At 42.2% G+C, this 60948-nt stretch overlaps 1 protein-coding gene and 1 long non-coding RNA gene across 2 annotated transcripts; one reads left to right on the top strand and one right to left on the bottom strand.

Annotated features, from left to right (window-relative positions):
• Positions 1–14205: 14205 nt before the first annotated feature.
• On the bottom strand, positions 14206–48355 carry LOC137380101 (uncharacterized). The gene is made up of 4 exons (XM_068051738.1): positions 47822–48355; positions 22883–23030; positions 20874–21026; positions 14206–16456 (listed from the first exon to the last, which is right to left on the bottom strand). Exons 1-4 carry the CDS (start codon positions 47904–47906, stop codon positions 16231–16233), a joined length of 612 nt encoding a protein of 203 aa, XP_067907839.1. The 5' UTR covers positions 47907–48355; the 3' UTR covers positions 14206–16230.
• LOC137380393 (uncharacterized) lies at positions 25252–36078 on the top strand. Its single transcript, XR_010977013.1, has 3 exons — positions 25252–25524; positions 30840–30909; positions 35703–36078. It is a non-coding gene; the product is annotated as an uncharacterized lncRNA (long non-coding RNA).
• Positions 48356–60948: the final 12593 nt, after the last annotated feature.

Raw genomic sequence — 60948 nt, 5'->3', positions numbered from 1 at the left:
TTATACCATCTTTGAAAAGGTTATTGGATATGTACAGTAAACATGCAAAAATGTGCTTTAAGCTATACTCCTCGAGGATCGTGCTATGTTAATATAGGTACTTGCTACTTTAAGCAATTCAATATTTTTATGATGATTACTTCCTACAGTCACCACAAAAACACATTTACAGGTAGAAATCATACATTAACAATGTATTTATATTGATGTGTTATAATTACAAGATATGGTGAAAGGATAAAGATTGTTATGTCAAATTATCCTCATTCTGACATTAATCAAGTAGCAGGCTTATTGCAGTAAATGTTTATATTAATGACAAAAACTAATGTGTTCAAAACCAGAAAATCCCAAATTTTAAAACTGGGACACTCAGAAGAAAATTGCTGTCTGAGGTGACTTAATGAAGATATTGATTTGCTAAAGTTAATTAAGGATTCTTGCGTTGCGTTTTTTCTCTCAGATTTTCTCTCCCCACCTCTCCTGAAGGCACTGATTCCTTTTTTTCAATCTGTATAGCACTTTTTCTTGTCAAAGCATCTCAAGTGCTTCACAAAATAAAGTGCTTTTGAAATGCAGTCACAGTTGTTATGTAAGCCAATGGGACAGAGGGTGGTGAGTGCCTGGAACTTGCTGCCAGGGGAGGTGGTGGAAGCAGATACGATAGCGACATTTAAGAGACATCTTGACAGATACATGAATAGGAAGGGAAAAGAGGGATATGGGCCCCGGAAGTGCAGAAGGTGTTAGCTTAGGCAGGCATCAAGATCGGCGCAGGCTTGGAGGGCCGAATGGCCTGTTCCTGTGCTGTACTGTTCTTTGTTCTTTTGACAATCATTCTGCAGCAGCAACATCCCCAAAACAACTGCAAGATAAATGATCAATTAAACTGTGTTTTTGTTGACACTGGATTTTGATCAGGATGCAAGGAGAACTCCCTGATCTTCATCAAATAGTGACCGGCGATCTGGAGCATCATCTGAATTGAAGAGTCAAGCAGCCAGGGGTTTTAGGTTAATGCCTCATTCAAAGGACAGTACCTCCTACAATGCAACACTCCCTCTGTACTGCACTGGAGTGTTAATCAAGATTACAAACTCAAACCCTAATGTTCCATGGACCGGTCATTCTCAGACTATTTGGACAGGCAAGAAAAAACGAAAACCTCTCATGACCATAATGTAGGCAAAGAATTTTCCAGTCTCACTAGGGGACAAAATGTTTGTGTTCAACATCCGACTGACAGAACACTGTCAGCACTTTGTCCAGGACCACGGTCATACCAGGTCCAAACATCCAACAGCACGATGTTGCGGAGGAACTGCTGTCACATTCGAGAGGTTCCAGACCACGATCCCACTGCCAACAGGACATGTTCAAAGACACCACCCAAACACAACACTCCCACCGACAGTCAAGACTGAGACTGTACAACGACCAGAAACCAAACCTACAGTAACCAGGTCGGCGCGTAGCATCAGACCTCCTATATGCTATAGAGACTTGTAAATTTATTACTGTGTATTTTAAAAATGTAAAACCTTTTTCACTCGCTGTATGGTAAATAGTTCCAATTATTTCATGACACATTTTTAGTTTAGAAAAAAAAGGGGATGTAGTGGTTTTGCTTTAAGTGCTGCAGTATAGCTTTAAGGGGCATATCTGAAACAGTTGTCCATCACTGGACAGGATGTGAGGCACAGACCTTTGTGACCTCTAAGCACTTGCAGGAAGCAGCCAAAGGGAGAACAATGTAAAGCACCTTTCCATCATTACTGTATAAATTAGTATCTTCAGTACAAGAATCTACTGTTTGGATTCACTGATCTTGTCTGTGCGATTGGTGTGTCCGCATTACAACTCAAAAACGTAAATAATCAAGATTACAAACTCAAACCCTAATGTTCCATGGACCGGTCATTCTCAGACTATTTGCTCAATGGCCCATTATTCAAGTGTGACCTCTGACAAGTGTTGGCAGTCTATTCAACTGTGGCAAGTGTTATGGTTAAGCCCAATCCTGTCCTTACTTGATGTCATCATATGCATACAACCAGAAGAGATAGCATTGAAACGCAACAACATAGGCTAATTTTCCTTTTTCCTTGCAACCCAGAGAAACTGAAGTCAATTATTGAAGCAGTATCGCTGCTGCTGCAGCTAAAATCAGCACAGGCCAGTAATGAATCTGCAGTTGTTCTAATCTGCATGATCTGAATTAAGTCACTGAGCCATTGAGGGTGCTTCTGCAGCAAAATCCTTACGGCTATTGCCATACTTCGCCATAACTATTACTTGTATTTTGAAATGAGAACATTTCTAAAAATTGTATTGGGTTACTGCACTGTATTGAATAAGCAGGAAGTGAGAGCATTCAGAGGAAATTCGTTGATTGAAATATAAACCACATCATGGCTTCACCATGGAAAAAAACTGCTCTTTGGATTATACTGGTTTCACCTACTCTAAGAAACAACCAGCAAGAAGTTACATTTTGAATCCTGCACAAGAATCATATTGATGCTACCTCTATTTTTGCCTACTAGACAATCAGGAATCAGATAGTTTTGCCACCAAAACAGAGTCATCTATCACACTCATTTGTTAGGCCATTAGGGAACAGGATGATGCACCTCAATAGAAAGACTGCCTAACGAGGGTAATTCTATATTCCATTGCTTCAACAGGTAGGAAACTTACAGGGAGCACATCTCAGGAAATCACAGGCATGTGCCATTCCCTAATCTAAACACTGGATTTCATATTACTCCCAACATCCTCCTTGCTAGCTCAATTTTAGAATTGAGGAGTTCGTTTTTTTGTCTTCCATAGCCGAGATAATTGTTTGGAAAAATACTTTTTTTTTTTTTGCAGCTTTCATACATTTTCTGGGCAAGGTCTTCAGCTGTTTATTGCGAGAAAATGAATGGTTCCCTGGGTCTTCTTTAGGAGCTACAGGAGGAGGAGGATCAGCAGCTGCTGGCACAAAAGGACAAAGCAGGGCAGGGTGCAGGAAGCCTTACAGTATGCAGGTCTTCTGCAATAGGATCTTCTACCTAAACTTGCTTTGACAGGGATGCTATGACTGAACTGGATCACCTGTTGCTGCAACAATTGGAGCCCAGCAGCAGGGCATGCACAGCATGCCCGTGTTTTCTAAAGTAACTGTCTCCTAACCTTAAAACACTTGCATGCTAGCCAAGGCAGTTATGCAGAAGACAGCAAGGTACTGTGCCAAAGAGTATTAGATCAATCTTTGCGTAGAAATACAAACTGCCATTGACAATGGTAACCATCGTGGTATGTATGATGGTATCAAAAGTGCACTCAGTCCCACCATCACCAAAGTTGCTGCTTTTAATTTAGCAGATGGGGAAGTACTCACTTACAGGGACAAGCAAATGACCCACTGGATACAGCACTACTCTGAGCTATACTCACATCAGATGGATATCTCTCTGCCTGTGCTTGATTATCTTCTGCAGCTACCGGACATGTATGAGCTTGATGCAAAACTCTCATTACTCGTGCTTGAAAAGGCCATTGACTCCCTAGCAGCAAGGAAAGCACCTGGAAAAGGATGGAGTACCAACTGAACTACTCAAGTATGGAAAGCCCCACCTGCTGCCATGTCTCTATGACCTCCTCCTTCCCTGCTGGAGAGGAGGTTTTGTCCCACACAATAGTGATGCAAACATCATGTTATACAAGAACAAAGGCAATCAAGGGAATTGCAACAACTACCAGGGCATCCCACTCCTCAGTGTCACTGGGAAGGCCTTTGCTAGTGTCATTCTAACAAGGCTGCTTTGACTAACCAACAGAATATACCAGGAGGCACAATGTGGCATCAGAGCAGCTAGACATGATCTTCTCCATACATCAGCTTCAAGAGAAGTGCAGAGAGCAGCAAACACCACTCTACAGTGCTTTCGTGGGTCTCACAAAAGCATTTGGCACCATGAGCAGGACAGGTCTCTACTAGATACTAGACAAAATCAGCAGTCCTCCCAAGCTTCACAATTTCATAAGGTCCTTCCATGATAATGTGCATGACACCAATCAGTTCATCGGCTCCACCTCTGACAGTTTTGAGATCAAGAACAGGGTGAAACAAGACTGTGTCTTAGCCCTTACTCTGGTTTGTATCTTTTTCTCTATTCTCCTGACCTATGCTTTCCCTTCCCTGGAAAGAGTGTACCTCCACACACGATCAGACAGGAAACTCCTTAACCTATCAAGACTGAAAGCCAAGACAAAAGTGTGGCATGTCCTGATCAGAGAACTTCTGTATGCTGATGATGCTGCAGTAGTCGCCCAGACAGAAGATCAGTTCCAAAACTCATGAATTGTTTGTCCCATGCCTGGGTCATGTTCTCCCTCACCATAAATGTCAAGAGAACTGTAGTTATGGGACTGGGTGTTGTGATCAGACTCAACAACACATCACTGGAAATAGTGAGCAAATTCTGCTACCTTGGATCTATGGTGGCAAACAACCTGTCCCTTGATGAAGAGCTCAGCACATGCATTGGAAAGGTAGCCACCAACTTTGGCCGACTAACAAAATTGGCATGGAAAAACAAACAGGACCAAGATGCTTATCTACAATAAAAACAGAAAGTGTTGGAAATACTCAGCAGGTCTGGCAGCATCTGTGGAAAGAGAACCAGAATTAACGTTTCTCTGTGAGCTTTCACAGACCTGAAACGTTAACTCTGTTTCTGTCTCCACAGATACTGCCAGACCTGCTGAGTATTTCCAGCACTTTCTGTTTTTATTTCAGATTTCTAGTATCCGCAGTATTTTGCTTTATGCTTATCTACAAAGCCTGTATCCTCAGCACATAGCTGTATAGAAACATGGAAAATAGGAGCAGGAGTAGGCCAATCAGCCCTTCGGCCTGCTCCGCTATTCAAAAAAGATCATGGCTGATTGTCTAATTCAGTACCCTGTTCCCGCTTTCTCCCCATATCCCTTGATCCCTTTGCCATTAAGAAATATATCTCTCTCCTTCTTCAACATATTTATTGACTTGGCCTCCACTGTCTTCTGCGGTAGAGAATTCCACAGGTTCACCACCCTCTGGGTGAAGAAATTGCTCCACATCTTGGTTCTAAATGGCATACCCCATATCCTAAGACTGTGACCCCTAGCTCTGGACTCTCCAGCCATTGGGAACATCCTCCCTGCATCTAGCCTGTCTAGATCTCATCAGACTTCACCAAAGTTCTGAGGCTGCATTCCCATAATCTCTCACATATGGAAGGATGCCAATCACCAATCATTATAGTGCCATAGTGTTGCTTGTGATTACCCTTCCCTGTGACAGTGCCCTTGTCTGCATCATATGTATCCAGCACTGTATATCTAACAAACAACTTCACATCCCAGTAGTTTGCTGCAGCCTTTCTAGATGTGTCCTTCTTCTCCTTCCTCATTGTAGATGGTCATCCACTTCCCTTCTTCTGTCTCACTATTTCTCTCTAACCTGAGTGATCACTTCCTGCTTCTGCTTCTGGGAATCCTCCCTCCTTCCATGCAATGTGGAGTGTCTCTTTTTCTCAAGCTTAGTACCTTTGAGCTTCAACAAGTCCACCTGGAATCGCTTCTTGCATCTATGGTTGTCCTGGACACTCAGAAGCTCCTACATTTGTATTGTTTTGAAATAGTACATTCCCTAAAATGTTAACTTCTTTATTCTATTTAGGCAATACCATATTATGCATTTTTTAACATACAGAAACCATATGTTAAAAATAATATAGCAATAATTTAACATAATTTTGATTAGCTGCACTGGGTGCTGTAGTGGGTTAGGACACATTTCTTTCATCTTTGGGACTCAAAATTGGAAACCAACCTATAGTGATGTGATGAAAATCTCCTCTCTGTTTGCAGGAAAGGCCTTATATTGGAATGTGCAGATTGACAGTTCAAAGTTGCCCTTAAATCAGCACTAAATTACCAAAATTACTCAGAGAGGGCAGAAGATTGATTAGTGTGTGAAGTAAGAAAATTTGCAATGGTACAGTAACAATGCTTTCCTGAAGTTGAGATTAATACATATTGATGGAGCAGAATAGAGGGAACTTCATTTTGCATCAGACCTGTGCCACATCTGGCCAGGGAGTGCTTGATAGTTCATTTAAAAAAGAAAATGAGGAAAACCATTTCTCACAAAGGTCTGAAGTGAATGTGGATTCCAACCACCCAATCCTAAATACAATATTATGAATAGGATTGTGAAGTTAAGATGATCTCTATTAATGTTACTTTCAAATAAACACCTGTCAGTATTTTGTAAGGACATAATTCTTATGCTTCCTTCTTTCCATATGAAAACTTTATCAAATCTTTGGTACACTGTCAGCTTCAGAATAATATGGGCTGCATGACAAATCACCTGAGAATGATATACAACATTGCAGGGACATGTTTAAACGGTTGATGTATTATTTACAAATTAGTCATATTTATGCATAAACTTGACATTTTATGCAGCCATTTTAATTAATTCATGATTGTAATTGACTGATTAGATTAACAAATCATAAAGCAATAACTCATCATTAAAAAGGAGTGATTATTGCCTATGTTGGTGTCTTATAAATATTCATTGTCATTTATTCAAACTGTGACAATCCAGCATTAATGCTAACGATTATGCAACTTTGGCAGAATATTGTGACCCAGCATTCACTTAACCCAAGACTGTGCAATGTAACTCTGAAAGCCAATTCTAGCCTGTTTGTTGATTTCATCGAGTCCCTGAAGTTCCCTCTGCATTGCGCCAGCAATCATGTGTTTTAACCTCAAATTCAATCGAACATACCCTACGTTCTAGTCCCATTTCCCACCTCAGCCATCGACAACTTGCACTTAAATTTGACAGTTGAAAGTTAGACTTATGCTCACGGGGAACTGGTGTGGGTCACAATGTTTTTGCTTAGTCATCAAAGAGAGACTTTAACCATATCAGACTGGGTTAGGTCTGAGCCGTGGGCCCAAAAATTAAAGATCAACGTTTATATCCACCTTACCTTCAATTTTACAGAAAATAGTTCATTGTGCATTTGTTTTTGATGTTTATATTAAATTTTACACATATACTAGTGTAACACCCCACACTAGTATTGTGACAAAATAGAGTATTGAATGAGATTAGAAAATATGAGAAAAGAAAAGGTAACTTAGCTTGCTGCTGCTTTTTAAAATTTATTCATGGGATGTGGGCATCGCTGGCTCGGCCAGCATTTATTACTCATCCCTAATTGTCCTTGAGAAGGTGGTGGTGAGCTGCCTTCTTGAACCGCTGTAGTCCTTGGGGTGTAGGTACACCAACAGTGCTGTTAGGAAGGGAGTTCCAGGATTTTGACCCAGCAACAGTGATATAGTTCCAAGTCAGGATGGTGTGTGGCTTGGAGGGGATCTCGCAGGTGGTGGTGTTCCAATGCATCTGCTGCCCTTGTCCTTCTAGGTGGTAGAGGTCATGGGTTTGGAAGGTGCTGTCAAAGGAGACTTGGTGAGTTGCTACAGTGCATTGTGTAGATGGTACACACTGCTGCCACTGTGCATCAGTAGTGAAGAGAATAAATGTTGAAGGTTGTGGATGGGGTGCTAATCAAGCGGGCTGCTTTATCCTGGATGGTGTTGAGCTTCGAGTGTTGGAGCTGCACCCATCCAGGCAAGTGGAGAGTATTCCAACACACTCCTGACTTGTGCCTTGTAGATAGTGGAAAGGCACTGGGGAGTCAGGAGATGAGTTGTTTAACATAGAAAATAGGAGCAGGAGTAGGCCATTTGGCCCTTTGAGCCTGCTCCACCATTCATTATGATCATGGCTGACATCCAACTCAGTAACTTGTTCCCGCTTTCGCCCCATATCATTTGATCCCTTTAAACCCAAGAGCTATATCTAACTACTTCTTGAAAACATACAATGTTTTGGCCTCAACTGCTTTCAGTGGTAGCGAATTCCACAGGTTCACCACTCACTGGGTGAAGATATTTCTCCTCTTCTCAGTCCTGAGTGATTTACCCCGTATTCTTAGATTATGACGCCTGGTTCTGGACTCCCCCACCATCGGGAACATCCTTCCTGCATCAACCCTGTCAAGCCCTGTTAGAATTTTATAGGTTTCTATGAGATCCTCCCTCACTCTTCTGAACTCCAGCGAATATAACCCTAATCGATTCAATCTCTCCTCATACGTCAGTCCCGCCATCCCAGGAATCAGTCTGGTAAACCTTTGCTGCACTTCCTCTATAGCAAGAACATCCTTCCTCAGATTTGCCACAGAATTCCCAGCCTGTGACCTGCTCTTGTAGCCACAGTATTTATGTGGCTGGTTCAGTTCAGTTTCTGGTCAATGGTAACCCCCAGGATGTTGATAGTGAGGGATTCAGCGATGGTAATGCCATTGAACATCAAGGGGAGATGGTTAGAGTCTCTCTTGTTTGAGATGATCATTGCCTCGCACTTGTGTGGCACAAGTGCCATATATCAGCCCAAGCCTGGATGTTGTCCAGGTCGTGCTGCATCTGGACACAGTCTGCTTCAGTATCTGAGGAGTCACGAAAGTACTGAACATTGTGCAATCATCAGCGAACATCCCCACTCCTGACCTTATGATGGAAGGAAGGTCATTGATGAAGCAGCTGAAGATGCATGGGCCTAGGACACTACCCTGAGGATCTCCTGCAGTGATGTCCTGGAACTGAGAACAACCACAACCATCTTCCTTTGTGCTAGGTATGACTCCAACTAGTGGAGAGTTCCTCCCCCCCTCTCCCCCCGATTCCCTTTGACTGCCATGCTCAGTCAAATGCTGCCTTGATGTCAAGGACGGTCATTCTCACCTCACCTCTGGAGTTCAGCTCTTTTATCCATGTTTGGTCAAAGGCTGTAATGGGGTTAGGAGCCAAGTGGTGGAACTCAAACTGAGCGTCAGTGAGCAGATTATTGCCGAGCAAGTGCTGCTTGATAGCAATGTCGATGACCCATTCCATCACTTTGCTGATGATCAAGAGTAGACTGTTAGGGCAGTAATTGCTCGTATTGGAGTTGTCCTGCTTTTTGTGCACAGGACATACTTGGACAATTTTCCACATCGCCAGGTAGATGTCACTGTTGTAGCTGTACTGGAACAGCTTGGCTAGAGGCACGGCTAGTTCTGGAGCACAAGTCTTCAGTACAATTGCTGGAATGTTATCAGGGCCCATAGCCTTTGCAGTATCCAGTGTCTTCAGCCATTTCTTTATATCACGCGGAGTGAATCAGATTGGCTGAAGACTGGCAACTGTGCTGCTGGGGATTGGCCAAGATGGATCATCCACTTGGCATTTCTAGCTGAAGATGGATGCAAATGCTTCAGCCTTATCTTTTGCACCGATGTGCTGGGCTACCCCATCATTGAGGATGGGGATATTTGTGGATCCTCTTCCTGTTAATTGTTTAATTGCTACACAATCTATCCCATCGTTTTACCTCAGTCATTTAACCTCCTGAAGGAAAGTTCTGTATATTTTCTCCTGAACCCCAAATGTGATCAATTCCAAATTAAATTGATCATTGTTGCATCTCCATTTGCTTTTCAGAGGTGACATTTTCTTTGCCCCAGTACTGTTTAAATCATTATGTCATATGATGTTATATGAGTATTTCTGACTGAACTTGCCTCCTAAACTGTCAAGCTCATTTCTCACCAAATAGTTATCCAGCTAACAGTAAAATCCACACATTATTTTAGTACAATTAGAAAGCTAAAATATTTGATAATATATTAAGTTTGAATTGAGTAAGGCATATGTTCTTTCCTCAATAACCACAGATGTTGCAAACCATTGGCATAACCACACAAAATGTTACAACATCTGAAAAACTGCTTGTGCACAGAAACTGTGATGAACTACTGTTTCTTTATGTATAAAAACTGTCCAACTAGATATGTTTGTAAACGTATTAAAAAGGTTTTATTTTGTATTCACATTACTGCAATACTAATGAGAGTAGCTTTTTTAGTTAACATACAAAGCTGACAGACACACGGGCCAGAATCTTCCCAGCCCTGCAGAGGTGTCTTGGGAGGTGGAGGGACAAGAACATTCAGCCAGTTGCATGTCGGAATGGCTCCCCGATGCTGTGTCCAAGCGAGTTTCCCAGGGGTGGGCTGCCATGGGAATCGACAACCCGTTCCACGCAGGCGGGCAGCCAATTAAGGTCCCGCTTAGGGGCATTTTCCCAGTACTGGGCCGCCCCCGCGGAAATGACCTCTTAATTGGAGGCGCTCTGTAAAATCGGGCGGGGCGGGCATCAGACACCAGCGGGGTCGGGACCTGGAATGGTGCTAACGCCAGGTTCCTGACCCCCACAGGACAATTCAGCCCATCGAGACTTGTACAAAAAGCATTAAGACAGGAGAGCTACTCCATCACCATTGAACAGACTACACCCTCAGCATTTCAGTTTCAAACGCAGAAATTCTTGATGCCAAAAGACTCCGAAATATTCAGAAGACCTCCGAACTCTGCCCAAAAAATGCATACACTCCACTTGAGATGAAAATTATTTTTAAGCTGAAATCTTGAAATTTGGTGCTGCGTTTATTGCGGAGTCCCTCAAGTGATGAAAACATTTCTATTCTGAACCTTGTAAAATTCTACTTTATTGTGCCTCTTACAAACATTATGTCAGTTTTAGAAGTGTATATACGTACATCATGCAAAAAAAGTATTTTCCGAAGGTATGCCTTCGGAAGGTATTCCGAAAATTGAGATTTGGCAGCATATTTGGTGCATTTCCATCATATTGGAGTAGGCTGTACACATATTGATGTGGAACTACTGAGTGACTTGCAAAAAATTCTTTATATGATTAAAAGCTGTAAAGCAGATTGCGCTGGTGGTCCAGTGAGGGCTGAATTATACACACAAGACCACCTAAACACCAGGAAACAGCTATCAACATCAATCAGTCAGCAATGGGCCCATGTGGATCATCTTGCATATGATCTTTCTGTGTGTCCTGAGGTTTTAAACAAAGATAAAATTAAATACATCAGGAACCAAAATGGGGGGGGGGGCGAACTCAAGACAACTTGTATATGGTTTTCACAGCAATGGATAGAGTGATAGTTTGATCCTCAAAAGTCTGAAGGCATACGTAACATTTAATGAATACAGAATTTGGCTTATACTGTAAATCAGTAGCCTAATACATTATGCATTACTTAGCATTGAGCCCCTTTTCTTATAAAACAGCATATCTGGTAACTCACCATCAGCAACTCTGCAAATATTTCTATGTTTACAATTTGGAACATACAGACACTTTAAATCATCCTTTCCATAACTCCAAACTTCAGCTAATCTTGACGACAGAAGCAAGTTGTTGTCAATATTTAGGATGACCCACATATTGCTTATTTAAAGGACACATTTCCACTGAAGCCAGAAAAAGAACTATCGGAAAGAATGCATTCCATACTCCCTGGCTGGAATTTTTTGTTGGGTGGGAGGCCCCACCCACCAGCCGAAGAGTTGGCGGTGAGCCCGCCACCAGGCCTGGGGAGCCAGGCCGGAATTTTTCACTTCCCAGGCCCTTAATTGTTCTTGGGTGGGACTTCTACCTTCCTGAGGCAGGAAGCCCTGCCTAATGGAGCTGCCGGCCAATCAGCAGGCCAGGAGGGGACTACACCCAGTCATCAGAGGCAAAAGGAAGGCAAGGCAAGGGAGTGTTGTGCATTGGGGGTGATTGGGGTGCCCGATCAGGAGGGCCTCTACCCAGCCCGCAAGAAGGCTGCCTGGTTTTACCAGGTGGGGTTCTTGAGGCTTTTGCCGTCTTGCCGTTGAGGGTAAATTACCCTTGGTGGCGGGAAGATGCCCTCAAGTGCCATTTATTTGGCCACTTAAGGGCCTTGATTGGCCTGGGGTTGGCAGGCCATTTCTCGCTGCTGCTGGCCTGTGTAAAATTGCAGCAGGGGCGGGAGGGGGGTCAGGAACGCTCCCCATCACCAGTCCGCTTTTTTGGGGGCCGTAAAATTCTGGCCACTGCGTGCAATGCCGTGGGTGATCTGCGAGTAAAATAAATAGATTCAAATAGTCATTTGGTAGTACAGAATTTGAGTATTGCTGAAAATAAAGACGTTATTATAGCTTTTCATCTTGCACTCGTCAGGACAATCTGCAAGAATGCCAATGCAAGGGAAAACATCGTTGTACCTCACTCGGTAATCGGTTATGAAATAACCAGTTGAACTCTAGATATTGAACAGAAGACTATGTGGCCCATCGAGCCTGCTCCGCTATTCAAAACAATCATGGCTGATCTTACGATTCACTTTCCTGCTCGCTCGCTTTATCCCTTTATTCCCCAAGACACCAAAAATCTGTCTATCCCAGCCTTAAACGATGGAGCCGTCACAAGCCTCTGGGGTAGAGAATTCCAAAGATTCACAAGAGTGAAGTAATTTCTCTTCATTTCAATCTTAAATGATTGACCCTTTATCCTGAGACTGTGCCCCAGCGTTTTAGATTCCTCAACCAGCAGAAACAAACTATCCAGCCCCTTTAGAATCATATGTTTCAATGACATCACCTCTCGTTCTTCTGAACTCCAGAGAATATAGGCCCAAGTTACTCAGCCTCTCAGCATAGGTCAGCCCTCTCATTGCACGCACCAATTTAATGAACCTTCATTGTACTATAGGGCGGCACAGTGGCGCAGTGGTTAGCACCGCAGCCTCACAGCTCCAGGGACCCGGGTTCGATTCCAGGTACTGCCTGTGTGGAGTTTGCAAGTTCTCCCTGTGTCTGCGTGGGTTTTCTCCGGGTCCTCCGGTTTCCTCCCACAAGCCAAAAGACTTGCAGGTTGATAGGTAAATTGGCCATTATGAATTGTCACTAGTGTAGGTAGGTGGTAGGGAAATATAGGGACAGGTGGGGATGTTTGGTAGGAATATGGGATTAGTGTAGGATTAGTATAAATGGGTGGTTGATGTTCGGCACAGACTCGGTGGGCCGAAGGGCCTGTTTCAGTGCTGTATCTCTAATCTAATCTAATCTAATCTCTACCTCCAATGCAAGTGTATCCTTTCTTAAATGCAGAGACCAAAACTGTAGACAGTACTCCAGATGTGGTCTCACCAAAACCCTGTACAATTGTAGTAATACTTCCTTATTCCTGGACTCTAATCCCCTTTGCAATAAAGGCCAACGTACCGTTTGCCACTTGATAACATCCCATGCTCAGTATTTAATGAATTTTCGCTGGTCATATTGAAGATTACTTTGCACAATTTAAAAACGGTTATTAAAAAGTATTACATTTATTTCAAAGTTTATAAGTTTTAAAAAGTGTCCTAATTGTTTGAAAAAATTAAAAATCATTAAAAAAAACTTACCTGTCATTGAGCTAAACACAGACCTCAAAGGGCATGTCTTCAACTCAAGTCGAGGGCGTGGCTTCCCCGGCAATGTGGTAAACTGGGAAGCCGCACTGCTTGGTCCAATGATAACCCCTGCTGTAGAAAGAGGAGCAAGTTTCCCTGCAAACGACGAACCAGGTAAAAAACAATTTGTGCAATCAGCGACATAAGTCATGACACCATCAGGAAAATGGAAGTCACTGACTTTTTCACGGAGTAAACAACAAATGATTGTAATTAATAATTAAGAGATGCCCACTTTATTATCCAATATACCAACTCTCTTAATTGCAAAAAGCTCCGCTTCTAAGGGAACTTAGGAATTGCAAGAAAATGGTGTTGCCAATTAAATACACCAATATCACTTAAAAAAAAATCCTTGTGAAAGGTGGATGTTGTGACAGTTCCTCATTGTTAACTTGCCTGTATCTGATCCTCAACACACGAACGATTAAAATGACTCATCATTTGCGCAGTAGCTGAACAGACGAAGAAATGCGGGCATGCTTTAAAAGTTCTTATCGTATTGCAATCTTGATTGGGAAGCCACAGTAATAATTTAAAGGGCCCCATTGTCACAATACAATGCACATTTAGGACAAATTAGTACTATGTTTATCAACTTAGGATGGGGGTTAAAATGCAAATTTGTTTGACATTTGTAATGTTTCTCTGGTTTGAAACATTACAATCCAGTGCGAGCGGAATAAATGAAGCCAAATGACAACTGGTGTTTTGACTGCTTTCAAAGTTTCCAAGAAAAACTTAACGACAGTCAAAGCTTTGAGACAGATGTTTTAATATCACGATACTTGTCAATAACATATCAAAGCCAGAAGTGGTTCTTATAAGTTAAGATTAAAGCAATTCCAGAATCTGAAAAAAGAAAATGAGAAGCCACATTCCTTTAAATCACTTTGATGTTCAGGTATAAGAGACAGCTTTTGTCTTACTTTATTCAGACTAAGAACAGATTCAGCCTAATCAGAAACACTGGAAGATACTGTCAGACATCCTAATTGATAAGAGATTCAAAAAGACAGAGACGAAAGCAAAATAAAACTAAGAAAATCTTGAAGAGAGTTAGACTAAAGAGAGAGAGCCAGTATGAGAAGCAGAAGGAGAAGCTAAAAGAGGAAGGTGAAGTTTAGAGTCTAATAGTATTTTGATCAGTAATCCAGTAAAAGTTAAAAAGAAACAGAGAGAAAATGTGCCACATGAACCAGGAATAAACAAATAATCATTGAGAATCTCTGAAGATATAATTTAAATACCTTTCATTGCATGAAGAATGAGATGGAACCAGATCTTTGCAGAAGAGGATGCAATTTTAACACACTGTGCAACTACTTCTGGAGTGAGGAAATTAGTTTTTTTACAATGCCATTAGGATGGGAGACCAGTCAGGAAAGCATTGAAACATCTGCAGTTGACAAAAGGATTCATTTTTGGTGACAGAGGGGCTGAGGCAGAGGCAGAGGCAGAGTCAGGTGATGTTATTGAGGAGGAAGTGGCCAGTCTTTGTAATGGAGACAAAATAGGCCATAAGCTTAGCTCAGGGTCGAACAGGACACTGAGGTAGTGAACTGTCTATTTTGGCCCAAGGCAACATCCGGGGAGATGTGGTGGGCATGTTGTGGGAAAAAGGAAATAGAATTGATAGCAAGGTTACAGAGTTTGGGGCAGGGATCAAAGACAGTGACTTTGGTCTTACTCATGTTCAGCTGGAGGAAATTTCAACTCATCTAAGGCTGGATGTTAGACAAGCAGCCTGACAACACAGCAACAATGGAGAGGTGGTGCAGAGGTAACTGAGTATCAGCACTGTGTATATGGAAGCTGACCCCAGGTCTTTGAATGATGTCACCAAAAGACAATATGTAGAAGAGGAGGAGGGGACCAAGCATTGATCTTTGAGGAACTCTGGAACAGTACATCTACCAGAGATGCTGTTGAATACTGGTATAATCAAGTTTAATCTAGCTTCAGGCAAGTTAAACAGTACAAGCCAGCAATCCAGCTTTCACAGAGTTGTACAGATCTTTCCCAATATCAGAGAAATCCCCTGGCCAAAATGAAAAGTCACAAAGTTACCTTGACAGTAAAGGCACATGTGTGAGCTTCAGTATGTGAAGTTATTTTCAAATCTTGAATTTTGACTAACCTTGTACACAAACTTATATGTATGCAGTTATTTCAATGTTAACAGGATTAATTCAGCACAATGGAGATTGGATTATATCACCAAACCATTTCAATCCAAAGTATTAAATTAGCTGCTCTCACTATGACACTTTTCTTGACTGTAGAGTGACTAGATGAAGAAATGTTGAGGCAAAAAGCAGCTGCATGTCACCTTGAAACACCACAGATCTGAAAATAGCTAGTGCAATAATAGTTTAATTTCCTCAGTTTGGGATTCTGTTATATCAGAAATGTCAACAATAATGAAAACTATTAGTCTATGAAGTACACCAAACAGCCTTTAAAACAGACATACAATTGTTGTATGCTAGTTACTGTGGAGTAAGTTATAATTTACATGCTTCAAATGCTATACTGTAGTAAATTGCAACTTAATTATTAATACCAGTCACATTTTTGTTCATGATCTTCGATTAGATTTATAAAAACATGAATCCCTTGAAGTAGTCGATTCCCAGTGGTGAACATTTCGGCAGTAAAACTTTAACATATCAGAAGTCTTGGTTTTATTAATCATAAGGCACGTGCCACTTCCAAGCAGTTTATGTTCTGTGGCATTTCTGCTCAGTTGAAAACTATACCAACAGGTGCTCCTGTGTCAAGGATGGTGTCTCGGAATATAGTGTCCGGGTTTGTTTTGAGTTTGATGAGATGCATGAGTTTGAACAATGTGCCTGTCAGTCAGTGGATCCAATAACATCTCTGACTCAGCAAATATGTATTTTCTGGAAAACTGTGGATTCCACGGCTGAAAAATTACTTGTGGCCCATTTTCCCTGCAACACCCTGTGATTTCCAAGTCCTTTATAGTTGTCTCTTGGCACCTGCATTGCATTCAATAAAAATAGACTTTAAAAGTTAACAGTATTCACAGCAATCAAAATTATAAAGTGTTTGTCAAAAAGCACTTTTTGGAGGTAAAAAAAAATGATTATGGAAAGCTGAAGTGACCATTGTTCATGGGTGAGCATAGATAGTGTCAGCAAACAATTGCACTGTGGGAGGGCATTACAGCCAAAACTGATCTTGTCCTCACTTGGCACAAATGGGATTCCCTGCAAGGCTCACTGATCAGGAATCCTGCCCGATACTTGTCCTCTTTAGTGCAGGGACACTTGAACCAAGTGTAGTGCCATAAAAAGCACCCTGGCCGAAAGGATCTAACTCAATAAGTGTAGGGGTCAAAGCTGGAACCGGGATTGTTATACAGCTCACTACCCCAGCACACAATGTCACGGAGCCAGCCTTGAAAATCTGTTTCAATGTAAATGGGATTCAAATAGTTACATACAGTAACATTATTATATCCCAAAGTGGATCCATTTTGCTCCAGCATGAGACAAATTTTGTTTGGTTTAATTTGACTGATTTTCTACTCCAGTTCTCTTAGTCATTTAGTTTTGCTAATTCACTGTAAGACTGCCATATTAGGGAGAATGGATACTCCAAGTCACACCTGCTATCAATATTTATGGTTCAGCCACACATCATACCTGTCTTTAATACATGCACTACAAATTTAACCTTTGCTTAAATTCTTGAAAGCTTACACAAATAATAGGTGCAATTTTATCAATGATTTCAACACTGAATGACAATCCTTCATTTGAAGGCAGTTTGAACAGCTGCTTGAGTGATCGCGATGGAGAAGCGCTTTGAAGTTGCATCTGCACTCGGTAAGCGGCGGCAGGGCGGAGGCTTCAGAAACACCCCGGTGTAGGCCTCAACACCACCAATCAGAAGCTCCCGGTCCAGCGTTGGCACCGAGGGGGTGGCAGCTGCGGGCCTTCTCCCGGTGACAGGCCCGGGGTTAACGGCCGCCAGATTTCCAACTCTTTTGGGGGAACTAAGGATTAATAAACTGTAACATCAAAGGACAAAACTTTAAAGGAAACTTAGCTCAGTTATCAAAGGAATAAAAGCAAAATACTGCAGATGCTGGAAATCTGAAGAAGAAATCTGAAGAATTCTGAAGAAAGGTCACTGACCTGAAAGGTTAACTCTGCTTTTCTCTCCACAGATGCTGCCAGACCTGCTGAGAATTTCCAGCATGACCCTGAGCTTCCGGTTGCTTGCCATTTCAACACTCCCCCCTGCTCTCATGCTCACATTTCTGTCCTGGCATTGCTGCAGTGTTCCAGTGATCATCAACGCAAGCTCGAGGAACAGCATCTCATTTACCAATTAGGCATACTATAGCCTGCCGGACTGAACACTGAGTTCAATAATTTCAGAGCATGACGGGGCCCCCCATTGTACTTTTATTTTTAGTTATTTTTTCTTTTTTAAAATTTTTTTTGTGTTTATTTTATTCTATCTTAGTTTGTTCAGTTTACCTACCCACTGTTTTTTTTCATGTTTGTGCGTGTGGCTGTTCAGTTTTCAGTCCCTTAACACCCTATCTGTACTAATGCTTTGTCTTTCAACACACTATTAACATATTGATTGCCTTTTCTCCATGACCTTCTGGTCAGTTATTCTCTGTGACCTTGTCCTATCTACACCTCCTCCTTTGTTATCTCTTGCCCCACCCCCGCTTTACTTGCTTAAAACCTTTCACATTTCTAATATCTGCTAGTTCTGAAGAAGGGTCACTGACCAGAAACGTTAACTCTTGCTTCTCTCTCCACAGATGCTGCCAGACCCACTGAGTATTTCCAGCATTTCTTGTTTTTATTTCAGATTTCCAGCATCCGCAGTATTTTGCTTTTATATTATTGAACAGCTGCTCAGCTGTTACTGGCAGAAAGCAGTTGCTGACCAGTGGAAAAGTAGGGCGATTCGGGAGCTGGGGTGGCTACAGGAGATGGCTACAGTAGCAAAGTGCAGGAGGGGGCTGTTGCAACAAATTTATTGAACATCAAAACAGTAAATAAATAGTACTCAGTACAAGTAGCATATTTACATTATTTAAACCCTTTGCTAATCTAAAAATGTCAAAAACAAAAATGTTTCCTGCCCACTAACCTTTAACATTAAAGGACCCTAGAAATAGCATCCATGGGTCTTTTGCTGCTATTGATCCACTTCCAACTTGGCCGTATGTTGCGGCAGGCTTGCTGACCCACCCATTATCTATAGTGGCTTTAAATTGAAGTCAATGGGAATCAGGGAGGGAAAACTCTCCACTTGTTGGAGTCATACCTAGCACAAAGGAAAATGTTGTGGTTGTTGGAGACCAATCATCGCAGCCCCAGGACATCGCTGGAGGAGCTCCTCAAGGTAGTGTCCTAGTTCCAATCATCTTCAGCTTCATCAATGACATTCCCTCCATTATAAGGTCAGAAGTGGGAATGTTCGCTGATAATTGCACCATGTTTAAGTGAAACTCCTCAGACACTGAAGCAGCCCGCAAGGAGCAAGACCTGGACAATATTCAGGCTTGGGCTGATAACTGCTGAGTAACATTCACGCTACACAAATGTAAGGCAATGACCATCTCCAACAAGACAGAATCTAACCATCTCCCTTTGATGTCCAACAGCATTACCATCACTGAATACCCCACCAATATCCTGGAGTTACCATTGACCAGAAATTTAACTGGGCCTGCCATATAAGTACTGTGGCTACAACAACAGGTCAGAGGCTGGGAATTATGCAGTGAGTAACTCACCTCCTGACTCCCCAAAGCCTTTCGACCATCTACAAGCCACAAGTCAGGAGTGTGATGGAATACGCTCCACTTGCCTGGATGCATGCAGCTCCAACAAGAAGCTAGACACTATCCGGTACAAAGCAGCCCACTTGATTGGCACCCCATTAACCACCTTAAATATTCACTTCCTGCACCACCGGTGCCCAGGGCACAATGGCAGCAGTATTTCCGTCTACAAAATGCATTGCAGCAACGTGCCAAGCCTCCTTTGATAGCACCTTCCAAGCCTGCAACCTCTACCACCTAGAAGAACAACGACAGCAGACACATGGGAACACCATGTGCAAGTTCCCTCCAAGTCACACAGCATCCTGACTTGGAACTATACTGCTGTTTCTTCAACTTCGCTGACCAAAATCCTGGAACTCCCTCCCTAACAGCACTGTCGGAGTACATGACATGCACTCCAGCGGTTCAAGGCAGTAGCCCACCACCACCTTCTCAAGGGCAATGAGGGATGAGCACCAAATGCTGGCCTTGCCAGCAACACTCACATCTCATGAAAAGATGAAAAAAAGCCTTCATGCAGTGTGGACCAAGATACAATTCCAAATTTTTCTGAAGCTATCCCAGTACAAAAGGAATTAAAAACAATTATTCTGAACTACATCATATGGTTAGTCATTCACAGGATTCTTGTGATTGAATGGAATGATTTGACTCCTTCCTGGAAAACTCCTTTAATTTGTTCCAAACACTCGGAATGATCTTTGAGATGGATCCTCATCCAAGAACATTGGCAGAAAAGACCTATGCATAATAGGACCTTCAGTATACCACACTGTAATGCACATCCTTTGCAGCCTCCACAAACAGCTAGCAGCAGCCACTTTTAAACCCGCCTGTGCTGTGACCATTAAGGAAGAATCCAATAAATTACCCATCATCGACAAACAATGCTTAATTTCTGTCACACTGCTCCCTATAAACATCTCACTTTCACACGGTCTTCTATTTAGCAGCTGATGAAACTTCCTGACTGAGCCAGACTGCAGTGCACAGGGCTTTCTGTTTTGCAGCTGATCAACATTTTTGAAGTGAAATGACCTACTACTTTCAGTCCTGGCAAACCACAAAGGAAAAAAAGAAAGCAGTGAATGATTAGTGAGGATTAATATTTGTATGCTTTCTTTGAGAGTAGCAGTATCATGGCACCTTACTAGCTTTATTCCCCATCCACTAATAGAACTGAGTTATATTCCTCCCATAGGTGCTGATCACCCTCCAATTCTTCACCTCAGCAGCCATTAGGCATATCTGATCTTTGACACTGAGTATCTACTAGGAGACATTAACTGAAATCAAAATCTACCTGCTCCTTTCTATCAGAAGTCATGGAAAAAGGAGTGAGAACTAATTTTCCCTCCTCAGGTGATTAATTAGCTCAGCGCAGACTGGGGTTCAAATGTAGGATTTTTGAAGGTCTATGCGGCCCTGTTTCATATCAGGCAATGCACACGTCAGTTAAACTATCAGGAACCTCTGTTTTATTGTCTGTTGAAGAAAGGCATATTATTCTTAATGCAATGCAGCTATGTACATTCAACAAGTTCTTTAGCAATCAGAGATTCAAAAGATTTTACCTGTAGTCCTCCAGTTCTCTCCTTCCTAATTCTTCAGTTAATATGTTATCCCCAAGTTTATTATTGTTATTGTTTCTGCCTTTATAGACATGCCAAAGGTCTCTCGATTCTGCCATTACATTACATTCAATCTGGTACCAAGTTTGCAAATCTCTGAAAAAAATTGCAGGATTAAGTTGAAATAATGTTTTAAACAAAACCATATTTTTCCCCGAATTAGCTTACGTTTATCCAGTTTTTAACTTCTCCCAGAAGATTTCTTCAATCATAAGGTCAGAAGTGGGCATGTTCACTGATGATTGCACAATGTTCAGCACCATTCGTGACTCCTCAGATACTGAAGCAGTCCGTGTACAAATGCAGCAAGACCTGGACAATATCCAGGCTTGGGCTGATAAATGGCAAGTAACATTTGCGCCACACAAGTGCCAGGCAATGACCATCTCCAACAAGAGAGAATCTCCCCATCACATTCAAAGGCATTACCATCGCTGAATCCCCCACTATCAACATCCTAGGGACTACCATTGACCAGAAACTGAACTGGAGTAGCCATATAAATACCGTGGCTACAAGAGCAGGTCAGAGGCTAGGAATCCTGAGGCGAGTAACTCACCTCCTGACTCCCCAAAGCCTGTCAGGAGTGTGATGGAATACTCTCCACTTGCCTGGATGGGTGCAGCTCCAACAACACTCAAGAAGCTCGACACCATCCAGGATAAAGCAACCCGCTTGATTGGCACCCCATCTACAAATATTCACTCCCTCCACCACCGATGCACAGTGGCAGCAGTGTGTACCATCTATAAGATGCACTGCAGCAATGCATCAAGGCTCCTTAGACAGCACCTTCCAAACCCGCGACCTCTACCAACTAGAAGGACAAGGGCAGCAAATGCATGGGAACATCACCACCTGCAAGTTCCCCTCCAAGTCACACACCATCCTGACTTGGAACTATATCGCCGTTCCTTCACTGTCGCTGGGTCAAAATCCTGGAACTCCCTTCCTAACAGCACTGTGGGTGTACCTACCCCAAATGGACTGCAGTGGTTCAGGAAGGCAGCTCACCACCACCTCCTCTCCTCAAGGGCAATTAGGGATGGGCAATAAATGCTGGCCTGGCCAGCGACGCCCACATGCCATGAACGAATAAAAAAAAATTACATCGCTCTGGGTGGGTAGGGAGTGTTTGTACTGTGGTGCATTAGTCATCACAATTATGCAGGTGAGATAAGATGGAGCAGTTGATCTTTTCTGGTCTGTCAGTTTTGTAAATTCATAGAACACAGGTATTTTCCTCCAAAGTTTTGAAAGCTTTTCTTCTCCACTGGCACACAATTTCCTGCCATGAAAGGGGAGAGAAAGCGAGGGTTTCGGTTGTGCAACCAGATACTGAAAAGGACACAGGGGTGTTCTGGCTTGACTCACATACTGATTTTCAGGCCTTCCCTGCAGGAAAGCATGTGAAGTTCTATTTCTTTACAATCCAGCTCAAGTTGGTAACTCACTCAAGTGGGAAACCATGGATATGGATCCCTGTGCTGCCACCCTCCAACAGTAAGTCAGTGTGCTGACCCATTTGATTCTTGTAACAAAGCATTGCTTAACTGTGTAAGCCAAAGCAAGAATCGTCTGAATAAATATATAACATCTCCAGTCTGGGCTGAGTTAGTTGATCTCAGTTGATGCAATGGTGGACGTATTGTCATTGCTGTCAAAGTTATTAGGTTAGAAGGCAAAATCGGGGAGGATTCCTACTGCTAGTGGCTATCCAGTGAGCCCTGCTGGAAGTACTTGTATGTGGGCACAATCGGGCTTGGCTGTGGTGCCTCCCACAGTCAGCTTGCTGCTGATACTCAGTGTCTAAGCTCATGCATGAGGAGTGTTTATCTGGCTGATGGCCCTGAATCATACATTGAGAAGCCAAATTGGGAGAAAATTGGCAGGAAAAAAAACAAAAATCCGCATGACATCATTAACACATTCTTCACCAAGACTTTCCTTACCTTTGTTGTTTCCTTCTTTCATTCTTCTTCACACATTTGATAAGACAACTGGTTAAAAAAGCCACGCTCATCAATAAAATTACAGCTATGCTGACAATGGAAGCAATCACTGCAACTTTAAAACCAAAGTCTTCATACTTTGAAACAGCTGAAATAAAACAGCAATATGTTTGTGTTTAGTTACCTTACAAAGGATGCATAGTCTGTATTTTAAGGTTTTAGATTAGATTAGAGATACAGCACTGAAACAGGCCCTTCGGCCCACCGAGTCTGTGCCGAACATCAACCACCCATTTATACTAAATCCTGCACTAATCCCATATTCCTACCAAACATCCCCACCTGTCCCTATATTTCCCTACCACCTACCTATACTAGTGACAATTTATAATGGCCAATTAACCTATCAACCTGCAAGTCTTTTGGCTTGTGGGAGGAAACCGGAGCACCCGGAGAAAACCCACGCAGACACAGGGAGAACTTGCAAACTCCACACAGGCAGTACCCGGAATCGAACCCGGGTCCCTGGAGCTGTGAGGCTGCGGTGCTAACCACTGCGCCACCCATAGGTAGAGAACAATATTCTGTAGAATTTTTAAAAAGGGCAAATCACTTCTAATTCTTTGTTGGGAGTTCTGAAAAATCTTTTTACATGAGGAAAAACTTTAAAATAGTGAGCATTCTAGAAGGAATTATGAAAGATGGGAGTTGCAGGCAAATGGGGAAGAACTCAACAAAAAAAATATACATCGTTGTATGACAGTTAGAGACGCTAATGAATTGTAATAAAACATTCCCAGTAAGCGTTTGTGGTTGAAAGTCCAGTTGGTAGCATACAACCATTTCAGAAGTGAAACTCAGCTAACTCAGGTGTAATCATATCACGAACACAAGCAGGATATGGCTCTTACTGAAATAGAATAAGGAAGCACATATAATATAGTTTGTTGTGACCAATTAACAAGATTATGCAAACTTGTGCTATTGGTTTCTACAGAAACTGAACAGAATAATGCCATGCAATGTATTTTGCTACTGGAAATTTGCACTTTCCAGTTTTGAAATCCCAAGCAGTTTCTATGCCCCTGTATGAGGTGAGTATCTTATATTTAACACCAGTACAGTTGGGTTCCACTCCAGTTTTGCTAAAGCTGGTATTCTGACCTTTTAGTCAGCTATTTCATAAGCCTGTACAAATGATTAGCATAATTTTGTCACCCAATGTGATTTTTGCTGTCCACCCATTAGCATGGTTAATAAAATGAGAGGATCTTTGAGCTAACTCCATCTTTTGAAATTTTCTGAAGTGACACCCTGCTGATTCTTAGCAATTTTACAAAGGGTCTTAAAGGACAGCCTAGGTGACTGAAGGTAGAGTCTGACAGCAGTTAGTGTAGAGGTAGAGCTGGATGTTGTTAGCACCCATGTGGATGATGTCACCAAGACTCTCACTGCCACTAGATAAACATAAAAACATTGCAATGTAAACAAATAACAGGACACATCACTGCATCTGGATACTACTAGTCAGTGATAATGGAATCAAGGAATATGGGGAAAGGGTGGGAACGTGGAGTTTAGGTAGATCATCAAACATGATCGTATTGAATGGCACAGAAGGCTTGAAGAGCTGTATAGCCTACTGCTCCTGTTTCTTACACTCTTATGGAATGTGAGTGTTATTTGGCTGTTCACAAAGTACTGTAAGTTGCACAGGATGCTTTGTCTGCTGCTCACAGGAGTCCAGCTGCACTCACTGATAAGATGATATATGTGTACATGCTCGAGCAGTGCCAATGGTCTGCCAGCAGGATCATGCCAAACATACTTCATAAATGTGTTATCTTGTTAGAATATGTGTTCTAAGTCAGTCTCAGACTCAGTAAAAATAGAAGTACCAGCTTTAGACTGAGGGCACTATTAGAACACTGTCAAACTGGCATTTGACATTCAGAGGATTTACGCCAAAGATGCATTTGGCAGCACTTAAATTTTTGCTAAAATTAAATTAAAAGATTTTTTGATTGAAACTTCTGTTGAGCACTTTCTGCCATTTTTCCCATGCAAGGCTCCAAACATTTTCATGGTTCAGTTGGGTTTACTTGATGCATGTCGAAGTAAGTCACTGTACCAAGAACCAGATGTGATATACAGGCATCAATGTAAACACACAGTGCATCAAAAATATTTATACATCAAAGGACATTCACCCAGTAACCACATAGAACAGACCATAGAATGGAGTTGAAAACACAAGAGCTTAGTCATCATACAATTGAGCTTGCTCACCAGCACAATATGTTTTCTGATGTGACGATGTGCTAGCTGTAATGTATTTGTATATTATGCTAGTGATGTAATGACATAAATAAACACATCCTTGAACTGGCTATGCTTGGTGTCCATTTTCTCTGCTATTGCCACCAAAATATATTACAGGAAAACGGCAACAAGGATGAGATCAAAGTCTATAAATATAGGCAGAAAACTGCGGTGAGCAAGATCAGCCAGCTCCTGGTGATTTACCTGCTTGGATGGTGGAGATTTTGGCTGCATTGTGCCAAGCCTGAACCTCAAACTGTCTCCTCAGAACGGGATGCCCCAGGGTCCTAATGTGCATCGGATTCAAATTGCTCATTTGGGTAAGAAAATATTTTTATCCACCAACTAGACTGGTTTTTAGGTATCACTGTTATGGATAGCCACAGTAAAGTGTTTTACTGTGTTTACTGTATTTTCTGATGAAAGGTCACTGACCTGAAACGTTAACTCTGCTTCTCTCTGCACAGTTGCTGCCAGACCTGCTGAGGATTTCCAGCATTTTTTGTTTTTATTACAGTAAAGTGTTTACCAGGTTACTGTGGATTGGGAGAAAGAGGACAATATGGCTGCGCCCATGGGATACATCGGAAGGCTAGAAACATATGACAGGGTTCGAGAACCAGTTTGTATATTGAAAGATTGGACATGTTTTTCAGAGCTAACAACATTCTGGAATTTGAAGGTGAAAGTGAAGAGGTCAAGACTCAGAATAAGGCAATTCTTGAGCACAAGAAAGCAATTTTACAAATGGAAATTGGCCTGTAAGCGTATGGCATGCTAACAAACCTTGCTCCCAACAAGGTAAAAGATGTGCCATTCAAAACAACCACCATCAAGTTAACATAAGAATATAAGAAATGGAGCAGGAATAGGCCATTCAGTCCTTCGAGCCTGCTTTGCCATTCAATACGATCATGGCTGTTCTGACTGTGGCCTTACCTCCACTTTCCTGCCTGCCCCCTTAAACCCTAGACTCCCTTGTAGATCAAAAATCTAACTCCGCCTTGAATATATTCAATAACCCAGCCTCCACTGCTCTCTGGGGAAGAGAATTACAAAGATTAACAACCCTCTGAGAGAAGAAATTTCTCCTCATCGCCATCTTATTTTGAAACTGTGTCTCCTAGTTCTAGATTCCCCAACAAAGGGAAAAATCCTCTCAGAATCTACCCTGTCAAGCCCTTATACATTTCAATAAGATCACCTCTCATTTTTCTAAACTCTAATCAGTATAGGCCATTACGACACAAATCATGACCTTAAGCTAGCATGTGACACTTCAAACTATGGAGTTGGAGCAATGATCAGTCATGTCATGGATGATGGTCAAGAGAAGCCCATAGCATTTGTGTCATGTACCTCAACCAAGAGTGAACATGCAGATAGAAAAGGAAGCACTCGGAATCATCTTTGAAATTAAAATGTTTCACCAATTTTTATTGGGTAGAAACTTCATGCTAGTAACAGATCATAAACCCCTAACAACTATTCTGGGACTAAAGTCTGTAATACTGATGATGGTAGCATCAAGGATGCAGTGGTGTACTGTGAGAGACATACTGCCCGACTACAATATTGAATATCGCAATTTGAAAGAGAATGCTATTGCTGACACATGACCACATTTGCCACATGAGGACTCGGAAGTAGGCTGTGAAGGTGCAATCTTCATAATAGGAGTCGTAGCTAATGCCTTTCCAATCAACTGAAATTGCTGCTGAAATTCAAAGACTCAGTATTGAAATGAGTCTACTGTCATGAAGATCCCACCTGCCACGAATGAGGCATATTAATTTTGTCATATGAACATTAATTTTAAACAGTCGCTGGAAGGAAGAGATGACTTGTTTAAAGAGATCAGCAGTGGCTGGAAAACATTTGCAGACTAAGAGACAGTGCTGGAGACAAAAGAACAGCTCCCTGATCCAATTAACCCAAATGGATTTTGATCAGCAGACATTGAATGTGTAAGAAAGCCAGCATTCTAGGGTGTCTGCTAAGATGAAAAATCCACAAATGCAGGAGTTTGTTAAAACAGCTAGTCACACGTCTAACCTGCTGGCCCAGGTTTTTGTTTGAACTGCTCACAGCACAGTTTGGGTCAGATTGCAACTGAACTTGGAAGAAGAGAGCCTCTCTCCTGGCTAGCTCTCCCTCTCTCTCTCTCTGTCACGAATCTCCGGATCCAATGAAGTCACTTAAACCTCAAGAGAGAAAAGACTCCTACATCGAAACAAGTTTTAAAGTGTGCACTGGGCCCCAACGAAATGGCAAGACTTACCAGCAATCAAAGACTCTATATCAAACGCCAAGGATCATAAATAAATTCCAGCTATTGCCTCAAACTTTTCTCCTTTATTCTTTCTACTTTTCTGTCTCTATCTGCGTGTATGTTTATCGCATATGCATGCTAGTGTGGCCACGTCGCGTATTCGTGGTCATTAACCAAATTAGAGTTTAAGGTTAATAAACTTCCACCTTTCTTGTTTAAATCTAAGAAAACCTGTATGGTTGATTTCTTTGCCTTACAATTGGAGAGCAGTGAATAAGGATTCACTGAGGCGGAGCTAAAAACACGGTGTTTTTAAAATTAAACCCTATTACAGTTAAACCAGGCAAAGGCTGAGAGGGAACCCCTAGACCCCTTTCTCACCTGGTCGTAACACTACAAACAGACATTGAATGGATGAACAGAATTTGAATGGATGGACAGAATCTGACCAGTTTACAGATGAGGAACTGAAACCATTCCACAATTCTGCAATGAGTTGTCATGTGAACAGGGCTGCATTAAGTGAGGTCATCGAATGATGGTGCCTAGTTTCTGGCAGAACACACAGGAATAGTTAGTATAAATCCCCAAGCAACTGGTTTTGATCATTGGCCTGGTCTAGACAGTGCCCTAGAATCATTGGTTAACAAATGTACTATCTGCCAAAACTGTGGAAATAAGCCCCCAAAACTCCTTTGTAATTGTGCCCATAGCCGATTCGACCATTTCAAAGAGTTCATGTAGACTTTTGTGAGAAGGAAAATCACAATTTTTTTGTACTCATCGGCAGCCACTGGAAGTGGATCGAAGTCAAGCAAGACGTCAAAATACCAATACTGTTGATGTGATGATGTGAATAAACACTTCCTTGAACTGGCCATGCTTGGTGTTCATTTTCTCTGCTAGTGCCACTTGGATATATTACATTAGGCATCTTTCAAACTTAGCTGCTGGTCATGTATTCCTGTTCTCCACACTGTGGATACTGACACAGATTTTACAGTGATAATAACAGTGTGGCTGCTCACAACAATGCATGATGCCCCAGCCATCAGGGAATAATAACCTGATTACTTTAACTCACGTAAAATATTTATTATTCTTACATTTGAATGCTTGGAATTTTCCACTCCAGTCTACACTGTTTTGCTTTCAAACTTGTAATATATCCATCTCCAACCAGTTGGTATTTGGAGGAACACTGAAATGTAATCACTGTCCTGCATTGGTCCCATTCCCTGCTTGCACATAGAAACTGCCAAAACGAGGTAACATCGCTGTGCAGCACTGTCTTTATGATCATGAGAGATTGGCATAAGCTAAAGTAAAAGTACCTGTCCTAAATTACTTGAAACTGAAACATTTTTAAATTACTTTAAAAAATCTACAAAATTAAGAGTTGTTCCAAAAACATTTTCCAAAAGGACTCGGGCCATGGCAACATTATGTGATGGAGACTTCACAGACATCCCATGGTTTTCCTCAGATAGTGTAAGCATAATAATCGTCTTAACGATATTTCCCTCAACATCATACCCCACTGAAGCATTTCTGAACAGTACTAACAACAGTTGACAAAGTACTCTTAATGTCTTTCAGGATCTTACAAGTTAAAATATAGAAAATGATCTTGCAAGCTTTGTGAACTGTATCATTTCAGTAACTATCTATAGCTCTGCTTTTCTATTAAGTTTGCAGGTCCTTTTTCTCATTGATTTTTTCCCCTGTGATTGGACACCATTGTCTTTCCCTACCCTTTTCTTATTTTCCCTCTCTATCACTCAACAAAGGACCTCAATTACTTTTCATTTTTTAGATCCGTAGAACAGCATTATACCCATTAACCTTTCTGTTCTCTGCACAGAGGCTGGTTGAACAGCTATGTATTTCTACCATTTTCAGTTTTAATTCCGGAGTTCCAACAGTTGCTGTTTATAGTTGAAAAGCACTCAGTTTTTTTTTCTTTTAATATTATCGACTTGCACTGGAAATACTAATATTGGCTTTGAAAATATGTTCAACCGCAATGCTGTATTAATATATAATTACATGCAACTAAAGTCTGACTTGCTCAGTGTCCTGGCAACATTTATCCCTCAATAGAACTTAAAGAAGCAGATGATTTATTTTATTGCTATTGGTGGAACCTTGTAAGCAAATTGGCTGCTGTTTCTTACAATAGTGACTACCCTCCATTAAGATTTAATTGGTTGAATTGTGCTTGGAACATTCTGGGGCAGTGAAAGGCACCATATAAATGCAAACTCTTTTGTCCTTTATTGAAAGTACACTGGTAAAAGATGGTAGACTTTACAATGTAAAGTGGAAATGTCACACTTAAAATTAAATATTGTCCTGGCCATTTATTAGCCACTTGCTCTCCTAGCATGAGCATGCCTGTATTGCAGCATTTCTTCAAATAATTGACTTGTCCCCAACACTACTTCATTACCAGATGCTAGGAAATTCATGAGTGCAAGTTTTAAACTCCTTTTTTAATCACTGTGGGGATATATTTCCTCTGTTCTATCTCTCCATAACCATCCAACCACAATTTGGAATTAATTATAATGGGAAATACAGACACAGAAGAGGTAGGGAGGCATTGGGGTAGTGGCAATGTCACTGGACTAGTAATCCAGAGGTTTAGGCTAAAGCCCTGGGGACATGGGTTCAAATCCCACCATGGCAGATGGTGAAATTTGAATTCAATTAATAAATCTGGAATTAAAAGCTAGTTTAATGGTGACCATGAAACCATTGTTGATTGTTATAAAAACACATCTGGAAGGAAACATGTTACCCTTACCTGATCTGGCCTACATGACCTCCAGATCCACAGCAATGTTGTTGACTCTTAGCTATCCTTTCAAATGGCCAAGCAAGCCACGAAGTTCAAGGGCAATTAGGGATGGGCAACAAATGGTCCCATGAAAGAATAAAAAAAATTCTACTCTTCTATTATTAAACTTAAAAATAGAGCATCCTTTTAATTACCTTTTCATTTTTCTTCTTGCTATGCCTTCAACCTACTTTTAAGAATAAGCTTCTATATGCAATAGGCATCTCCATAACTTCTAACAACACTACTCCACATTAGCCAGCAGGGGTTAAAATCTAAGTACGAGGTAAACAATACGAAAGCAAAATATGGGGATGCTGAAAATCTGAAATAAAAACAGAAAATGCTGGAAGTATTCAGCAGGTCAGGCAGCATCTGTGGACAGTGAAAGAGTTAACATTTCAGATCTGCAATCTTTCATCAGAACTGGATTATATGAGATAAGCAATGATTGTTTTCTATTTTGTCTTTCCCTGGTGAAATTGTTTCGTTCCTGTTCAACACCCCATTTGGTGGCCCAGCTACAGACAACCAAGGAAAGCAGAATAAAATGACAGAGTGGAACTCAACGCTGAACGTTTTGAATGGCAGGTATATTAAAATTTACTCATATATTTTACACTAAAGTTAACTGCATTTTTTAAAAGTTGCACTTGGCAAATTTGTATCATTTCAATTCACAGTACAACACCACTTCAACAGTTCTCAAACTTGTTTGTGCTGCTGGAAACACTGACACACACTAGGCGACCTCCTCCTAACTTTAGAAAGAGTGTCAGCCACCCAAAAAAAGGCCAGTGGTATCATCGCAAGGAACAAAAATGCAGAAAAGGCAACAGATGCAGGGGAAAAAAAAACAACAGTCTCAAGACACTGTGCTCGTAGCACATACATTACCAGTTTCATACAGGTAGAAAAGGCAGATATTTGATAGTCTACAAGTGGGTCTGTGAGGTTAACTACGGTCCATGGACCCGAGTTTGAAAACTGGGCACATTAAGACAAAAAATTTAATCCGGAGATCCAACATCGATAAATGCAACAGACAAATGTGTGAAACTGACTTTGGAGTAAAGTCACATATAATTAAAAGCAAAATACTGTGGATGCTGGATATCTGAAACAAAAACAAACTGCTGGAAATACACAGCAGGTCTGACAACATCGGTGGAGAGAGAAACAGTTAACGCTTCAGGTCTGACCTTTCACCAGGTCTGGCAAAAATGAGAAATGTAATAGGCTTTCAGCAAGTGAAGGCGGGGGGGGGGGGGGCGGGGGGGGGGGGGGGGGGTGGGGTGGGGGAAGAACAAAAGGGACTGTTTGTTATAGGGCAGAAGGCAGGAGAAATTAAATGACAAAGATGTCATGGAATAAAATGCAAAGGGAGTAGTAATAGCCACTGTAAAAGACAAAGCAGCTGTCCAGAGAGTGTTAACGGCAGAATAATCAACAGCTCTGTAATGAGCAAAAATCTGAAAAACAAGTTTAAGGCTGGTACATTGTTTTTTTTTTACCATCAAAATGGCGGTCATGGTCTGAAGTTGTTGAACTCAATGTTGAGTCCAGAGGTGATAGTGCCTAATTGGAAGATGAGCTTCACTGGAACACTGCAGCAGGCCAAGGCAGAAATATGGATGTGAGAACAAGGTGGGGAATTAAAATGACAAGCAACCAGAAGCTCAGGGTCATGCTTGCAGACTGAGCGCAGGTGTTCGACAAAGTGGTCATCCAATCTGCATTTGGTTTCCCCAATGTAGAGGAGACTGCATTCTGAGCAGCGAATACAGTATACTAATTGCTGTTTCACCTGGAAAGAGTGCTTGGGGCCTTGGATAGTGAGGAGAGAGAAGGTAAAAGGGCAAGTATTACACCTCTGGCAACAGCAGGGGAAGTCGCTGTGGGAAGGGGATGATGTGTTGAAGATGGAGGAGGAGTGGACCAGGGTGTCGCGGAGGTAATGGTCCCTTTGGAATGCTGACAGGAGGGGCGAGGAGGGGAAGATGTGTTTGGTGGTGGCATCATGCTGCAAGTGGCAGAAATGGCAGAGGATGATGGTGGGGTGGAAAGCGAGAATAAGGGGAACCCTGTTGCAATACTGGGAGGGATGGGAAGGGGCGAGGGCAGAAATGTGGGAAATGGGTCAGAGGCAAACAAGGACCTGGTCAACCACAGTGGGGAGGTTGAGCAAAAAGATATATCAGAAGTGTTGTTGTGGAAGGTTGGATCATTGGAACAAATGTGACAGAGAAACTGGGAGAATGGAATTGCGTCCTTACAGAAGGCAGGGTGTGAGGAAATGAGGTCAAGACAGCTGTGGGAGTCAGTGGGCTTATAATGAATATTAGTGGACAGCCTATCCCCAGAGTGGAGTTGAAGGAGTTGTTGTTCAATGTGAGAACAAGTTCAGCCAAGAGCAGGAGACTGGTTGGGCCTCGGTTTAGGAAGAAACGGAGAGCCCAAGACCATCCTGGTGGGGGATGGAAGTATAGAGAAATTGGATATCGATGGTAAAGAGGAGGCGGCTAGGGCCAGGAAACTGGAAATTGTCGAAAAAGGGGTGTCAGAAGAGTCACGGATGTAAGTGGGAAGAGACTGGACAAGGAGAGAAAAAAATAGAGTCAAGATAGGAAGAGATAAGTTCAGTGAGGCAGGGACAGGCTGAAACGATGTTTGTGGATTTTGGGAAGGAGGTAGAAGTGGGCTGTTATGTTTGCGGGACTATGAAGTGGGAAACTGTAGAGGGAAGATCTCCAGAGGAGATGTGATCAGTGACAACCCTGGGGACAGTGACTTGATGTTAAATGGTGGGGTCCTTGGTCCAGGGGGAGGTAGGAAGAAGTTGGAGAGTTGGCACTCAGCCTCTGCCAGGTAGAGGTTGGTATGCCATACAAAATCAGCATCACCCTTGTCAGCAGGTTTGATCACAATGTCGGGGCTGGACCTATGAGAACAGAGTGCAGCAAGTTCAGAGGGAGACAGGTTAGAGTGACTGAGGACAGCAGAGAAATTAAGATGGCCGATGTCACATTGACAGTTCCCAATGAAAAAATCAAGAGTGGGTAAGAGGCCAGAGGGAGGGGTCCAGGTGGAAGGAGAACACAGAAGGCAGGTGAATGGACCCGTTGGTCAGGGTGAGGACTCCTGGCCAAAGAAGTGAGCCCAGAGGCGACGGAAGAGCAGCTCAACAAATAATTAAGATGTTTTTGAAAATATGTTTAATTAAATGGAATGAGTGGACTTAGTAATGGAAGGCTTCAACCATATGAAATAAAATATAGCATGTAATCCAACTAAATAATACTGAAACTCATTTAATTCAATTTATGTTTTGGTTATACATACAACTCGCATAGCCACAACTATAATGTACTCTCACTGAAAAATTAGTCTGATTAACACATAATATTCCTGGCAGCTCAGATTTTGGGTGAATTATTTAAGAGAATTGAATTTTTGATGAAGTAACAGAGAAGGTTGATGAAAGGAATGCAGTGGATATTGTCTATATGTATCTGAAGAAAGCGTTTGATAACTAGCCTTTTATGTGGTACTTTAACAAAATTACAGCTCATGGAATAGGAGGGCCAGTATCCAATTGGATAAAAAAAAATTGGCTTAAGGACATAAAATAGCTACTCGTGGTAAATGGTTGTTTTTCAGACTGGAGGATGGTACACAGTGGTGTTCCCAAGAGTCAGTATTAGGACCACTGCTTTTTTTGTGATATATAAATGACTTGGATCTTGGAATACAGAGTAGAATTTCAAAATTTGCCAATGATACCAAACCTGAAGGAGTTGCAAACAGTGAGGATAATACAAACAGCCTGCAACAGGACAGACAGACAAGTGGCAGATGGAATTTAATACCGATAGGTGTGAGGTGATTCATTTTGGCAGAAGGGATAGGCAGAGTCAATATAGACTGAATGGCACAGTTCTAGAGTGTGCACAGGGACAGAGGGGGTACATGTACATTGATCTTTGAAGGTAGCAGGACATATTGAGAGAGTAGTTAGCAAAGCACATGGGAAATTGGGCTTCATAAATAGAGGCATAGAGTACAAAAGCAAGAAAGTTATGCGGAACCTTTATAAAGCTCTGGTTAGGCCCCAGCTTGAGTATTGTGTCCAGTTTTGGTCACCACACTTTAGGAAGAATGTGAGGGTCCTTAAGAGGGTGCAGAGGAGATTTATCAGAATGGTTCCAGGGATGAGGGATTTTAGTTACAAGATTAGGTTGGAAAAGCTGGTGTTGCTCTCCCTGGAGCAAAGGAGATCGAGGGGAGATTTGATAGAGGTGTACAAGATTATGACAGGCTTAGATAAGTTAGACAAGGAAAATCTGTTCCCATTAACGGATGGTACAAGGACTAGGGGACACAGATTGAAGGTTAGGGCAAGAGATGCAGAGGGAATGTGTGGAAGAATTTTTTTTTTAAGCAGTGAGTGGTAATGACCTGGAACTCACTACCCATGAGGGTGGTGGAAGCGGAGAAAAATAAATGATTTCAAAAGGAAATTGAATGGACACTTCAAGGAAATAAACTTGCTGGGCTACAGGGATCGAGTGGGGAAGTGTGACTGACTGGACTGCTCCAGAGAGAGCTGGGATTGGACTCAATGGGCTGAATGGCCACCTTCTATGCCGTAAATGACTCCATGATTCTAGAATTATAAATGAAGCAAGCTAATGAAACCATAAATAAAAACAGAAAATGTTGGAAATGCTCAGCAGGTCAGGCAGCATCTATGGAGAGAGAAGCAGGTAATGTTTCTGATTGATGACCATTCATCAGAACTGGAAAAAGATAGCAAGTGCAGAGGCAGGGAAAGGGGGAGGGGAGGAAAGAACAAAAGGGAAGGTCTGTGATAGGGTGGAAGGCAGGAGTGATTAAATGACAAAATGAGTTGTAATGGACAAGTAAAAAACAAAAGTTGTGTCTAGAGAAAGTGTAAATGGCATGTCATGCAGGCCACCTGCCAAGAATGAAATACATTAATTTTGCCACATGAACATTGACTTTTAAACTGTTACTGGAGTAAAGAAAGAACTTGTTTTCTAAAAAAAAACCACCAGACCCTTGACTGGAAAGACAGTTGTGTTACACAGACAGTACGTGGAAAGGACAAAGGGGCCACTCCCTGCTCCAATTTAATCCACAATGGACTTTTGATTACCAGACGTTGAAGGTGGAAAGGCTAGCATTCCATGTTAACTGCTAAGATAGCCAAATACACAAACAGACGTGGTTAGACCATTTTAGTCACATGACTAACTGGCTGTTGGAGTTTTTTTTTTAATTTGAACTTGCCACAGAGTTAAAACTCAGAAAGCTGTTTGGTCCTAGACTGAAAAGACCTCTCTCCTGTCTGTTCTCATCAGCTTCGGAAACCATTGAAGCCACATGAACCCCAAGAGAGAAAAGTCTCCTACAGTGAACAAGGTTTATGAAGAATTCTGGGCCCCAACGAAAAGCAAGAATTACCTACAAGCAAGAACTACCTATAAAAGGACTACAGTGAGCTCGAAGTGCAGTAACAAGAAACTCTTCTGATATTGCCTCAAACCTCTCTATTTTTTCTTCTACTCTTTTCTGTCTCTATTTGCATATGCGCATCGTGTATGTATGCTAGCGTGGGGCTCGGCGTGTATCCGTAGGCATTAACCGAATTAGAGTTTAAATTTAAGTTTTAATAAATTTCACTTTTCTTCTTTAAACCCAAGAAGGTCTGTTTGTGCTCATTTCTTAGCCTTATAATTGGAAAGCGGTGAACAAGGAGTCACCAAGGGGCAGCTCAAAACACAGTGTGTTCAAAAGTTAAATCTTGTTACAATTAGACCAGGTGAAGGCTAAAAGAGACCCCTGGACACCTTTCTCACCTAGTCGTAACAGAAATTTGGCTGCTAGTATCAAGAATTTTACCCATAGACAAACGAGAGAAATTGGAAGTGGGAAGCCAAATTGTTCCCAACCAAAAAAAAAGCAAAATTAATACAGGTTTTCTTGTGCCACAGGAGAGTGCAGTCAAGTCTGCACACAAACCTGCAGGTTGGACTGTCCCAGAGAACAATGGGGAGATTAACAAAGAATCCTCCCCCACAGTCAGAGAAAAAGGGAACCGCCCATCCCCTGAAGTCAAATGTCTTTGATGACTCAGCAAAGCAATGAAACAGGGGTCAGGATAGACCCACCCACTACTAACTCTCCTGGGAAAAAAAAAAATCTCAACAGGAACAAAACCCAAGTAGTCATAGCAATGGGCAAACTGAAGAAAAGCTTCCCCAAAGAACCACATGGTTACTGGGATGCCCAAAAGGGGAAATTAAAGCAGCACTGGCACCCAGTAAAGACAATTCTAATAGGCTTTAAAACTGATGAATGAATGGAAATGAATGAGAGAAATGCATGGTTTTTCTTTCTGTACCTTATATTTCTCTCAAGCCTTTTAATGAAATGCACCTTTTTTTTTTCAAATCGCATTTCATTCCCCTGGGTGTGGAGGTGTCATGCAGGCCCCCACTTGCCAAGAATGAGACATATTAATTTCGCCACATGAACATTGGTTTTTAAACTGCCAATGGAGTAGAGAAAGAACTTGTTTTTAAAAAAAAAAACAGCCCCTTGACTGGAAAGACATTTGCATAGTAACAGACAGTACTTGGAAAGGACAAAGGGGCCACTCCCTGCTCCAATTTAATCCACAGTGCACTTTTGATTACCAGACGTTGAAGGTGGAGAGGCTAGCATTCTAGGTTAACTGCTAAGATGGCCGAATACACAAACAGACGCGGTCAGCCCAGTTAAGTCACATGATGAAATAGCTACTGGAATTTTTTGAATTTGAACTTGCCACAGAGTTAAAACTCAGAAAGCTGTTTGGTCCTAGACTGAGAAGACCTCTCTCCTGTCTGCTCTCATCTCGCTTTCACCAGCTTCGGAAAACACTGAAGACACAATGGTGCAGTGGTTAGCACTGCAGTCTCACAGCTCCAGCGACCCGAGTTCAATTCTGGGTACTGCCTGTGTGGAGTTTGCAAGTTCTCCCTGTGTCAGCATGGGTTTCCTCCGGGTGCTCCGGTTTCCTCCCACATGCCGAAGACTTGCAGGTTGATAGGTAAATCGGCCATTGTAAATTGTCCCTAGTATAGGTAGGTTGTAGGGAAATATAGGGACAGGTGGGTATGTGGTAGGAATATGGAATTAGTGTAGGATTAGTATAAATGGGTGGTTGATGGTTGGCACAGACTCGGTGGGCCGAAGGGCCTGTTTCAGTGCTGTATCTCTAAACTAAACTAAACTAAACTAAACTAAACACATGAACCCCAAGAGAGAAAAGTCTCCTACAGTGAACAAGGTTTTTGAGGAATACTGGGTCCCAACAAAAAGCAAGAATTACCTGCAAGCAAGAGCTACCTATAAAAGGACTACAGTGAGCTTGAAGCACAGTAACAAGAAACTCTTCTGTAATTGCCTCAAACCTCTCTACTTTATTTTTTCTTCTGCTCTTTTCTGTCTCTATTTGCATGTGCATATCGTGTATGCATGCTAGCGTGTATCCATAGGCGTTAACCGAATTATAGTTTATGTTTTAACAAATTTTAATAAATTTCACTTTTCTTCTTTAAACCTTATTGTGCTCTTTTCTTAGCCTTATAATTGGAAAGAGGTGAACAAGGATTCACCAAGGGGGAGCTCAAAACACAGTGTGTTTAAAAATTGAATCCTGTACAATAAGACCAGGTGAGGCTGAAAGAGACCCCTAGACACCTTTCTCACCTGGTCGTAACAGGCAATAGCAGAATCATTGCCAATAGCTGCCATCGAAAAAATGAGGGCAGAGGTTGTGGACTGAAATTGTTGAACTCAGTGTTTAATCTGGAAGGTTGTAAATTGCCTAATCCAAAGATGAGATACAGTTTCTTAACCTTCTCTTGCGCTATAACATTTCCGGAGTTTAATGATTTCCACCTTATTCTCACTAGCTATATTCTGCAGTGCTGCATTACAGATAGATGTTCATCAAGCAGTTTTAAATGGGATTGATGGTACTCCCTCCCCCATACCCCCACCCCCCCAGTTTTTTAGGGAGTAGATGATGTGAATATATAAAGCAGTAAGTAATCCACTATGTTGAAAATTGGAAATAGTCAGTGTGTACAGAATAGCAGAAGATCTCCTTGTTCATTTCTGCCTGTCTAATTAATACTATATTGTGCAGGAGACTACAATCTTAACGAGACTGCATGAACACAACCCACTAATCAAGTATAACTGCTTCAACCAAATTAAATGCGGTTTGTCTGAATATTCAAAATTTTATAACTGGAATCCTAATCAGCTGCATTGATGTTCTTTTGTTTATTTAACCGTGCATTTTATATAGAATTTACAGCACAGAAACAGGCCAATTGACCCAACAGTTTTATTCTGGTGTCTGTGCTCCACATTAGCCTCCTCGCTCCCTACATCATTTAACCCCTTGGCTCTGGCCAGAAATATTCTATTGAATGTGCAGGCTTTCCCTGACATCAGGGAAGATGAGATTTAAGTCAACTATTTTGGCTACTGGGACCAGTGCACAAGGTGGATTTACCCAGAGGCAGAGGATCCAAGAGCAACAGACAATAACTGCACAGAGATTCATCACCCTGACCTCCCAGAAGCCAACATCAGTGACCCAGGGGAAAATGAACAACCCACTCAACCACACAATTTATAAGCATGAGGCTGTACAAATTATAGAACATTGTTAACCACCAGCACAGATAAACCAATAGACTGCCTTCTAATGTTGTTAGATTGTCAACCATGTAGGGAGTCTAATTCTAAATTAATCTCACCAATTTATATCAATCTCAGACATTGATCTCAACCACAATTTGATAATCTATAAACCAGTGAGGCTGAGTTACTGTGGTACAACTGGACTGCCACTATAACTGCTCATTCATTTGGTAGCTAAACCTATCTGCTAATTTATTTACTTCTACACACTCAGTGTTGCCAATATGTTTTTGAAGTTCATAAGCAATTAGTACCAGACTTGCTTGCCTTCTTCATTCATAACTTGGCAAGAAAGGTTTAAATCATTCATGCAGTAGCGATGGGTACCTTTATTGGAGGTTTCGAAGGTAAATATGAATACAATCTGAACTGGTTGGTGTAAGACAGTTTTGCAAACGAAATGGGAGTATCATTTGCTCCTAGGTGTAGGCTGGGTGGTAAACCGGACACTGCTCCTTGGCAGGAATTTATGGTGCAGGGTTTAACGGTTTGTCTGGTTTCCTGACAAATGCTCATCAGGATATCTGTCCCAGTTTTCTTACACTATCCTTTCCCATGTGAGGAATGACTTTGTTCAGTTCTCTTCCTTGCATAACTATTTCCACCCATGTTATTGTGCCCCTCATTCCTGGCATCTGAGAGAAAATACATCATTCAAGATCATAGCTGCAACAAAGGTTGTTTATTCCTCTAATCAAAGTCACTGCAACTACCATTTGCCTGTTCTTAGAGGTCCCTTCATTATTTTCCCCTCATGGGAAACCACTTGGTCTATGTGTTGAAATGCTGCCTGTGATTATCCTTCTGTTTCATTGGCACTTATCATTGCAGGCATCCAGTTCTGCACACTATTTAGATAATTCCAGATTAAGGGATCCCTCTACGTGCTATTCCCATCTCTTCTTTCCTTGTTAAGCAATGGTCAGCTGCTGCCCCTTCTCTACTTCACTCCTTCTTTCCATCTGAATGTACATTCCAAGAATCATCTTCCTCACAGATGTTATGCAGTATTTTATGTTTAAAATTTTACTACTTGAAGTTTCTTTTTCATTTCAGTCCTGTTAGGGAATGTCTCCAAATCTTGCCTAAGCCTGTTTACTTTCAGCTCCAGGAAGTCCAGCGAGACTTCTACTATTACTATAGAAATGAACTGAAGAATTGGTCTGGTGATCTGCCTTGTCCACTCTTCAATAGTACTCGTCACAGTAAACAGTTAGCCAGCAGACAAAGCTTCAAAGGTTTTATAGTTTCATATTGCTGATTAACACTGGTGCAAGGCACCAAAAATTAAATTCTGGTTAGGGTCCAACCACAGCAACTGTAAGCCTTCAACATGCAATGGCTGTATTGATGCCAAGAACACATACTCCAACTGGCAATAACAGATCATAAATGTCACAATGCATCAATGGCCCAACAATAAAGTAAGGAGGGATGATATCTTAGAAGGTTCCTCAAATGAGGCCATATGGGTAGAACTTAAAAACAAAACGGGGGCAATCTCTTGGCTGGGCGTGTACTACAGGCCTCCAAACAGTCAGGGAGAGATAGAGGAGCAGATATGTAGGCAAATCTCAGAGAGGTGTAAAAATAATAGGGTAATAATAGTAGGGGATTTCAACTTACCTAATATCAACTGGTATAGTCTTAGTGCAAAAGGATTACAGGGGGCGGAATTCTTAAAATGCATACAGGAGAGCCTTTTGAGCCAGTACGTAGAAAGTCCTACAAGAGAAGGGCCAGTACTAGACCTAATCCTGGGGAATGAAGCTGGACAAGTGGTAGAAGTGTCAGTGAGGGAGCATTTCAGGGATAGTGACCATAACTCTAAGATTTAAGGACGTTATAGAAAAGGACAAAGACGGGCCAGAAATAAAGGTACTGAATTGGGGGAAGGCCAATTTCAATCTAATAAAACAGGATCTGGCCAAAGTGGACTGGGAGCAGTTACTTGTAGGAAAGTCTACATCAGACCATTGGGAGTCATTCAAAGAGGAAATAGTGAGGGTTCAGAGCCAACATGTACCCGTTAAGGTGAAAAGTAGGACCAACAAGTCCAGGGAACCCTGGATGTCAAGGGATATAGAGTATTGGATCAGGAAAAAAAAAGGAGGCTTATGGCAGATTCAGAGCGCTGAAAACAGTGGAGGCACTAGAGGAGTATAAAAAGTGTAGGGGGGTGGTTAAAAAAGTAATTCGAAGAGCGAAGAGGGAACATGAAAAAACATTGGTGGGCAAGAGAAAGGAAAATCCTAAGGTGTTTTATAAGTATATTAAGGGCGAGGATAACCAGGGAAAGAGTAGGGCCCATTAGGGACCAAAGTGGCAATCTGTGTGTGGAGCTGGAGGAATTAGGTGAGGTTTTAAATAATTACTTTTCATCTGTGTTCACTATGGAGAAGGATGGTGTAGGTGTAGAGATCAGGGAGGGGATTGCGATATACATGAACATATTAGCATTGAAAGGGAGGAAGTATTAGATGTTTAAGCGGGCTTGAAAGTGGATAAATCACCAGGCCCAGATGAGATGTATCCCAGGTTGTTATGTGAGGCAAGGGAGGAGATAGCAGGGGCTCTGATACAAATTTTCAGGTCCTCTCTGGCCATGAGAGAGGTGCCAGAGGACTGGAAGACAGCAAATGTGGTACCATTACTCAAGAAGGGTAGCAGGGATAGACCAGGTAATTACAGGCCGGTGAGTCTAACATCGGTGGTTGGGAAACTACTGGAAAAAATTCTGAGCGACAGGATTTATCTCCACTTGGAGGGATTAATCAGGGATAGTCAGCACGGTTTTGTCAGGGGGAGATCGTGTCTAACTAACCTGATTGAATTTTTCGAGGAGGTGACTAGATGTGTAGATGAGGGTAAAACAGTTGAGGTAATCTACATGGACTTCAGTAAGGCTTTTGATAAGGTCCCGCATAGGAGATTGGTTAAGAAGGTAAGAGCCCATGGGATCCAGGACATTATGGCAAATTGGATCCAAAATTGGCGTAGTGGCAGGAGGAAGAGGGTAATGGTCGAGGGTTGTTTTTGCAAGTGGAAGGAAGCCTGTCACCAGTGGTGTGCCACAGGGATCGCTGCTGGGACCCTTGCTGTTTGTAGTGTACATTAATGATTTAGACATGAATATAGCAGGTATGATAAGTAAGTTTGCAGATGACATGAAAATTGGTGGTGTTGTAAATAGGAATGCCTTAGATTACAGGACGATATAGATTGGCTGGTAAGATGGGCGGAGCATTGGCAAATGGAATTTAATCCTGAGAAATGTGAGGTGATGCATTTTGGGAGGACTAACAAGGCAAGGGAATATACAATGGATGGTAGGACCCTAGGAAGTACAGAGGGTCAGAGGGACCTTGGTGTAATTGTCCATAGATCACTGAAGTCAGCAGCACAGGTAGCTAAGGTGGTTAGGAAGGCATATGGGATACTTGCCTTTATTAGCCGAGGCATAGAATATAAGAGCAGGGAGGTTATGATGGAGCTGTATAAAACACTAGTTAGGCCATAGCTGGAGTACTGTGTACTGTTCTGGGCACCACACTATAGGAAGGATGTGATTGCACTGGAGAGGATGCAAAGGAGATTCACCAGGATGTTGCCTGGGCTGGAGCATTTCAGCTATGAAGAGAGAATGAAAAGGCTAGGGTTTTTTTCCTTAAGAGTAAAGAAGGCTGAGGAGGGACATGATTGAGGTATACAAAATTATGAGGGGCATTGATAGGTTAGATAGGAAGAGACTTTTTCTCTTAGCGGAGAGGTCAATAACGGGGGGGGGGGGGGGGCACAGATTTAAGTTAAGGGAAGGAGGTTTAGAGGGGATTTGAGGGAAAAACATTTCACCCAGAGGGTCGTTGGAATCTGGAATGCACTGCATGAAGGGGTGGTAGAGGCAGGAACCCTCACAACATTTAAGAAGTATTTAGATGAGCACTTGAAATGTCATAGCATACAAGACTACGAGCCAAGTGCTGGAAAATGTTATTAGAATAGTTAGGTCCTTGATGGCCGGCACAGACACGATGGGCCGAAGGGCCTGTTTCTGTGCTGTATAACTCTATGACTCTAATTAACTGCAATACTGACCAATTTCATCAGTCTACTTTGGACACATTACTCAAGAATCCTCAAATGTCATGGTTAACCAGATCTTCTTTGCCAAACTGCAGACAGCAGAATTTAAGTATTTTAATGAACATCAGGTACTCACTAGGCTGGTCACGAACTCAAATTAATCAGAAACATTATATTCTACAAGCTATTTGAGCAGCATCACACAGAATAGAAGCATCTAGTATCCTGTTGTTTCTGAGTGTATTATAACCATATTGCCCACGTGAAATTGATCGACAGTACATTATGTGAGCATCATGCATATACTGCAAGCTATTAATGACAAAATAATTCTCATGGACTAAGTAAGGAATAAGAAAATAGAATGAGATTTTGGGCTATTTTTGGCACTTCTTAAATAACAAAGTGAATTTTGAAGGATTAAATTGTAGCAAACTCTACATTGGATTTAAAATAAGTTTTGTAACTATCAGAATGATCAGTCATTCCAAACCTGAATCACACTTATGCACTGCTTCACACAACAATGTTTTACTTCAATGCGAAAATAGAAATTGCTGGAAATACTCAGCAGGTCATAAAATCATAGAACATTTAAGGCACAGAAAGAGGCCACTTGCCCCATTGTGTCTGTGTGAGCCGAAAAACGATCCACCTATTCTAATCCCACCTTCCAGCATTTGGTCCGTAGCCCTGCAGATAACGGCACTAAAGGTGCATATTCAGACTCATTTTGAATGAGTTGAGGGTGTCTGCCTCAACCACCTTTTCAAGCAGAGAGTTCCAGACCCACACCACCCTCTGGGTGAAAAAGGTTTTCCTCATCTCCCCTCTAATTTTTCTACCAATCACTTTAGATCTGTGCCCCCTCATCACTGACCTCTCTGCTAAGGTGAATAGACCCTTCACCTCCACTCTATCCAGGTCCCTCAAAATTTTGTACATTTCAATCAGATCTCCCTTTAGCCTTCTATGTTCCAAGGAGAACAACCCCTGCCTATCCAATCTTTCCTCATAACTGCATTTTTCCAGTCCTAGCAACATTCTCATAAATCTCCTCTGTACCCTCTCTAGTGCAATTACATCCTTTCTGTAATGAGGTGACCAGAACTGCACACAGTACTCAGGTTGTGGCCTAACCAATGAGTTATACAGTTCCAGCATAACCTCCCTGCTCTTATATTCTGTACCTCGGCTAATAAAGGAAAGGATTGCCTTCTTAACCACCTATTCGACCTGTCCTGCTACCTTCAGGGATCTGTGGACATTCACTCCAAGGTCCCTTACTTCCTCTACACTTCTCAGTATTTTCCGACTAATCGTGTATTCCTTTGCCTTGTTTGACCCCCCCCCAAATGCATCACCTCACACTTCTCCAGGTTGAATTCCATTTGCCACTTTTCTGACCAGACCATCAATATCTTCCTGCAGCCTACAGCTATCCTCCTTGCCACCTACCACATGGCCAATCTTTGTGTCATCTGCAAACTTCTTGATCATGCCCCCTACATGTACGTCCAAATTGTTAATATGTACCACAAAAAGCAGGGGACCCAGTACTGAGCCCTGTGGAACGCCACTGGAAACAGCCCTCTAGTCACTTAAATACCCATCAACAATTACCCTTTGTTTCCTGCCACTGAGCCAATTTTGTATCCACCTTGCTGCACTTCCCTGAATCCCATGGGATTTTATTTCTTTAACCAGTCTGCCATTTGGGATCTTGTCAAAAGCCTTCCTAAAGTCCATGAAGACCACATCAACTGCACTAGCCTCATCTATTCTTTATTACTTCTTCGGAAAATTCGATCAAGTTGGTCAAACAAGTTCTTCCCTTAACCAATCCATGCTGACTATCCTTGATTAACCTGTGCCTTTCTAAGTGACAGTTTATCCTGTCTCTCAGAATAGATTCCAATAATTTACCCACTACTGAGATTAGACCGACTGGCCTGTAATTATTCGGTCTATCCTTCGCTCTCTTTTTAGACAGAGGTACAATGTTAGCAGTTCTCCAATCCTCCGGCACTGCACCTGCATCCAGTGAGGACTGGAAAATGATGGTCAGATCTTCTGCTATTTCCTCTCTTGCTTCTTTTAACAGCCTAGGGTACATTTCATCTGGCCCTGGTGATTTATCAACTTTCAAGGATGCTAATCCCATTAATACTTCCTCTCTCCCTATGTTTATCACATCCAATATGTCACACTCCTCCTCCAAATTACAATATCTGCATCATCCCCCTCTTTTGTGAAGACAGACACAAACTTTCATTAAGAACAATGCCAACATCTTCCGCCACATACATAGGTTACCTTTTTGGTCTTTTATGGGCCCTACTCTCTCCTTAGTTATCGTCTTACTCTTAATGTATTGATAAAACATCTTTGCGTTCACCTTGATTTTGCTTGCCAATATTCTTTCATTGCTTTCCTAATTTCTTTTTTGATTTCACCCCTCCACTTTCTATAGTATTGAGTTCTCTGAGTCGGACATAAGCCTTCCTTTTCTGCCTTACCTTACCCTGTAGGCTCCTTGAAATCCATGGGGCTCTAGATTTGGCCGTCTCACCCTTTCTCTTTGTGGGAACATGTTTATTCTGAACCCCCTGAATCTCCCCTTTGAATGAGAGAGAAGCAGAGTTAACGTTTCAGGTATGTCACCTTTCATCAGAACTGGCAAAGGTTAGAAAAAAATTAGGTTTTAAGCAAGTGGGGTGGGGTGGGGTGGGGTGGGGGGGGTGGGTGGAGAATGGGGAAGAGAACAAAGGGGAAGGTGTTTGATAAAGCAGAGGGCAGGAGAGATTAAATAACAAAGCTGTCATGGGACAAAGGCAAAGAGCGTGTTAATGCTTGTGGTGAAAGACAAAGCATTAGTCCAGAGACAGTGTTAATGGCAGAATAATGAGCAGCTCTGGCTACATGAAAAAACAGGCACATGGTTAAAAAATAAAATACAAAAATAGAAAAGCATATAAGAGAAGGCCGGTCATGCTCTGAAATTGTTGAACTCGAGCTTGAGTCTGTAAGGCTGTGGAGTGCCTAATCAAAAGATCAGATGCTGCTCCTAGAGCTTGTGTTGATGTTCACTGGAACACCGCAGCAGGCCAAGGACAGAAATGTGGGCATGAGAGCGGGGTGGAGGGTATTGAAATGGCCAGCAACCGTTTTACTTCATTACGAGTGAATCAATGAAGGAATATCAAGACTGAGACAGAACCGTTTATCTGAAGTATCTGCAATAGACAAAAACTTTTCTGTAGATTCATAGCAGGCAAAAATAAACCAAGTGGTGTGGAAGTGTGCAAAAGATTTAAGGAATGCTGCCGAGTGTTGCCCTCCTCTGTGCCAAAAGCTTAAGGATAATCAAACATTAAAGTCTGCATTCTCTTTGTTGATTTGGGGGTTCCCAGTCCCTGTGCTAGCTCCTTAAAAGCAAGGTTATTTTTAATAATTTAATACAGGAACCTAACCTGAAGCATTAATGTAAAAACTCTGTGATTTTAAGCGCAACAACAGGCAGCGCAGATGTTAGATGTGTACAACTGCATGAAATATTGATTACTTTCTTCGATTTTTCTCCAGTGTGGGTGGCACTGGTTTTCTACATTGGCTTTTAAAAAGAAGGGATGTGCAATCTCAGTTATGACACTCTAACAATGTTAAATTGATTAATCTGAGAAAATACTTGTCATGCGAAAAAAACAAACACAGGCTTAGTTAAGTTCAAAATTAAGTTGCTGAAGAAATTTGTGATGGCTGCAGTATTTTAAAAATCAGGTGTAAATTTGTTAAATTTTGAACCGGACAGCTTACTTCTCCCCCAAAAAAACGTTCGCAATCGTTGAACTAAAACAGGACGTTATTCATACAACGAATATCGTTTATTCTTCATAAAACTCCTAAATCTCCAGAAAAAAAATCAGAGAGAATGAGGAAATAGGTAGCCTGGGAATTGAGAGTAAAGTACATTTCTCCAGTGTGTTGTCCCGAGGAGCAGGCTGAGCATCCTCCAGGTGACCGGGAGGGGGCGCTCAGCGCGCTATTCCCGCCAATGTACCCGGAAGGCAGCATCAGACAAGAAACTAATTCCTTAAACCAACTGCTGCAATTAAACAATCCCACAGAATCATCCATCAACTGTACTCACTAACCCCAATCTTTCAATCACATCTTTTTTATTTAAATAATTTAATCTACAGCAATTTGCAGTCAAATGTAGTATTCTTTAATCCACAGCCCCTTTTAACAAACCCATTATTTTACCTTTTTACAAAAGTTAAAACTTGGAGATTTAACTCAACGCACGATTCGGACCGACAGTGTTTGTACGAACATATTGAAATGTCAGCTTAAAATCCCCTTAAATGGTAACATGTGAATGAAGTATTGTTTGAATCTGTTATATTTCAGCTGATGACAGCGGGGAGATCATCTCTCTGCAGGAAATGTGCACTGGAATATTTAAGTGACCAGGTTTCTGTCCCAGTTCATACTGTGCAAATGCAACGACTCTAGGTGTGTATTTGCAATGGCGTCCAAAAGGAAGACATGCCAGAAAATGCAGTAGCATCAGCAAGTGCTGCCGTGTTTCTGTACTCAGACAATTCAAGAATGCAATTTCCACTCTCACCTTTATTGTTGTGGACGCTGTTTGCATCTTCGGAGAGCACACCTATTCCTGAGTTATTAAAGCGCGATTCAGTAGTTGTTTGCATATCCAAGATTACGAATTAATTGCCTCAGTTAGTCCTTGTTTAATTTTAGAACGAATCACTTTTCTGCCCTTTGCAGTCGAGACCGGAGATGAGAGACTTGGTTTTTTTTGAGCTTTCAAAGTCTGATCCTTACTGATGCTTTGCCAGCACTGGACTCTGAGCCTTGTGTTGAACAGAATTAATGATCCCCCGCCGTGTTGGTAATGCACAATATCACAGGGAGATGTTTCATCCCAGACGATCCATTTGGGCCCTTTCCCCCAGTCACTAATCCGAAGCGATCGAACCGTTACACCAGCTCAAGGAGCAGTCCGAAAAGTTGCGTGACTGCCGTTACACCACACACATTATCTATCGCAAGTATCACTTCCTCGTAAGTTGTTTTTTCCCCTGTTCTCAACCTATGAGCAGTGGTTTCAGTATGAAGCAATGCTTCACATTCAACAGACATTCCGACCACCGTTTCAGCAGAGGATTTGCAACAAGGATGCTTTTTGTCAGCTCTCAAATGATCTCTGCGGCTGCTCAGCTTTTTAAAAATAAAGTGCCCTACATTTGATTGACAGGTTGCCCAAGCATTTGCTTTTGCAGAAATCAATATCCCACTTATTTACTCCTAAGTTTGAGGTAGATTGTAGAATGTTTACAGCACAGAAAAGGCCATTCGGCCCGTCGTGCCCGTGCCTGCTCTCTGCAAGAGCAACTCACCTAGTCCCACTCCCCTGCCCTTTCCCCCAGCCCTGCAATTCTTTTTCTTCAGATAATTATCCAATTCTCTTTTGAATGCCTCGATTGAATCTGCCTCCACTACACTCCACGACAGTGCATTCCAGGTCCTAACCACTCGCTGCGTAAAAAGGTTTTTCCCTCATGTCGCCATTGCTTCTCTTCCCAATCACCTTAAATCAGTGTCCTCTGGTTCGGGATCCTTCCACCAATGAGAACAGTTTCTCTCTATCTACTCTGTCCAGACCCCTCTTGATTTTGAACACCTCCATCAAGTCTCCTCTTAATCTTCTCTTCTCCAAGGAGAATAGCCCCAGCTTCTCCAACCTATTCCTGTAACTGAAGTTCCTCATCCCTGGAACCATTCTCGTGAAGCTTTTCTGCACCATTTCTAATGATTTAATATCCTTCCAAAAGTGTAGTGCCCAGAACTGGACATAATACTTCAGTTGAGGCTGAAGCAGTGTTTTATGCAGGTTCCATCATAACTTCCTTTCTTTTGTACTCTTTGTCCCTATTTCTCAATCCCAGGATCTCGTATGTTTTATTAACCGCTTTCTCAACTTGCCATGCAACCTTCAATGATTTGTGCACATATGCCCCCTGGTCCCTCTGCTCCTGCATCCCCTTTAGAATTGTATCCTTTAATTTATATTGCCTATCCTCGTTTTTCATACCAAAATGAATCACGTCACACTTCTCTGCATTAAATTTCAACTGCCATTTGTCCGCCCATCCCACCAGCCTGTCTATGTTCTCTTGGAGTTTATCATCATTTTGTTCACAGTTCACAGTGCTTCCAAGTTTTGTGTCATCGGCAAATTTTAAAATTGTGCCCTATACACACAAGTCTAGGTCATTAATATAGATCAAGAAAAGCAGGGGTCCTAAAACCAACGAAACCAAGAACCCCGTGATATATATTTTTTTTAATTCATTCACGGGATGTGGGTGTCGCTGGCCAGGCCAACATTTATTGCCCATCCCTAATTGCCCTTGGGAAGGTGGTGGTGAACTGCCTTCTTGAACCGCTGCAGTCCATGTGGGGTAGGTACACCCACAGTGCTGTTAGGAAGGGAGTTCCAGGATTTTGACCCAGCGACAGTGAAGGAACGGCGATATACCTTCCCCCAGTCCAAAAACAACTGTTCACAACAACTCTCTATTTCCTGTCACTCAGCCAATTTTTTATTTAGGCTGCTACTGTCCCTTTTATTCCATGGGCTCTAACTTTGCTGACAAGCCTGTTATGTGGCACTTTGTCAAATGCTTTTTGGAAGTCCACGTGCACTACACTGACCGCATTACCCTCATCAACCCTCCCTGTTGCCTCATCAAAACAACTCAAGCAAGTGAGTTAAACACGATTTACCCTTAACAAATCTGTGCTGGCTGTCCAAGTGACAATTAATTTTGTCCGGATTTGTCATTTCTAAAAGCTTTCCCACCACCGAGGTTAAACTGACTGGCCTGTAGATCTCTGAAGCATGCAGATACCAGGCTGAAAAAATGGTCAAATACAAAATCTTGCACTGAGCAAAAAATCTATATAATAGCATGGGGTGGGCGGAGGGTGTGTGTCACAATATTTTTTTTAAACAGGAAAAACAATGCTAAGAGAAAGATAAGATCTATGAAGTTTACAGTTCCCTGCAGCAGACCTCATGACCTAAATCTTTGTTGTCACTGCGAACGTTTAATGAAAAGTTTATCTTGCGCCTATACTCTCGGTTTTGTTATATAGATTCTCTGCTCAGTGCTGGATTGTATACTTGACTTTTTCAGGCTAGTACCTACATTTGGACTGAAAACTGCAGCATTTATGTCCATTTCTGCAAGTTGCATCCAAATGCTCTTAAATCTGAGGCAATGGTGTTTTTGTACCGATTTTGTGGTTGCATCAACTATCATCTTTATACCTTTTCTCATATAACACAAAACACATAAGCAACTAAAAATGATAAAGAAACAACGTTTTTTTAAATCTTGGTTATAAATGCAGCAGTGCGTTGGTTATGTGGGTGCATCAGCTTTGCTGCATCACCAAATGAGTTGCACAAAAGGCAGTTTAAAGATCTATATCAGACAATAAGTGCAAATGTATGTTCCATCACGTTGCAACCATCAATGTTTTGAGCAGACATCACATCTTGCAGATGACAATTGCCAGAGGGAAACACTACAGCTTATTCCCAATCAACAAAAGCAGCCAAAATGAGGGATCATTTGGGCTAGCAGCAATGGATGGCTTCCCTTGAGTACATGGCACTATTGACTGCATTCACATCACCACCAGAGCAACGCAGGGCCAGCCAGGAGCTTTCGTCACCCACAAGAGATTTCATTCGTTCAATGCCCAGCTAATATGTAACCACACCAGAAGAATCATGCAGATGTATGCCAGGCAACTGCCATGGTTCATCATCCTGCAGCAGTGGAATGCCCCCCTACCTTTCTACCATGGCAGGAACATCAAAGGATGGCTGCTTGAGGAAAAGGGCAAACCTCAATAACACTCCTTTGAAATCCCATGACCCGTAGGCGGCTCAGATATAATTACAGCCATACCACCAGGAGGAGGATCATCATCAAGCTAACTGTAGGGCTCCTAAAAAAACAGTTTAGGTGCCTTGATAGGTGCAGAATCTCCCTGCAATATGCATGAGTCTAACACATAATTGTGACCTGCTGACCAGAGACGATTGCAGTGCTCTGGTGTACTTCATGCATTTTTCTTTTCATGGCTGAGCACCAGATGTTTGAATCCCTGTCCTCTGCATAGTAGGAAGAGGATATTGACCTATGCCAAGTCCTCTTCTCAGTGGTCCCTGCCACCAGTACCTGATACTATACTCACGTGTGCTGTGCCTTTCACCAGGTGCAGGCCCCTCTAAATTGCTATCTATCCCACCCGAGGTTCCAATCTCCAGGCTGGTGTCTGGGAGGGATGTAACACATGGCAATGCTTCCTCAGGAGGGATGTCATCCTCCAAGGTGTCTTCTTCAGCAGATTGGAAAGGAGGGACTTAAAAAGAGAGGACCAAGAGGTTGGCATCAAGAGGCTTCACATTCACACATGCAAGCTTGCATGATCACACTGGCTGAAGTTTTGATGTTGACAGTGCAATTGCTTGTAGTTCATGAAGGGGTTCAAGTCATCCTGGTCAGAGGAGCTGCCAACCTTGCCATCTCCACTTCTGCGAGCTCTTCCTCAGCTACTTATTTTCAGTCACACCTGCTCCATCAGTGTGATACTATAATATTAGACAGGCGTTCCTCCTCAAACACTAAAACTTCCAGGGTGGAGTCTGAAAATCTGGGGGAGAGTTCCAGTCATCAGAAAGGTCAGGTACACTCAAAATGAGAAGTTTGGCAAAGTTTTGAAAGTGCATTCACCAATTTTACTGGAAATTATACAAAGCAGGTGGGCTGATATGATTGGCAGGATGGCCAGCTGATCATGAGACCCAGGCATTAAAATTGCCCATGACTCACACCGATGACGGGATTCAGGTCTATCACTCACCTCAGATTTTCTGTGCTCCTATCTCCCTGAAAAATCGAGCCCCTCATCTTTCTAGAGTCTGCCCTATTCCAATCTAGTGCCTTTTATTTTTGTACTAACACTTCCCTTTTCAATTTCAACACCCAAGAGGCTCACTTACATTTAACTAATTTACATTATCTATTTCATTACTGGTAAACATAGAAAATAGGAGGAGTAGGCCATTCGGCCCTTCGGGCCTGCTCCGCCATTCATAAAAGATCATGGCTGATTGTCTAATTCAGTACCCTGGTACCGCTTTCTCCCCATATCCCTTGATCCCTTTGACATTAATATATCTATCTCCTTCTTGAATATATTTAATGACGGCCTCCACTGTCTTCTGCGGTAGAGAATTTCACAGGTTCGCCATCCTCTGGGTGAAGAAATTTCCCCTCATCTCAGTTCTGAATGGCATACCACGTATCCTGAAACTGTGACCCCTGGTTCTGGACTCCCCAGCCATCAGGAACATACTCCCTGCATCTAGCCGATCTAGTCCTGTTTGAATTTTATAGGTTTCTATGAGATCCCCTCTCATTCGTCTAAACTCTAGTGAATATAGGCCTAGTCGACTCAATCTCGCCTCATAGGTCAATCCTGCCATCCCAGGAATCAGCCTAGTAAATCTTCTTTGCACTCCCTCCATGGCAAGAACATCCTTCCTCAGATAAGGAGACCAAAACTGCACACAATACTCCAGATGTGGTCTCACCAAGGCCCTGTATAACTGCAGTAAGACATCCTTGCTCCTGTACTCAAATCCTCTTGCAATGAAGACCAACATACCATTCGCCTTCCTAACTGCTTGCTGCACCTGAATGCTTGCTTTCAGTGACTGGTGTACAAGGACACCCAAGTCTTGTTGCACCTCCCCCTTTCGCAATTTATTACCATTCAGATAATAATCTGCCTTTCTGTTTTTACAACCAAAATGGATAACCTCACATTTATCCACGTTATATTGCATCTGCCATGCATTTCCCCACACATCCAACTTGTCCAAATCACGTTGGAGCCTCTTTGCATCCTCCTCACAGTTCACTTTCCCCCCAGCTTTGTGTCGTTTTCAAACTTGGAAATGTTACATTTAGTTCGCTCACCCAAGTCATTAATATATATTGTGAATAGCTGGTGCCCAAGCACTGATCCCTGCAGTACCCCATTAGTCACTGCCTGCCACCGGAAAATGACCCGTTTATTCCTACTCTCTGTTTCCTGTCTGTCAACCAATTCTCAATCCATGCCGGTATATTACCCCCAATCCCACGTGCTTTAATTTTGCACACTAACCTCTTATTGGGACCATATCAAAAGCCTTCTGAAAATCCAAATACACCACATCCACTGGTTCTCCTTTAACTGTTCTACTAGTTACATGCTCAAAAAACTCCAGTAAATTTGTTAAGCATGATTTCCCTTTCGTAAACCCATGCTGACTTTGTCCAATCCCATTTATGCTTTCCAGGTGTTCTGCTATCACATCCTTTATGATAGACTCTAGCATTTTCCCCACTACTGATGTAAGGCTAACTGGTTTGTAATTCCCTGTTTTTTTCTCTTCCTTCTTTTTTAAATAGTGGGTTACATTTGCCAGCCTCCAATCTGGAGGAACTGCTCCAGAGTCTATAGAATTTTGGAAGATGACCACCAATGCATCCACTATTTCCAGGGCCACTTCCTTTAGTACTCTGGGATGTAGATTATCAGGCCCTGGGGATTTGTCAGCCTTTAACCCCATTAATTTCCCTAGCACTATTTTTTTTAAACTAATACTGGCTTCCTTCAGTTCCTCCCTCTCATTAGACCCTTGGTTCCCTAACGTTTCTGGGAGGTTATTTGTATCCTCCTTTGTGAAGACAGAACCCAAGTATGTGTTTAATTGTTCTGCCATTTCTTTGTACCCATTTATAATTTCCCCCCTTTCTGACTGTAAGCGACCTACATTTTTCTTCATCAGTCTTTTTGTCTTCTCATATTTATAGAAGCTTTTACAGTCAGTTTTTATGTTCCCCGCAAGTTTACTCTCATACTCTATTTTCCTCCGCTTAATCAACCTCTTTGTCCTCCTTTGCTGAATTCTAAACTGCTCCCAATCCTCAGACTTGCAGCTTTTTCTGGCAATTTTATATGCCTCCTCTTTGGATCTAGTATTATCCCTAATTTCTTTTGTAAGCCACGTTTGAGCCACCTTTCCGGTTTTATTTTTGCGCCAGACAGGAATGAATAATTGTTGTAATTCATGCACACGTTCTTTAAATATTATCCATTGCCTATCCACCATCAAGCCTTTTAGTAAAGTTCCCCAATCTACCATAGCCAACTTGTGCCTCATACCTTCGTAGTTTCCTTTATTTAGATTCAAGACCCTAGTTTCAGATTCAACTACTTCATTCTCCATCTTAATGAAGAATTCTATCATGTTATGGTCGCTCCTACCCAAGGGACCACCCCGCACAACAAGATTGCTAATTAATCTTTTCTCATTGCACAATACCCAGTCTGGGATAGTCTGTTCTCGAGTTGGTTCCTCAGCATATTGGTCTAAAAAACCGTCACAACACTCCAGGAAATCCTCCTCCACAGTATTATTGCTAATTTGGTTTGACCAATCGTAATGTAGATTAAAGTCACCCATGATTACAGTTGTACCCTTATTGCATGCATCTCTAATTTCCTGTTTAATGCCATCCCTTACATCTCCACTACTGTTTGGGGGCCTATAGACAGCCCCCACCATGTTTTCTGCCCTTTGGTGTTTCTTAGCTCCACCCATACAGATTCCACATCATGATTTTCCTTCCTCACTATTGTATTGATTTCCTCTTTTACTAACTATGTTACCCCACCTCCTTTCCTTCCTAAATATTGAATACCCCTGGATGTTCAGTTCCCATCCTTGGTCAACCTGAAGCCATGTGTCCGGATCGCAACAGTTTATCTAATTGCGCTGTTAATTCAGCTACCTTATTGTGAATGCTCCGTGCATTAAGACACAATGCCTTTAGACTTGTCTTTTTAACATTGTTAGTCATATTAGCTTTATTTTGCACTATGGCCCCATTTGTTTCTCGCCCTTGTTTTCTCTGCCTTTTGCTTCTTACCTTTTTGTCTTTCATTTCTATCCTTGTTTCCCCCTCCTCTGTCTCTCTGCTCAGATTCCCATCCCCCTGCCATTCTAGTTTAAACCCTCCCTGACAGCAGTAGGAAACACCACTGCATCCCTCACCCTGAGAAAACTGGACCTGGTCCTGCTCAGATGCAACCCGTCCAACTTGTACTGGTCCCACCTTACCCCGAACCAGTCCCGATGTTCCAGGAATCTGAATCCCTCCCTCCTACACCATTTCTCCAGCCATGTATTCATCTGATATATCCTGCTATTTCTGCTCTCGCTAGCACTTGGCACTGGTAGTAATCCTGAGATTGCTACCTTTGACATCCTACTTTTTAAAATTTATGTCCTAACTCCCTATATTCAGCTTGTAGAATCTCATCCCTTTTTTATTCCTATGTCATTGGTACCGATTTGTACCAAGACAACTGGCTGCTCACCCTCCCCCCTCAGAATGCCCTGCAGCCGCTCAGAGACATCCTTGACCCTAGCACCAGGGAGGCAACATATCATCCTGAAGTCTCTTTTGCAGCCGCAGAAGCACCTGTCTGTTCCCCTTATGATTGAATCCCCTATCACTATAGCCCTGCCACTCTTATTCCTCCCCTCCTGTGCAGCAGAGCCACCCATTGTGCCATGAACCTGGCTCTTGATGCTTTCTCCTGAGCCATCTCCCCAAACAATATCCAAAGCGGTATATCTGTTAGAGAGGGGGATGGCCACAGGGGACTCCTGCGCTACATGCCTTCCTCTACTCTGCCTGGTGGTCACCCATTCACTTTCTGCCTTTGCAGCATTTGCCTGTGGTGTGACCATATCGCTAAACGTGCTACCAATGATGATCTCAGCATCGCGGATGCTCCACAGTGAATCCACCCGAAGCTCCAGCTCCATAATGCGGGTAGCCAGTAGCTGCAGATGGATACACTTCCTGCACACATGGTCATCCTGATTTCCCACATAGATCAAGCAATGCCCCTCACTTTGTAGGCAAACAAACATATTGTTTGAGGAAGGAGCCCTGAACACATTTTAGGAATTCTATTCCTTTTTTGGTTTATTTCTTCCCTCGCCCAATCAATGTCAATAATGAAAATCTCTGAGAACAATGATTTTTTCATTCCGAATCATTTCCCTGATCTGTATACTCTCTTCCTTTTGAAGTTTCAAATCTTATCCAACTCAGCCTCAAGTTCTGAGCTCAAGTAATCTTTGTAAGATTTTCATAGATGTGTTTGCCTAAGTAAGCATCTGCCACTGGAAATTCTCACATCCTGCAGGAATCACACATCACTGTCCCTTCCTGTGCTGCTATTCATACTATCACCACGACCATTACATTCAATGTTACAAGGTACCAGATTTCAGCTGAGCAGTTACACACAGGCTTGCAGCTCCTCTGTTTGAATAAGGTGCTCTGGCAGGTGAAAAAGATCAAGGAATTGTGGATATGGATCTCCAGATAAATACCCTGGCAATGAGACAACTTCACAATCAGCTCCAAAATATGATTTGCAGATAGTCTCCAAGGACTGCTACAAGGTAGTAAAAACAGCCTTGACCCTACTCTCCTCCTTGAGGAAAAACAGAGTAATATATACAGTGTTATGGTTAAAACAGAGATATTGAACACAATATTTGTTGAAAATTAATATAAAATCCAAGGTCAGGTGCCAAAGATCCCACCAAACTTTAGCAATCCAACTAATGGAATCAAAATCATGCACTAAGTTAAATACTTTTTTTATTTATTCATGAGATATGAGTGTCACTGGCCATGCCAGCATTTGTTGCCCATCCTTAATTGCGTTTGAGAAGTGGTGGTGAGCTGCATTCTTGAACTGCTGCAGTCCATGTGGTGCAGGTACACCCACAGTGCTGTAAGGAAGGGATTTCCAGGATTTTGACCCAGCGACAGTGAAGAAATGGTGATATATTTCCAACTGAGGATGGTGTGTGACTTTAAGAGGAACTTGCACATGGTGTGCCCATGTGCCTGCTGCCCTTGTTCTTCTAGGTGGTAGAGATCATGAGGTTTGGAAGGTGCTGTCTAAGTGGTCTTGGTGAGTTTCTGCAGTGCATCTTGTTGATGGTACACACTGTTGCCACTGTGCACTGGTGGTGGAGGGAATGAATACTGAAGGTGGTGGATGCGGTACCGATCAAGCAGACTGCTTTGTCCTGGATGGTGTCGAGCTTCTTGAGTGTTGTTGGAGTTGCACCCATCCGGGCAACTGCAGAGTATTCTATCTCACTCCTGACTTGTGCCTTGAAGATGGTGAACAGGCTTTGAGGAGACAGGCGGTGAGTTACTCGCCACCGATATCCCAGCCTCTGACCTGCTGTTGTATCCACAGTATTCATATGGCTGGTTCAATTAAGTTTATGGTCAATGGTAACCCCCAGGATATTGTTGGGTGATTCAGCGATGGTAATGCTATTGAATGTCAAGGGGAGATGTTAGATTCTGTCTTGTTGAAGATGGTCATTGCCTGGCACTTGTGAGGCATGAATGTTACTTGCCACTCATCAGCCCAAGCCTGAATGTTGTGCAGGTCCTGCTGCATGCAGGCACTGACTGCTTCAGTATCTGTGGAGATGTGAATGGTACTGAATACTGAGCAATCATTTGCAAACATCCCCAATTCTGATCTTATGATGGAGGGAATGAAGCAGCTGCTTAGGACACTACCCTGAGGAATGCCTGCTGCGATGTCCTGGGGCTGAGATGATTGGCCTCCAACAACCACAACCATCTTCCTTTGTGCTAGGTATGACTCCAACCAGCGGCGAGTACTACCCCCCCCCCCACCCCCCGCCCCCCACCCGATTCCTATTGACTTCAATTTTGCTAGGCCTTCTAACGCTGCCTTGATGTCAAAGGCTGTCACTCTCAACTCACCTCTGGAATTCAGTTTTTTTGACCAGATTGGACCAAGGTTGTAATGAGGTCTGGAGACGAATGGCCCTGGTGGAACCCAAACTCAGCATTTGTGAATAGGTTATTGCTGACTAAGTGCCACTTGATAACACAGTCTATGATACCTTCCTGCACTATGCTGATGAATGATAATTGATAAACCGGTGATAATTGGCTAGATTGGATTTGACCTGTTTTTTGTGGATAGGACATACCTGGGCAATTTTTCACATAGTCGGGTAGATGCCAGTGTTGGAGCTGGATTGGAACAGCTTGGCTAGGGCGCAGCTCGTTCTGTAGTTCCAGCACTACAGCTGGAATGTTGTCAGGGCCCATAACCTTTGCAGTATCTAGTGCCTTTAACTATTTTTTGATATCACATGTAGAGAATCAAATTGGCTGAAGACTGGCATTTGTAATAATGGGGACCTCAGGAGGAGGCTGATATGGATCATCTGCTTGACACTTCTGGCTGAAGATGGGTGCAAATGCTTCAGCCTTTTCTTTTGCACTGATATGCTGGGCTTCTTCATCTTTGAGGACGGGGATGTTTGGTTAGCTGTTTAATTGTCCACCACCATTCACAACTGGATATGGAAGGACTGCAGAGCTTCAACCTGCTCCGTTGGTTGTGGAATCACTTTTCTCTGTCTATTGCATGCTGCTGAGCTGTTTTGCATGCACATAGTCCTGAGTTGTAGCTTCACCAGGTTGGCATCTCATTTTTAGGTATGTTTGGTGCTGCTCCTGGTTGTTTGCCTGCACTCCTCATTGAACCAGGGTTGATCCCCTGACACGATGGTAATAGTAGAGTGAGGGATGCGAGATTACAGAGTGTGGTTGAATACACTACTGCTGCTGCTGATTGCCCACTTGGCTTCATGGATGCCCAGTTTTGAGCTGGTAGATCTGTTTTAAATCTATCAGATTTAGAACGTTTGTAATGCCACACAAGACCTGTCTCCTCAAGGACTGTACAGTGGTGTACTAGACACCAATACTGTCATGGACAGATGCATCTGCAGCAAGTAGATTGATGAGAGCAAGGTCAAGTAGGTTTTTCCCTCTTATTAGTTCTCTCGGCACCTGCCACAGGCAAAGTCTGGTAGATATGTCCTTCAGGACACAGCCAGCTTGGCCATTAGTGGTGCTACTGAGTCACTCTTGGTGATGAACATTGAAATTTCCCCAACCAGAGTACATTCTGTGCCCTTGCTACCCTCAATGCTTCTTCCAAGTTGTTTTCAACATGGAGGAGTGCTGATTCATCAGCTGAGGGAGAGCAGTAGGTGGTAATCAACAGGAGGCTTCCTTGCCCATGTTTAACCTGATGCCATAAGTCTTTGTGGTGCCCTTGAAAAGAACTGGCCTAAATGGTCTATTACCTTGGGCTCTTAAGAAACTCACCCTTTTCACTTATTTCAAAAGATCCTGACCCTATCAGATGGTGGCAATCTACACAGTATATCAGCAAAGCTTTACACACTCCTATTTGTGCTTATGGATCTCTCTTTTCCACTCATCATCATTGCCTAGATTCCTGCTCCTTGTGTACAAAGTGTGATTTTACCATTACCTAATGAACAAGGTCTGTTCAAGCATGCATTAGCCTACAGGAAAGCTCTGGACTGTCCATAGATATCACGAGTTAATTTTGTCAGAGAGCTAAACCCCTTAGAGTTACTTCCAGTTATTATGTTACAAAATAACATCTAAGGCCCTGAAATTATACAATGGAATACAAGCATAGATTGATTAATGTCCATTTACTAGGATGGACTAACAACTCCATATTTACAAGGAGTAGCAATGGTGTTCAGGGTGAAAGAGAGATTGAAGAGGTTAATAAGTCAGTTTGGAGTCACATGTTCAGCATAATAGTACCCAACCTACATAAGCTCCTGTAGAAATCTACTTATGTTGCACTTTCTAATTTTATAATCTTGTTCTGAAATCTCAGTCCAAGTTATGTGACCCATTTTCATTATCCATTGTTACGACCAAGACGGGAGGAGTGCACTATCTTTCTCTAGTTCCACTTCTCCACAGGTCACAACATATATTTAAATGTTTACCCAGTTACCGATGCGGCCAATTATATACTCTATCTATTTTAGTTTCAGAATAAAATCCAGCAAGCAGGTTTCTTTAACAACAAAAGTATTAATTTATTATACAACAGGACTTAGTCAATAAAGATGCAAAGATTTAACACAGTTTGAAATACAACAATAAATATATATATTCCCTTCTAAATACCCAACACACACACACAGACACACACACAATGGTTAAAAGAAAAATAAAGATGCTTTGGCCAAAATACATGTTACATCTTGAAGATAAAGGATAAGCTATGCTATGTTCCAGATGGCATACAGTCTGGCATCCAAGTACATGTAGACAGGTCACTGGGATAATTTCAGAAGCAGTTTGTTCAGGAGAGGTCGAGGGGAAGTCTTCCAAATGTTTCTCAGGAGAAATGTGGCATCAGGCATTACAGCTATCACACACTAGATTTTTTTTCTCAGAGAGGTGGAGAAAAGATGAGCTGGGTGTTTCTTTCAGCAGGCTACATACCCAACTGACTCAAAACAGTATTCAAAATGAAACCATTCTTGAGCACCATAAATCTTGACATGACACTTCTCTTATAAACAACTCCCATAGTCAGAAGGCACCTGTTGTTTGCTGAGCTGAAGACACGTGACATCTAGTAAATGTTTTTAAACAGAGT

This window comes from Heterodontus francisci, chromosome 19, assembly GCF_036365525.1.
Source record: "Heterodontus francisci isolate sHetFra1 chromosome 19, sHetFra1.hap1, whole genome shotgun sequence".
NCBI classification, from domain to species: domain Eukaryota; kingdom Metazoa; phylum Chordata; class Chondrichthyes; order Heterodontiformes; family Heterodontidae; genus Heterodontus; species Heterodontus francisci.
This window is presented reverse-complemented; position numbering and strand designations above follow the sequence as displayed.

Coding starts and splice junctions, on each gene's coding strand:
- LOC137380101 (XM_068051738.1), bottom strand. CDS start 47,906: ATGCAAACAACTACTGAATCGCGCTTTAATAACTCAGGAATAGGTGTG. Junction 23,031..47,821: donor CAGCGTCCACAACAATAAAG/GTGAGAGTGGAA, acceptor GTTTTATTTCAG/CTGTTTCAAAGTATGAAGAC. Junction 21,027..22,882: donor GAAAGAAGGAAACAACAAAG/GTAAGGAAAGTC, acceptor AATTTTTTTCAG/AGATTTGCAAACTTGGTACC.